At 38.1% G+C, this 72089-nt stretch overlaps 1 protein-coding gene, 1 non-coding gene and 1 pseudogene across 3 annotated transcripts; 1 reads left to right on the plus strand and 2 right to left on the minus strand.

The window, feature by feature from the left end:
* Positions 1 to 6910: 6910 nt before the first annotated feature.
* Positions 6911 to 18028, minus strand: LOC107617856 (type II inositol polyphosphate 5-phosphatase 15). 2 transcript variants are annotated; one of them, XM_016319728.3, is made up of 12 exons: positions 16886 to 18028; positions 15315 to 15567; positions 11277 to 12069; positions 10607 to 10731; positions 10130 to 10214; positions 9679 to 9844; positions 9539 to 9576; positions 9196 to 9448; positions 8289 to 8412; positions 7827 to 8187; positions 7291 to 7660; positions 6911 to 7053 (listed from the first exon to the last, which is right to left on the minus strand). In XM_016319728.3, exons 1-11 carry the CDS (start codon positions 17664 to 17666, stop codon positions 7304 to 7306), a joined length of 3336 nt encoding a protein of 1111 aa, XP_016175214.1. In that variant the 5' UTR covers positions 17667 to 18028; the 3' UTR covers positions 6911 to 7053; positions 7291 to 7303. The 2 variants fall into 2 exon arrangements, with proteins under 2 accessions (XP_016175214.1, XP_016175212.1); XM_016319726.3 differs by having other exon boundaries at positions 6911 to 7660.
* A 1127-nt stretch (positions 18029 to 19155) lies between these two features.
* Positions 19156 to 43488, minus strand: LOC110266882 (telomere repeat-binding protein 3-like; annotated as a pseudogene).
* Positions 43489 to 69785: 26297 nt separating this feature from the next.
* On the plus strand, positions 69786 to 69893 carry LOC148545596 (small nucleolar RNA R71). Its single transcript, XR_015900559.1, has one exon. It is a non-coding gene; the product is annotated as a small nucleolar RNA R71 (small nucleolar RNA).
* Positions 69894 to 72089: the final 2196 nt, after the last annotated feature.

The raw sequence follows: 72089 nt of genomic DNA on the forward strand, positions 1-72089 counted from the left end.
GACGCGTGACAGAGGCCACGCACCAGAAATTACAGAAAACGCTCCCAGTGATTTCTGAAGTCCTTTTTGGCCCAAATCCAAGTCCAGAAGGCACAGATCAGAGGTTATGAAGTGGGGGAATGCATCCATTCAAGGGGAGTCTCCAATTATTCACTTTTGATGATTTAGATGTAGTTTTTAGAGAGAGGTTCTCTCCTCTCTCTCTTAGCATTAGGATTTAGGATTTTTCTTACTTTCATGATTGTCCCATTTTATCAGGTTCAACTTTCCTTTTTAATATATTCTCAATTTAATTTATGAACTTTTCTATGTTACAGATAATTCTCTTAATTAATGTTATTTGAGGTATTTCAGTTTATGATTGCTCTCTTTTATTTATGTTACTGTTGCTTCCAATCTGAAGACATTTTTATTCCAGTAGATTTAGTTTTTCCCTTTTGGCCTTGGTTATGAAATCAGTAACTCAGGAGTTATCAAACTCAACGTGATTAATAATTTTTATCTTTGCTAATTGAATTGAACTTCAATAATTCCAGTCCTTTCTTAGGAATTGACTAGAACCTGAAGATCAGACTAATCAATCCACTTGACCTTCCCTTGCTTTAGTAAAGGCTAACTAAGTGGGATTAAGACTCAATTCTCATCACCATTGATAAGGATAATTAGGATAGGACTTCCAATTTCTCATACCTTACCAAAAGTTTATTTTACAGTCATTTACTTATTTTAATTGCAATTTAAATTACTTGCTCCCTATTTTTAAAACCCCAATTTACAATTTTCATAACCAATAATAAGAACATACTTCCCTGCAGTTCCTTGAGAAGACGACCCGAGATTTAAATACTTCGGTTATCAATTTATTTAGGGGTTTGTTACTTGTGACAACCAAAACGTTTGTACGAAGGGATTTCTGTCGGTTTAGAAACTATATCTACAACGCGACTATTTTTATAAAATTCTTTACCAGCAAAAAATCCTAACGTCAGTAACTCTCAAGTAATAACTTCTCAAGTGAATGGGACTTACCAAGCTAAATATCCCAACACGAAGAAGTACTTAGAAGAAACCCTTGAACAATTAGCTCAATTCCAGATGCCGAGGTCCAACACATAGCTCAGGAGTCGAAGATCCAAGCTGATGCCCTCTCCAAATTATCCAGTACCAAGCCATGGGGAAACAATAAAAGCTTGATCCAGGAACTCCACGCACCATCAAAGGCCAAGGAAGTTGATACGTCGGACACATTGGCTATCTCTAATCTAAACTTAGGTTGGATGACCCCTATTATCGAATATCTCAAATTCAAAATCATTCATAAAGAAGAAAGGGAAGCAAGGAGGCTCATAAGGAAAGTACAAAACTACACCTTGGTTTACAACATGTTATATAGAAGAGGAGTATTTACACCTTAATTAAAGTGTGTCCCGACCTCCAAGACTAATGAAGTCTTAGAGAAAGTCCGTTGTGGTATATGCAGAAACCACCTAGGAACACCGCCACTAGTTAAGAAAGTGATCCGAGCTGGCTTCTTTTGGTTGACCTTACAAAAGGAAGTAGCCGGCTTCGTCAAAAAATTTCCATCTTGAAAAAAGCATGATAACTTCTATGCGGCACCTCAACAAGAGCTCATTAGCGTCACCTCATCTTGGCCATTTACAAAATGGGGCTTAGACCTCCTCGGACCATTCCCACAAGCTCCTGGGTAGGTAAAATACCTCATAGTGGGATAGATTATTTCATTAAGTGGATTGAGGCAGAACCTCTGGCAACCATTACAGCTCAAAGAAGTCAGAAATTTCTCTACAAGAACATCATCACCTGGTTTGGAATTCCACACTCCATCACCACAGACAATAGAACTCAATTTACCGACTCAACATTCAGAAGTTTGGTGGCAAGCCTCAAAATTAAACACCAGTTCATGTAGGTAGAGCACCCTCAAGCCAATGGATAAGCAGAAGCTCCAAATAAAGTCATATTAGCTGGAATAAAGCACCGACTACAAGACTCAAAGGGAGCATGGGCCAAAGACCTTCCTCAAGTCTTGTGGGCATATCGGACCCCCCCCCACCCCACTCAACAACTGTAAATCTCCTTTTTGACTTGCTTATGGCATAGAAGCCATGATCCCTATAGAAGTCAATGAAGAATCTCCAAGGGTTAGATTCTACGACGAAGTAGGAAACGTCCAAGCTCAAAAGGAAAAACTCTACATTCTACCAGAAGTCCAAGAACAAGCCTAGATAAAGCAGGAGGCATTGAAGCAAAGGGTATCCATGAGATACAACAAGAAAGTCATAAGAAGAAGCTTCACCACAAACAACCCTTAATCCGAAATGACATCGAAACGCAAAGGTCGGGTGAAGGGAAGCTAGCCGCGAACTAGAAGGGTTACTTCAAAGTGTCCGACCTCCAAGGAAAGGAACTCCCAAGGTCATGGCACCTATGCAACTTGAAAAAGAAATACAGCTAGAAAGCGCACCTTGCTCCCTAGTGTACTCTTTTTCCCGACTTTATGGTTTTTTTCTGAGAAGGGTTTTCTTGAAGAGGATTTTAACGAGGCATCATAATAAGGACTAAGGGTTAGTAAAAGGGAAAACCTTTTAGTAGCAAGAAAGCTTATGTAAATAATTTTCTCATTAATGAAAGTTTATTTTTTCATTAATTATTCCATTAACACGCACTAATTTAAGCTCGAAAAACCGCAAAAATCATTGCCCGACCTAGATGGTCGGCAAGATGAAGCGACGAGGTCCAAATTACTGTAAGAAGTTATACAAGCAGATCGTGGCCCGACCTCTTTAAAAGAATTAAAGTTTAGCAAAAGAGGTAAGCCTAAAATGAATTGCAAAAGTAACTTGATAAAATCAACTACTTAAAGTCGATGCACAATTAATTTTCCAACTAAGAGAAACACATAGTCTTGACCTTACAAAGGAAAGGTTCAACATAGTGGCCAACCTACATTGGCCGACATCTTCAACGACTAAAAAATTTGGTCTCGAGGAATAACTCGACCGAATTAGCATCAAAGAAAAGTCATTAAGTGGCTCATCAAAAATTTCTACTAAGTTACGAAGCTACAATAATTGGGTCATCCCAAGAAAAAATTGATAAGGCGAAAACTCATTAATAAAAACTACCACAATTAAAGTTGTGGAAAAAGTTTTTAAGTAAACTATGAAGGAAAATATAAAGTGTTCAAACTACGACTATTATAAAGTAAATTATTCATAAAAGACTCACAAGTTGGGCCATCAAAGATTACAAAAGGAAATCCAGAGGGAGGTGTCTGTTGATCGGAGGTCATATTGGAGATGTCTTCAGGTTGAGCTTCGGAGGTCGGGTGAGTCCCAGGCTGAGAAGAAAGGGGCTCATCATCCAACCGAGTCGGGAATCTTTGCGAAGCTCCCTTAACGCGGGTGTCCGAGGTCGTCGGATCTCCCATAGGGACATTTTCCTCATCATCGGGAGGAGGAACAATCTTCCCATCAACCACGATTATGTCGGGATTGATGAGGGAGACTCGAGAGCAACAACTTTGAATTGGGCTTTTAAGTTTTTGACCAACTCGTCCATCCCTTGGAAGATCATTTCCTCCAGGCCGGCATACTTTTCCCTTGCCTTAGCGACCTCATCCACCAAGGTCAGCTTCTCCCTAAAAACTCGGGTATAACTCTTCTCAGCCTTCTTTTTTAAAACCTCAGCCATAGCACAAATAGCCTCCGACTACTTCACCCTCTCCCGAGCTTCGGAAAGATCGGACACAAGAACTTCCTTCTCTTTTTTTCCAACTCTAACCTAGCCTCCTGTAATGATGCCATATCAGCTTTCAAATCGGACAAAGTTCGCTGAGTGGCACCAATGGGAGTCTCCTTAAGCCGTCTCAATAAAACCGAGCACACCCCGACTGTCCTTATCCTACCCCGTGCTAAGACTAGAAGGTGGTTTTTTTTATAGAAATATCATCCATACTTATAAAGCTATTGGGAAGGACATGTTTCTAACAAAAAGCCATAGCATCAAAGCCTTGCTTATATACACTTTCCAATTTGGAAGTTTTACCCGTCTTAGGTTTTGGTTCAGGAAAAGGAGGGGCAAGGGGACTCGTCAGAATACCAGAATCAACAGGAGAAGTAAGAAGAGCAGGTGACAGATTAGAAATGACCTTAACCGAGGCAAAAGCACCCGAATCCAATTTTGAGGGAGAAGAAGGATCACCCATTTCACCGACCTCTTTCAATTGAATAACTCAAGCAACAACATTCTTCTTAGCCGTGCGAAGAATTTTCAAGGTGGTTGCCTTACCGGTCATCTTTTCTGCAAGACATCAAGATTGGATTATATCAGCATACAACATAATCGATAAAAAGATATATCTACAAAAAATTTAAAAAAATACTACCTAGCTCAGATCTGACATGGCTTGACTTTCATAGTAAAAAATTTTTGATGTCTAGATTGGGGGTTCGACCCCAACACTCCTGTAATAAGGCAACTACATACTCCTCTACCTCATCCAAGTCATCAAGGTTATACTTAACGACTATGGGGTTCTCCTCACAGTACAAGCTAAAAAGGGCTTCATCCCTCTCATTAAGGAAGAAAGGTCGGACACCCTCAGCAGATTGGATTTTGAAGAAGTAATTTTTGAAATCATGAAAAGAATCATAAAAAATGGCAAAAACCTTTCTCCCCTGAACAACTCGGGAGGATACCCATCCCTGCTTCTTAGAACTAAAGGGCTTGGTAAGTTGGAAAAGATAAAAGAAAACTTTAGAAAAAAGGAGGACATCGAGTTCACAGCCAAGGAGTTGATAAATTTTCAGAAAACTCCAAAAGTTGAGGTGGAGCTGGAAAGGGGCAACTTTACAAAGCCTAAGAATCTCAGATTCAAAGTCAGAAAAGGGAAGACTAACCCCCAACTTTGTGAAAAAGCATTCGTACATGTATATATGAAATGGCATTTTGACTTGTCAAGTTGGAAAAAACAAACCCTCTCCTTAGGATCGACAACTACAATTTCATACTTACTCTCATCCTCCCAACATATACACAACCTATGCTGCATACGAAATGTCTCGGCATATTCATTATCAATAACGGGAATGGCAGAAAGAACAATTATATCTACCAAGTTAGATCGGACGGGATTTTAGACGACATGACGAGAATTACTGAACGAGACATAAAGCTATACCTACAAATACAATAAAAAAAAATCATCACAATAAGTCGGGAATACGGCCATATCAACACAAACGTTCAAACAAGCCCAAAAGAGGTCGGACCATCCTCCATAAGATAGAAAATGGCCATGATCTTTAACCTCTCTTAAGAATCAAGAAGACAAATTGCATCGCAAAGATAAAAGTGGCATTGTACTTACAGGAACACCACCATTTAGGGGCAACATAGAGTAAAACCCCACACTCAGATTCACAGCAACAACAACTAAAGTCCAAGCAAAGAAGCAAATTCTCCAGATTGATTTTCGACATATAAGGAAAAATGCAGAACCACAAAACAAAGAATCATTGTCATTCCTTCAGCAATAATAGCAAAAAGTGACTCAAAACAAAAGCATATCACCCAGAACACAAGAATACAGAAAGTGAAGTTCAAGGGTTAAAAGAACCAACCTTGAGGGGAACGCAAAGCGAAAAAGAGTACACGAAAACAGCAAGTACACGAACGTTCCACGCAAAGCAAAGAATCAAAATAGAGAAACCTTGAAAAGTTGTAATGAAGAAGATGAAAAGTTTGAAGAAAGGGAGAGTGATGAGCAAAAACGTTTTAGAAGAAGCGAAAAAGAAGAAAGAGAAAGAGTTTGGGTATTTATAAGATATTAAGGGCAAAAGAATAATTTCACGCCCCTCATTTATGACATGTACAGTTACCAAAGTAACCTTAGAGAAAACGTGCAAAGGACTACGAAAAGACGTGATGCCTCAAGTTTGTAAAAACACATCGAGTACCCAACTTTGCCCTAAGAAAGGCGGTGTGCCCGATGTGATACCCTAACACACAAAAGACCATGCTGATCTACTACATATGCTCGAGTCCGACCTCATAAAGCTCGAACTCAAGTAGGGGAACTATTTATACCTTAGCCTAAAAATGCTAGCCAGGCCCAAAATGAATAAAACCCAACTAAGAGATACAACACAATCCACATCTACCCAACCTCGATGAGGTCAGGTACGGCAATAAAGAGACTAGCTCTACTTATCTAAATAAGTAATCGACTCCTAAGATATCTCTCATTTATCTAGAAGGGAGATCTCAACGACTTCCCTAGAAAAAGAGAACGGTCATCCACCAACAAAGGTGGAACTACTCTAAAAGGTGGTTATCAATTCTACTATAAATACACTGACACCCTCAAGTATATTCAAACTCCAATTTACTAAAAACCTGCTGAAAACCCTTGCTAACATAAGCATCAGAGTTCTTTGCAGATATCATCCCCATCTCTTCACGAGAAACTCGGACGATGGCACCTCGACCCCAACAGAAGTCGGACGCTGCCCAAAAGGAGTCTGAACCTCACGTTCAAGTCCAAAAGTAACCCACAGAACACATCCTATGGTAATTAAAAAGATTATTTAAGATTTTTCATTTTCCTTAAATATTATATTTGAATTATAAAATTACATTATATTTTATTAATATTACATAGGTGATCAAAATAATCCAGGTTACACACATCTGGAAGCCCTATTACCAAAATAAACTTCCATGAAACAAAATTCCGGGCAAATAGTGGGATAACAGAAACTCGGAATATATGTTGGAAGCACCTATCACCCGAAAGGCAAACTCAACAATAGCGGTGATAACTGAACACATTAACATGACACCGGATTTCCCTGTCAGTTGCTATTTGCGGTATAGAACGTACTCATTTACAGAATAAATTGGAAGTCTCTGAATAAATCAATAATGAATCTAAAACAATGTTGCCTTGCTTCACTTGCATTGCATTTGCTTTCTCTGTACAGTTCAATTGACTGATGAGTGATGATTACAAGTTGAACATCAAGCTCCCTATGAAAACAAAACAACCCATCACTAACCTTAAATAAAGATGCTTATAAAATTAGACATTTGCTTACAAGTATCATAGAAATTAGAAACACTTGTAAAGTATTAGAATCTTCAATTTTTTATTTTTCTATAAAAAACGTTTTGAAACCTGAACAAGTGAACCAGAACTCATTACAAGAATTATCCCTTTCCTTTTTTTCTTGGTTTTCTGCACCCATTAAATATACAGACACTCACATCAGTTGTTACTTTAAGGGTTATGCAGTTTTTGTAGCTGGTCAACAACATCATATGAACTGCTCAAGCGTTGAAAATCGGAACGGTGCAGTACACCTCCTTGGACAGGCCTGGAGCTGTTTGGTTGAGAGCCTATCGGACTTTTCTTGGATGAATAGCAGTGGTGAACACGGACGCGGTGATTTCTTGTCTGGGTAGTGTACTTGCCATGCACCTTAACAAACAAAATAGCTTCTTTGTCTCTGGAGTCTTCACACCAGGAGTTTTGTACAATGCCATCAACATATTCTTCCTGAGTCTGAAATTCTTCATGGTGCACTGATACCTCAGCAATATGGTCTGGTTTTATCAATCCAGTTGCAGGAATTACCTGAATCATAGATGTGCATGTTATTCACTAGATGGACAACTTTGCCAAGGTGACCACATTGCTTCTTTGATGTCACTATATGGACATTGCTAATAGAAAGAAAGAATAATACTCTGCAGCCAAAACTATTTTATATAAACTATAAGTTCTGAACTAAGAATATTACCTCAAGCCACCTTGGGAAGCCAAAGGAACCTCTCAACTGATGGTTAGACAGCTTCTGATCCTCATTAATGGTACGCTGGCCTTTACATTTCATTTCAAAAAAAGCGTCTTCGTCAGCACATTTGTTTGTAATGCGCAAAATTAAAGTGTCGTGGTTCTGAAGGATTATGTTATTTGTACTAATGATAGTATCCGGAATCTTGCATAACTCTTTCAATAGACATCTAATTTTCTCATTTGATTCAATAATCTCTCCAAATTCCTGTCTCCGGATGGACTCATCTACTCTAGCAATATCCGTCGAAAATATGCAGCGCACGGGCTTGTGGTCACTATCTGTCACATCCATGCAGGCTTCGTACCTATTGAAGGTGAGAAGGGATTAATTAAAACAAAATTTGAAATAGCAATAAAGTCCTTCTGGCAGGGTGTTTTAGACATATACATAAATGGAAGAACTCACTGCAATACAAAAGCGATAATGGGGCACTCTAAACTGCACTCAGCCATTGAGGATGAGCGACTATCACGATACAAAATTCTGTCACACCAAGCAGGGATGCGTTTCTTTTCACCGGAATCATACCCTTCAAATAAACAATTCGAAGTCATATCTTTTAACATTGCGGCAGCCTGATGACAGAAAACTCATAAATAAACAGTAGCATTTGTGACCTGAACTAATTCGCCAAAGAAAACAGCAATCATTGTACTTATGCGTGATTGCAATGGTAACCTTATATGCATCTAGGTTCTTTCATCCTTATTTTATTGTCTTATACTGTATCATGTGCATGCTAATGATAACTCAATAATTGGAGTGTTAAGTATCTATGGAAAGCTAGCTTTTAAGGAGTGGTTTTTCTCTTTCCTTAGATACTTAACAATGGTATCAAAGCCTTGGTTTTCGGCGTCATGGAAAGGGCTACCTATAGGCTGGATTAAGGTGAATACCGAATACTGAGCTGGTAGCAAAGTAGTTACCGCTTCACTCTATCGACACTAACCCAATGGTAACCATTTCGCTAAGGACTATCAGTACTTGGTATTCACTGTAATCCAGCCTATCCATGCGACAACCAAGGACTTTGATACCATTGGTAAGTACCTAAGGAAAGTGGAAAATCAAGGTACTTAACATGGAGTGCAATATTTGTCAAAATTCAATGACACAGTAAGATGTAGCAATCCAAGGCATCTATTTTTAACTAGACTATCATTTTCAACCCTTTAACTGGAAAATGGAGGGATTGAATTGATATGTGGATCTGTAAATAAAAAGAACCCATCTCATTGCACCCGACCACATCCATAGATGTTATGATAGCAGAACAGAAGTGAAGAGTGTGAATTTAAGGGAGAAAACCAACCCGCTAAGCCAGCTTGGTGTCGTTCAAACTTGTACGTCGGAGGAAAAGTTATTTCTGCTTCACGCATTCCTTGGAAGACATTGCCAGCTTCCATCTCTGCTCGAAGCTGGTCCCTTTCTCGAAGCCAATCAAAGCATCTTTGAGAAACAAAATCTCTTGCCTCATCATATGAAATGCCATCAAGACGATAATTAAAATCACCGAGAAATACAATCATGTCTGCCTCAGATAATTCGGGAATCCCTTCTGCGGACTGGAAATTATTCTCAAGAATCAATGCTTCATCAGACTGACTGAGTGCATAATGATTATGTAAAAGAATAAAGTGTCAGCATGTACATACATTTGTGCCACGAAATATCGGAACAGATGAAGTGCCAGCTGCAATAGAAAGGACCAATGGCAAGCCATATCTATAAACAGGCCAGAATAAATACATGGATAAGGCAAGTGAGAAAAACAGGAATAGGCACAGCAAGGTACCAGCTGCAGTATATGATAGGCTTGTTGGCCGGCCAAAGGACATTGTTCGGTACACATGATCAAAATCTGCATTGCGACGGTTGACTGCATCTAAATGTGCAGCAAAGTGGCAATTAACAAAGCACATTATTTTATCATATACTCTAATCCTCAAACCAACAGCTCCCTGTAAGCAAACCATTTCCATGTCAATGATCAGAATATCCAAACAGGCACATTGAGTTTGTTATAAATTTTTAAGCAATTTTAAGTACTAAATAAAGAAAATAGGACACAGTCAAAATTTAAACACGATTTTCTGAATAATGAATAGTCTATCTTTTCCGTAGAATTTGTAACATTATACATGTCAGATTCATGTTCTATAAATGCTAAACCCTATCATAACTCTGGAAAATTAGAGTAAACTAGCCTACCAAGCAAAACAGCAGAGCAGACAATGCAGACCTACCTTATTGCCAATAGCTCGTCCAAAGCCACATGGAACTGCTGCCACATCAACATCCCCCACATGAAATCTGATGTTGATTTTAACCCTGCAAAAGAAGAAAACTAACTACTATTGGTATATAGCCCTACAAGTTAAAAATAGTAATGACATGTTCAAACTGAATCAGGACTTTCGTCATATTTCATTTCAGTATATACTAAGTAGACCAAATATTAAATAGGTATCCATATATTTCAAACCTAAATGGCATTTCTAACAAGTGGGAAAGAAAGTACTCAAAGTAGACAATAACGTACACAAGGTTTAACAAATAAACTTTCAAATTGCTAAGCTTAATAGATATCATATTGCTTCAACAAATAAACTTTCAAATTGCTAAGCTTAATAGATATCATATTGCTTCGTAACAAACAATAGGTATCATTCCAGACATATTAAATGCTTCACAGCTCACTGGATTGTTACTCAGATGCTCACCACACAGCAATGACCATGCCGGCAAGTTGCCTGGATCCAACACGTTCAAACGTTGAACCTTCATCCAATGTTTTGTCTATCATATCCAGCCACCACTGCCCAACAGAACTTCCCTCTAATCCTACCTATATGTTTTGAGAGTTAGGGATCAGATTGTGTCGATTAACATGAATAGTTAGCCAAAATTATACTCTTTACTGCATATATGGACATAGTGACATACAATAAACATAACATCACATGAACAATCAACCATAGATACATACGTTGAACAATATATTTTTATAGTATGAAATAGTTGGACAAGAGTAATTCATAAGTCACTGTCCCATTCCTAGCCATACCAATGACGGAAATAGGATTGATCAATGTGTTGGAACACATTCCTGATACTAAAACTATCCAGGGAACCTAAGGAATGGTAAAAACAGATTAAAAAAGAACTATGCTCACAAGCCATCAACGTTAACTGTCACCCACATGTCCCACAAGTATTACTAAATTTAAAACTATTAAAAGTTCAAACCTTATGAGATGAAATCATTAAATATAGTTCAATACAAGAAGTGTTGCACATCATTGCTTATTTAACAAACCCATAATTCTGCTGAATGCTAATAATAGAGAAATACAAATTTTATATTTTAAAATGCAAAACATAATGACTTACAGTTTCTTTAGCTGCAGACATCGCCAGGAATCCAGCACCCATTTCAACCTCCTGCAACCCAACAACAACAATGCCAACATCTGAGGCCACAGAGCCTAGCCATGAAGTAAGGGAATCTTGAGATGCTTTCCCTTGTCCAACATTCCAAGTGCCACACAATATTTTTAAATTTTCCACTTTAGTATATAAAAATTCTTTGCCACTTAATTCTGATCGCAATATGCCATCAAGAGGTCCTGGGGAGGTGATGCTCCAACAACGTATACCACCGTGGTTAGCCAATGCAAATATGTAACCAGATCCAATCGTCATGTTTAGAATTGGACTGCTATGAGCAACCCATCCCCCAATCAGATTACCCTTCAGGTCCAACACCTGGACAGTACCACTCACATAACCTACCCAAATTTGCATGCCGTACGTACACAGACACTGAACAGCAAATGGATGGTATAAAAAGTCCTGTATACGATTGCCATTTCCATCCCACTGAACCAATAAGCCACTCGAACACCCTGTCCAAATCATTCCATCCATTGTTACCACCAGTGCTTCAGTTCTCCGATTATCATCCCCAAAGCCTCCTTTTGCTGCAACTCGACGAACAGCATCTGCTGCCCCCATTATGGCATTGCGTGAGCGCTGAAAGAACCCAATGGAACTTTGTGTTTTGTCTTTCCTAGAAGCTGAAATGAGGTCAACTGAAACGTCTTGTATTGAGGATACCTCCAACTTATTCTCAATTAGGCCATCTGTATTGAAAACTTTCAGTAACTCTCTTGTACGAGCATCCCTGTATATTATCAATTGCTAGCATATTAAAATGACATATACAAATATACACACACTAAACTTGAGATAAGCATACGTTATGCATATAAAAGAATGCAAGGATCAAACAACAAAGAAGTCTCTATCTAGTTATGCTTTTTTTTCTCTCTCCCTCTCTACTCTATTCTATACACATAGGGCACCAACAAGTAGGCAACATGCATCAGATTTAAAAATAAAAATTTTAAAAAGAACACACGGGAATGGGTATGTTGCACCATAAGAACACCTAAATATATAACCCCCTCCATTCATATTTTGAAGTTTAATTTCATGGAAATTATCTAAGATCAAGGTCTTGTTCTTGATACCAGATCCTAGCAAAGAAAAAATAATAACAGCCCAAAAAACATATCTAACTTGATCCAGATATCTTTGGCTACTCTACTAATCCAGATGTTTCTAGCTTTCTAACCACTATCTTCTTGGTGATAGATTGGAGCATATGAAAAACATTTGATGTAGAAAGAAAAAGATGAAGAAAAAGAAATGAGAATTGAAATATATAAAAAGAATTATGTAAGTGCAAAGTAAAAGGAGTTGAAATATGCAAAAGGAATTATATAGGTGTGCTTCAGATACCTTTGGCTACTGTATTAAAGTTTAATCAACAGGACAAAAAAAGTCTCCTAAATAAGTTTGTATTTCAAGTATCATGTTAACAAAAACTATCCTCAAAGTTTAAGTAGTTAGGCAGGTGCTATTGCTCTTTAGCATGATGAATAGTTGCGACATCTTTAGCATGCATTTTTCTCACAATACTTCTTTTGCCTAAAGTATAGACATACTACCCTTTTACCAACAACAAAAAAACAACAACAACAAAGCCTTGTCCTATTAGGTGGGGTCATCTACATAGATTAAACGACGCTATTGAGCTCTATTATGTAACATGTCTACAAAAAGATCGTTAACATGTAGATCTCATTTGACCACCTCATGGATAGTCTTCCTAGGTCTTCCTCTGCCTTTCATCCCGTGTCCATCTTCCATCTCATCCACCCTCCTAATTGAGTGCTCTGTCGGTCTTCTTCTCACATATCCAAATCATCTGAGACGCGATTCTACCATATTTTCCACAATAGGTGCTATTCCAACTCTCTCTCTTATATCTTTGTTCCTAATTCTATCTAATCTGTATGATTACTCATCCATCTCAACATCTTCATCTCTGCCACACTTAACTTATGTTCGTGTTCCCCTTTGGCCGCCCAACACTTTGTACCATAAAGCATAGCCGGTCTGATAGCAGTACGATAGAATTTACCTTTAAGTTTTAAAGACACTTTTTTGTCACATATAAAACCAGACGCACTCCGCCATTTTGACTAACCTGCTTAGATCCTATGATTTACATCCTGTTTAATCTCTTCATTATCCTGTATGATGCACCCAAGATACTTAAAACTTTTAACTTTTCGTAAGATGTTTTCTCCAATTTTCACCTCTGTATTAACTTTCTACACCCAAGATACTCCAACATTCTGCTCTTTTACCATGAGCCAAAATTTAACTTCATTATTGCAAGGATCAAACTCTGAATTTTAAATTATTTAGACAAAACATCTTTGGCACATACAAACAGAGATGGATCTAAGAAAGAGATCATTTTTGTGCAAATATGTGGGTGACTATATACACAGTTACCCTTGTTTTAACCTAGTAAGAATAGGTTTGGTCATTGCTTTTGTTGCTAAGACACTCTTCACAAATACTTATTCATGTAGTACAAAGTGAACTAGAAAACAACTATACAGAACAACAAAGCCTTATCTCACTAGGTGGAGTCTGCTCTATAGATCAAACAATGCCATTGTGTACTATCATGTATCATGTCTTCAATGCGATTGTTCACACAAGGATCTCACTTGACCATTTCATACATAGTCTTTTTAGGTCTTCATCTATCCCTAATCACTAGCCTGTTGTCCATCTGATCCACCCTTCTTATTAGATGCTCCGCCAACTTTCTCCCCACATTTCCAAACCACTTTATAAGAGATTCCACTATCTTTTCAACATGAGTGCTACTCCAACTTTCTCTCATATATCCTCATTCTTTCTTGTATCCATATGCGTATGACTGCTCATCCATAAAAACATCCTCATTTTGTCCACACTAAACTTATGTTTATGTTTACCCTTTACCTTCCAACACATTGTTCCATACAACATAGCTAATCTAATGGCAGTGCGATAAATTTGTCATGTTCCAATAGGTGGGATCATATACATAAATCAAGTCTCCACAATGCTCTATCAGTCTATCATAAATCATATTCATACCATTACTATTTAAATCTCTCTTAATAATTTCACCTATGGCTTTTCAAGTGTCCCTAGCTTAAACACTACTCTCTATCTAATACACTCCTTGATAGGCCCTCTAAAGGCCTTCTCCAAACATGTCAAGACCATGTAAGGCAAGATTGCATAAGTTCCTCTATACCTCTATAACTGCCTCCATCCTAGCTTGCTCTCTAATTTATCATTCCAAATCCTATCTTGCATAGTGTATCAACTCGCCCATTTTGGCATCCTCATCTGTAGAAGAACATTTAGCTTATTTTCTTTTCCACCTCTTTTTTTACCATTGAGCATTAAGTCCTATATAATATTGCCAATGTAATAGTTGTGAACTAAAATTTCCTTTTTGCCATCAAAAACTCTCCATAGAAATTGGTATAGATATGCTCTAGTGGGCTTATGGGCCATTATCACAATCCTAGCAACATATTCCATTAACACTCTGTCAAAGGTGTTAGAAATAAAGTAAGTAACTAGCAAAACTGATGATCTATTCTACAGTAGTCAAACAATGATGCATGCTTTAGAAGTTAGGAAAGTAAAAAGACTTACTGGTGCTTAAGTAAGTCATCAAGCTACTACAACAGTAACTATTGTAGTATTGTTTGAACCTTGCTAACTTGTAGTTATGCTAAAATACAATCATTCTTTCTATTTTCACATATTAACATGGATTGTGGAGGCAGTGACACATCTCAAATATTCTCCTAAAATAATGTTACAAATATCAAATATGTACTATCTGTCTATACATGAAATGTTGAAACCTAAGATAGGAAAAAAAATATTAATTATAAGCATACTTGAAAATCTATCTATTTCTCTCTCTCACTCTATCTGTGTGTGTACTAAACTAATGTTCAATGCTCAAACCAAGAGAGGATAGAACATAAATCTTACCACAAAGCAAATGAAAAATAACCAGCACTCCAAACATTGCCTCTTGAATTATCAGATACCAAGTACTTTATATCTGAAGTTAGCATGTTATTGGAGCCATTTGCTGGCAGATAGCTCCTTAAGTCAACATAGGACCTCTCCACCATAATGGCAGCCATATGCCTCTCCTCCTTCGTAAGACAAATAGATTTCTCAAGAGCTTCCCAAGGCCATATCTTTATAGCTCCTCCTTCCGAACCCGACCACAGATCCCCTGGATTCAAGTCAATAATGGAAAGTAAGACCAAGAAAAAACAATGTATCATAACAAGCACGTGAATTTTTATTCATCAATGAAAACCAGGACCACTGTCAATTTATTCTGTTTCATATCAATAGTTTTCCATACATTAAATATCAGAAAGTATGTATCCATTTAGGTTACTAACACTACAATGTATCACAACTTAAAATAACTTCTTTTTGTTTATTATAACAATTTATTATCAAGGATGTTCCTTTACAAAATTCTGAAAACAAAAAACATTGAAAATGAAAAATGAAAATACAAACCAAACATACCCTTATTTTCTATCTTGTATTATTCTTCTGTCTTAATGAAAAGTTTTTATTATTAGTATTATAATCAAGAAGGTTCCTAATACAAGTATACAATGTCTTAAGCTACACCGACTCTGCCACGGGATTGCAAACTGTTTTTAGACACGGGGACACAACATATGTGTAACATATTAAAAAAAGAGTAAATAGTCAAATTAGTTTCTGAAAGATCACTCATTCTCCAAATTAGTCCCTGAAAGAATTTTTTAATCAAATTCATCCTTCAAAGATTTTAAATTAATCGCATTAGTCCTTTGTCATTTTTTTTGTTGACAACGCCAAAATTTGTTAATGTGGCACGTTAAGTGATACTACAACACACATAGAAGTCTTAATTGACTATTAACATGATAAGTTTATGAAATTAGATCAAATCAAAACCTAATTGAGAGGAGAACTTGAGGCATTGGAATCCCTCAATTTAGGGTTGATTTGATTTAATTTCATAAACTTATTATGTTAGCCGCCAATTAGGACTACTAGGTATGTATTGTGGTATCACTTAACGTGTCACATCAACAAATTTTGACATCGTTAGTAACGGAATGATGAAAAGACTATTTTGGTGATATTGAAACTACAAACTAGCAATTTTCAATGTTTATATGTCTCTTCTAAATATATGAAACATTTTAGATGACCTCTTATAATTGTAATTAACAATGCAAATTATTTCTAAACTTATTCCAAAAAATATAAGCTAAAGAAAAACATTTTAAAAACGCCATAAAAAATTTTGATCACTCTTCTCTTTTTTTCATTTTAAAAATATGGTTGAGTTATGACCACATCGTGTTCAGGAATTGTCACGCAGGAAATAATAGAGAGCTTAATTCATATGAACCATCGGTATATCACTCTTTTATCCATGAACTAGCAGTCCAACACCTCATTGGATATCAACAGTAAATAAAATTTAAAAGCAGAAATAAATAAATTGAAAAGTAAAGAACGGAAGAATGGAGGATCACCGTAAGAGGTTATAGTGAGGGAGAGAACAGGTCCTCTATGAGCATGCCAAGACAAGCACTCCTTGAAAGGATTCCTCAACTTCCTATTATCCTCCAAAACCACACGATCACCATCACCGTCACCATCACCACCGTCCATCACCCAGCACCTTATTCTTCCATCCCTGTGCCCGCTCCACACTACTCTGTTCCCATCGTCCGCCACCAAGCACATCGCCGCCGACGTCCATACTGATTCCCGAAACGGCACACTCTCTTCGTCCCCAACCCTAACGTTGCATCCTCCTCCTCCTTCTCCATCTCCATCCCCTTCTTCCCAAGAACAATACAGATCTTTGAAGTTCCAGAACCTCACGCCACATTCCGATGCCGCCCACAGCTGCGACTCCGTGCCGGAAATTGCCCTCAGGAACCGACCGACCTGCGTCTCGCGGAGAGGGTGAGGCCGGAGTTCGAGACTAGGCGGCCGCAAGGGATGGACCGCCGCGCGGGGTGGGAGGCGGAAGATTCCTGTGCCGCCGCCTCGGGAGACGAATTCCCGCATCGGGCGGTTGCTACTTTGGTCGGAGGAGGGAGCGGTGGAGGTGGAGAGCTTGCGGTCGAGAAACTGGAGCATGCAGTCGAGGCGCTTGGTGGTGGAGTGGATGGAAGCAGCTGAGGGCGTAACGACGTCGTTATCATCGTCGTCATCGGAAGAAGGGAAGTACATAAGGGTGGGAGAGTGGTGGTGGCGAGTGTGTGAGGATGAAACGACGTCGTTTTGGTTGAAAGGTGGATCCATTATTGTCGTTTAGTTGCTATTGCGAGGATCGGAGGAAATATAGGGATAGAGCCAGAGGCAGGATGAAACGGCGTTGTTTGTGGGGAAACGGCGTTGTTTGTGGGGATTTTGCTGAGAGTGTTGGATTGAGTTGAAATTGGTTGGGAGAAAAAAGGGGAGACTGGGAGAGGAAGAAGGGAGAGTGGGAATAATTGAGATTTGAGAAGTGAAAGTGGAATTTGGACAGGTGAGCTGTGAGCTGTGAGCTGTGAGCTGTGAGCTGACCCGGTTGTTTGTTCGAGCACAACACAACATGCCTTGCCTTACTTTTCTTTAGGTATGTTCTTTTGTCTTTACGTTGTTACCTGTTTGTTGTATGTAGAGATGGCAATGGCTTTCCACCTTCTAGTAAAATGTATCCCATCATCATCTTATTTTTGCTTTGGGTTTCCCTTTTTTTTTCCGCAAGGGAGAATGATACCTGTAGGTATTTATAAATATTAATTTTAATTTTTTTAAAAAAAATCAGTACAATTATAATAAAATTGGATGTACAATTTAATTAAATATATTAAATCAAATATAATTCAAACACAAATTTAATATAATAAATAAATCATTTTAACCCTAAAAAATTATAAAAAAAATTATCCCTTTTACGTTTATGTTATGACAATATATTGTAGAAGAAAAAATTGCAAAATTCAATTCAATTTATCTTAATCCATTAGTTAACATGTTGGTCTCCGTTAGCCTCTCCGTCGTGCTGTGATTTTTTTTTTTTTGTCATTTCTAGTTATATTTTGCCTTTATTTTTTCAAAGCTAAGATATGAGTTAAGTACGATTTTGGTCATTAAGGTATGTGTCAAAAAAAATTTTCGTCTTCAACCTTTTTTGCATACAAAATCATCTCTAAGATTTAACTTGGTTTTAAAATCATCCTTCGAACCAAAATACCATTCTCCTTTTTCACCAAAATATTCTGTTCTTCTTCTCCATCACAGCATCTCTTCTTCTTTTTCTTCTTCTTCTTCTTCTTCATCATGAGTTGCACAATCAGAAGAACACAAGAAATCAAAAGAACAATGAAATCAGAAGAAGAACAAAATCAGAAACGCAATAACAATGAATTCAAAGAAATAGAATCAGAATCAGAAGCACAGCAACAATGAAAACAGAATCAAAATCACAAGCAGGAGAAACAGAAGCCATCAAACCAACCTCCAGCCGCCGCCACCCTCATTGCGCCGGTTCTACCCTCTTTACTCCCCTTCTTTTCTTCTTCCTCTTCCTCCCAACTGCCACCCACCATCGCCGTCCTTCGAAAGCCAGAACACATCACAGTGCCGCCACATCTCTCTCTCTCTCCATTATCCATCGCCGAGGTAACCTCCATCTCCGCGGTTCCACCTCTCTCTTCCCCCCTCCGCGAACCCAACACCTACGAACCCTAGCACCGCCCAGGCCGTCGTGACACCTCCTTCCTTCGTCCCTCCTCAATCTAGTCGTTCACCCATGCTCGCCATCAATTCTCCCATTGAACACAGACCGCCGAAGCCGGCCTCTTTTCTCCACAAGCTCGCTGCCGCCGCTGATTCGCCACCGCATGCCCCATTGTCCCAACCACCGGTGAGCTTCCCATTTTTCTTCTTCTTCCCCTCTCTCCTTTCCTCCACTGTGACAAAGGTCGCGACCTCTATTTCTGTTCCTGCAGCTACCAGCGTCAGTGACAACCACAGCCACTACCTTGTCGCTGTCGCTGCTTCCCTCACCACCATTTTCCCTTCCCCGTGGTTCTACTTCTCTCTCACAACTCCAAAACTCTTTCTCTATCTTTTTCTTTTTTTTATTTTATAATTGTTTTTGTTAGGTATAATTTGGTAATAAAATTTAAGATTTAATTAAAAAGGACAATTTTAAAACCACGTTAAATTTTAGAGACAATTTTGTATGCAAAAAAAGATTGAGGACGAAAAAAATTTTTTGCCTATACCTTAGGGACCGAAATCGTACTTAACCCTTAAGATATTTTATTCAATAAGGATAAAATAGATATTGTCCATATTTAGGATAATAAACACAAGAAAGGGAATTTCCCAAAAGCACAAACATGAGCTAAACCAGAAGCAAAATTAAAGAAGAAGAAAATGGGAACATTAGGGAAGGAAACATCAAGGCAGGTGAGATTGCATGTCTTGTAGGAGCTTGTTAGAAGACTCTAGAATCTGTGTTGTCTCCTCAGAACAGTTTTCGAATGTGAATCAGTTTTTTAACTTTCAGATTTGCCAGTATCTACAAATCATGTTTATTGCTCCTGCTTCTCTTTAGCTTTCCAGCGCTATCCTTCCATATCTGTCAAAAGGAGAGAGTCTCATCTCTAGAAATCAGCCTAGGTAGTGAACTTCTTGCCCGTACTTCTATTAATTTTGAACAAAAGAACAAACAGTGAATGATGATTTCAGTTCCAGACTACAACGATGGTAGAGGGGGAATGGTCGGAATACGACAATGGAGGTTTTAGAGGACCAGTAAATTCTCATGCAAGCATCGCTAGAGGAAGAATTTGATTCTAGGGACTAGGAACAATTTCTAGAGTTTTGTCCAAGTTTGTTTGTGTTACAATAATTTTGAGCAAAGTTCAATAAGAGAATGGTAAATATGGTAGGCAACTTGGTAACTTGAACTAGCTTCATATTTTTCACTTTTAGTTTTGGCCCAAATTAAATAATCATCTCCTTCCTTAATATTTCTTAACAGAATACAGTTAGCCATATATAGAGAGAGAAACGTTGCTGATTAAATCCTTATTTCACTAATTGCTTGGCAAAATTAGTTCATTCACCCACTCTATAGCAAGATTTTATTGGTTGATGACTGAATTGGGGAAGACAAGAAACGAATGGGAAGGAGCTACCCATAGGTCCTGGAAGACTTTGACACTGTTTCCATTGGCAATTCTCCAACACAAGCCTTTTTCCAAGACTTTTTGGCCTTTAGCAGGCTTTTCCAGCCCCAAAAAGGTTAGTTTTTTATCTCTAACACTACTGTATCAATAGTACTTGCCTTTTAGAATTTTAGAATAGTGATTGTAGCTGAGTAGCTAGTTTCCAACACTATTTAGCTAGTTTCCAACACAAGTCTTCCTTCCTTCTTTGCTCTAGACATAGCATTCCAACTAATCCAAACCATCTTTCTTTGTATGTCTTTCTGATCCCACCAAAATTAAGAGAGAATATTGTGGATCTCATTAATAAGAGTGTCTGAAAGTCTGAAACAAGACAGAGAGTAGATAAGAATGGCCTCTTCCACTGCCTTAATGAGCACATGTCTTCCTGAAGTAGACAATAGATGGTGTTTCCAACCCTAGACTTTTTATCTCACACTCTCTTTAATAGCCCCAAAGTTTCTCTCTTTGAGCGATTAATCGTTGAAGGGATCCCTAAGTATTTATCCTGGGCTCCTATATGTTTAAATGATTGATGAAAGAGCATCTTCTATTTACTTGAATACCTAAGATGAGATGATTTTGATCTTTCTTGTTCAACAGAAAAGATAAACTTTCTGCACAGAATAAGAAAAGATATGGCAATAAAGAATCTTCTTGTCGGAATCTTCTATTTAGCTAGAAAAATCCAAAAGACTGACCTTCAACAACAACAGAGTAAGAAAATATAGTCACCACCTCCTATATCCAACCTATCTCTATCTAGGGTCAAAACCAAACTTTTCTAGCATGAACCATAAAAAATGTCATTCCACTCTATCATAAACTTTACTCATGTCAAGATTTAGGGCCATTTCAGTATTTAAGCCTGTCTTCTTGGTTTTCAAATAGTGCATGCAATCGTGAGCTATAAGGGCATTATTACTAATTAGCTTTTCTTTCAAAAAAGAGCTTTGATTAGGGCTAATTACTTCATTCATAATTTTTTGTAGCCAATGAACAAGCACTTTAGAAATGAATTTATAAACCATATATGCTAAACTAATAAGTCTGACCTGTGATGTGTTCTTAGCATTTGGTCCTTTGGGATTAAGCAAATTTGCGTGTGGTTGAAGCCTGTCAGCATTCTACCTCCAACAAAGAAGCTTCTCACTACTTTAAACACATCCCCCGGCTACTATATCCTAATAGTAATGAAAGAACTTCGCTGTAAAACCATCCTCCCCCGAAGCACTTTTAGGGTTAACACTAAAAACAACTCGCTTGACCTCTTCTATTGAAATTGGCGGAAGCAAACTTCTATTCATAGCTAGGGTTACTTTGGCATTAAAATCTTTGAAATCCAATTTTGGATTAGCTGAATTAGTAGAAGAAAAAATACCTCTAAAATAGTCTTCTATAACCAAGGCAATATCAGCTTAAGAAGTGGCATAACTCCATTATTCCTTTCTAATTTCCATATTTTATTGTGGCAAATTCGAGATTGGAAAGACTGATGAAAAAATTTAGTGTTCTTATCTCCTTCTTTTAGCCACTTTACCCAATTTTTTTTTCTCTCCAATAACTTTTTTTCTCTAACATATGCATCCTCTAGCATATTTTCCAGCTCATCAACCTCAATCTCTCCATTAGTCTCTATCTCCCTAAGCTCTTCTAACTTTTTGAGAATCTCTTCTATTTTGGCTTTGTAATTAGATTTTGAAACTTGTTGCCACTGTACAAGTCTATGGCTACAAAGTTTTAATTTTTGGGATAAAATAAACATACCTGAACCTTAAAAATTAGAGTGAAGGGATTTCTACCATGAGTGAGGATGAGTGGTTGCTAGTCGCCGATCCACCACCATGAGTGACTGTGACTATGTGAGAGGCTACTTATTATTAATATTAAAGGGGAAAAAAATTGTATATATACTATTATATTTTATATCTTTTTAAATTAATATTAACCTAATTAGATAATGAGTTTGATTTGAGTTATACGATCTCATAAACAATATCCGAATTAATTAAGGTCGAATTTAATCGAGTCTAAACTGATTGTACTAAGTTATATGTTGGATACAAAATCAATATAATCAAATCAAGTCAATACCTATCAACACTCAAAGATTGAATAGCAATAAAAAAAATTCACTTTACGCATGGTAAAAAGAAAACTAACAAGAAAATAAATTCAGAAAAATAAATGATAAAAAAATTAAAAATAATAAACATATTTATTTTTATTATTTTGCTAACTAATATGTTTAAAGTAATAATTTATCGATTGGTTTCAAAATATTTCTTGTTTTATTTGAATTTTTATTATGACGAATCAATTATGTCGGGTGAAAGGCCGGGGCAGGAATGCAGTAGGCGGTGGTCCGGTTAACAAAGAGAATAGAAAGTCTACGGTTGGTAAAACAATATCCAACAAAGACCCCACTCATCTTCTCTTCGTCCTTGACCTTAGTTAGAAATTGGTGTCAAAGCCTGTCCTCAAGCACAGAACGGATACTGGAAGGTGAACGAACAACAACCATTTTCGTCTTTCCAATAGCTAGTGGAAAGTCGAAAAGGCCGGTATGAAATCCTCTTGATGCAAGGATCGGAAATGACTAATAGAATCAGGTGCACGGAGTTGGATTCCCATGGGCGCAAGCTAGGGGCATTACTTATCTAAATGATCATCTTTGACGAGTGGGAGTGTTTGCGAGACCGTCCGGCGAAAACGCCGCAGGCGCGAAGCGTGGTAGGCCTGTGTCGGGGGAGCATAGCATAGGTAGGAAAGGGAGCCCGGACGGTGGAAGAGCCTGGGGGGCCGGGTCATTTGACGAAAATGGAAGGATTTTCCCCTATTAGATTAGAGAAGGCCCTCCGAAGGGAAGTGCGTTAATTCTTGGAAAAAGGAATAAGGCACTCAGACATAAAAAAGAGGGCTACTTCACTATGAATGGTAACATATGAATTGAGACTAATGCGACAGGTGTCAATTACCAAAAAGGACTCGACCACTAACTCAGTCCCGCGGGACATTTCTAACACAAGGCCGAAGATGGATGCGAAGAATCAGGCAGGCTTTTCTACTATTCGCTACCCACTGACAGCCTTTATCGAGCTTTCCAGGCTCTTGTCTTTCTACGAGACTCCACGCCCTATCTTTCATATCATCTCTCATATCGGCTCAGCTGACTTTTCCTTGATGTTCAGGGTCTGTAAGCATACTCTCTCTTTATAAGAGCTCTAGATAGCATTCCAATTCGTTTTCAAGATATCATATGGAGATTCGTGTGCATCTATTTCGGGGTTCTTTTTTGGTCCATTTATATGGATTCTGCGTTGTGTCCGCATTAGTTCGAGGAAGAGAAGCATGTACTATTCTATTCTATGGTGATTAAAGATCTCATTCCTATTCAAGTGGTTTGGACCAAGTTGGAGCTCAGAGCACTCTCAAGTGAGTTGGCAGGGATAGGGTCTTCTATCAGGACTCGCAGACAACTTCCATTGCCTTCCAGGCAGAATGAAAAAGCTATTTAAGTTCCAAAGGGACTATCTTCATTGTAAAGAAGCTATCCTTTCTTGCGTCATCAGCTTGATATCAGAATCGCTGAACGTACAACTTGTGGTACGGACTGCTCTTCCTGCTGCTCACTGCAAATGTGAAACTTGCATACCTCATTGGTGGGGGAATGAAATAAAAAAGAATATATAGACTTGTAGAGACCCTCTATGTAGTTGTTTATCTGAGGCAATCGATCTACATCTTTCCTCATAGCCCTGGGGGTCTCGATCTCCTACGTGCGAAATCTGAGGGACTACTTCCTATGAAGATTCTCTTTGGTCTAATTTCACGCCTTATGACGAAAGGAGAGTCGGTCATCGCTGATGGGTAGCGCAAAAACAAAGAGATTGATCCAAAAAAAAAAGAGATTTAATAAGAACGCATTTCTATTCATTTTACTTTTGGTGGTCTTTCTTTTGGCCGACTCTTCTTCCTGTTTTATTGATCTCAAATTTTTAAACTTTTGAAAATATGATTAATTTATAAAAATAGACTATATTTTCAACTAGATAAAATAGTAATATGTTAGACTAATTCATTTTTAAAATATATTTTTAATATTATATTTAAAAATATTTTTCTCTTACTAATATTAATAGTTCACTAGAACATATTTGTTAAATTAACATAAAATTTTATATAAAATTACACAAATAAAATTTTTCATTTTTAATTTATTTTATCAAAATCATCTACTATTAAATTTTAATTTCTCTGCAAGTAAATATGTATAGGCCTTTGTTCGATTGATCCACTTTTAAGATATACCTTCAAAATCATTTATCAAAAATAAAAAAATTATACAATGCTAAGATTTGTCGGATGGAGACATATTTGTTCTACACATATATAATGTACAATGTCATCACATCCCATTTGATATCATTTCTAGTCACTAGCCCATTTTCATATCCATCTCTCTTTATCTTCTTCTCTTCTTCCTATTGACACACAAGTGTTTTAACTTGCTCTCGGACTCTCGTCACTTGAATTGTTTTATTTTCAAATATCTTCATATTTTTGCATTGCCAAATAGGCCAAACCATAATTGTAAAAATTAAATTGAATTGATTGGTTCAATCGAAAAATTAACGAATCAAACTTTGAACTAATTTGATCCAGCTCTAAGATCGTTTAAGATTAAAAATTGGCGTGAAACCGATTAAAATTGACAAAAACCGGTATAAACCGATCAACAAAAAAATTTCAAAATTTTAGAAAGTAGGATTCAAACTCAAGGTTTTCGGATTGCACAATATTCAGCTTGCCACCAAACTGTGATGCTTCTTAATAATAAATATGTTATTCAATTGATATATAATAAAAAAGTATAGTTAAATTATTTTATATTTTCTTAATTTTATACTTACTTTTAAATTAATTATATTTTTTAATTATGAATTATTATTATTATAAATATAAATTTTGTTAATCTCCTACCAAAAATAACAAATATTTTTATTAATTATAAAATAATATTTTTATGATTATATGATATTTATTAATGTTATTTTTTTCAATAATTGCACATAGTATATAATAATATAACAGATATAGAATAATCAATTAATTCTTAAAATTTAAAAAATAATAGTTACTTTGGTATAAAAATAAAATAAAAAAATATTTATTATGGAAGAAGAAAATATTAAAATTTTATATAATTATTTAATAATAACCGGATTAATTTTTTTTTTTCAAAGTTAGGAGAGAGACTCGAACCCAAAATTTTTAGATCAAGATGGAGAGATTATACTATTTGAGCTATAACTCGTTGACTGCCAAAACAAGTATTTAGGCCTTCTAGCAGTGGTCAATAGGTAAAAAAAAAGGAGAAATTTAATTTTGTCAAAGACAAGGTTTTGCAAAAACTCCAGCATTGGAAGCGAGCTTTGCTTTCAGCTAGTGGCAGAGAGGTTTTAATAAAAGCAGTGGCAACTGTAGTGCCTCTCTACACATTGAGCTATTTTAAGCTTCCCGATACATTATTAGAGGACATCCAAAAGTCAATAATGCAGTTTTTCTGGGGCCAAAGGAACGCAGAGAGGAAGATCCAGTAGATTAATTAGCGGATTGCTTGTAGACCAAAGAACCAGGGTGGTCTAAATTTTAAGGATCTCAGGGCTTTTAACTTGGCTATGTTAGGAAAATAGGGATAGATGTTGATCTCTCGGCCTCACTCCCTAGTTTACAAGGTCTATCAAACCAGATATTTTAAATTTTCAACCTTCCTACATGCAGAAATAGGTAATAATCCATCTTGGGATTGGAAAAGTATTCTAGAGGGCAGAAAAATTTTAGAGAAAGGCATTTTTTGGAAGATTGGAAGGGGACATTCAGTTAAAATCTTAGAGGACAACTGGATAAAGCAAATTCAACCAAATGAAATTCAAATTCTCAACCATTCACACAATCACCCAATTTGGGTTTCTGAACTACTCCTACCAGATCAAAATTGGAATCAAGAGCTAATCACCTCAACATTCACACACAGAGTAGCACAAGCAATCATAAACACAACCATCAGAACAGCAGAAGATATGGTTACCTAGAATAAGGAGAAGAGTGAATGCTACTCAGTTGCCTCTGGACATACGTTGGCATTTCAGTTCTACCATGCACCAGTTGAGTTTTTGCCGGAACAATGCAGAAGGAGAACAATCTGGAGTTCAATTTGGAAGTTAAAATGCCACAGAATTAGAAACATGGACAACCCAAGAAATTAGAAATGCTTGAAAAATAGCAAGCCTTCCCTGGACAACCCAAGAAATAGAAACATGGAGATGGTGGTTATAGCTCCAAGAACAACTCAGAGAGAGAAGGCAAATGAAAAAGAAAACTCATTTGGTAGCAATACTAACCTGGCAGATTTGGAAGACGAGAAACTTGAGAATCTTTGAAACCAAAGTCATTTCTACTCAAGAAGTAGTAGCTATTGCAAGATCTAGAACTATAGAAACAGTGGCTAACCTCCATTGATGAAGCTCCAGAACGACGCTGCATTCTCGAACAACTCTTCCCTTTATTCACTTTACTCTTTTCACATTCTTCAGTAACATTTCTTGTCTTATTTAGGAGATCATCTTTAGAACTTTTATTTGGTTGGGGAATACCCGTTTTTCCTTGGCTGTAAGCCCAAAATGGGCCTTTTATTTTATTACATGAATAAAATCTGCCTTTGGATAAAAAAATAACCGAATTAATCGGTTTAACCAATGACTTACTGGTTAAACCAATGAATTAGTGAACCAATAGTCTGACTAATTCGATCACCGATTCGGTTTTGACAACAATGGACCAAACAATACAAAGAAGATCATACATCACTTATTCTTTTTCGTATTCCTAGTATTATGTTGCATTCAATTAGGGCCGAGCTAGATGAAATATTAGAGGGGAGCCAAAAATATTTACATAATAAAATAAGACTAAAATAAATTTTTAAGGGAGTCTAAATTGAAATTTACATATAATTTACATGTAAAAAATTACTATTACGGGGCCATTTACAAGACATCTATTATAACTATCATAGTTTAGAAGAAAAAATGCAGTGCAGAAATAAATGAATTTATTGTCTAAGGCTCTTCACCACATAGCACGCGTAATGCATCACATTGATTTATCATTCTTCTGTTTAGTTGCTTATCTTTAGTGTTTAGCCTGTCTAACATCACGAACAAGCTAGCATCTCTAGGTTTAATAACTTCAATCCTCTGGAAATATCATCAAAGATATACTTCATGGTTGACACGTCATGTAGCTTTTCCATCACTGTGTCATTGAATGATTTGAAACCATACTTCCTACTTGAGTTGTGGGTCCATGCTATGTTGATTTCATAACCTGCACAAAGGAACAAACTTTCTAACATGTTACTTACCTCACCAATTTGTGCTCTTTCCCTCAAAATTCTCTCCACTATTAAAGGTTTGAGACCCATAAGGAATCAATTCATACACCAAAATTTTCAATTGTGCTTTTTTCTAACTTGAGATCTTAAAAAACCTTGAAAATTTCTCTTCTAGTGTTTTATCTTTCACCTTCCTTCCAAAGACTTTTTTTTCCGTCACCCACACATATTCTCTATCTTTCTACACTTATTTGTTTATATAGCTCATTACCACTTGTAAAGATTTGCAATCTTCTTCTAAAGACCATTTGAGCCCCTAATAATTTTGCTCCTCCATCAGAACTCTCATATCGCTATTATAGTATGAGCTTATTACCCTCTTCCATAGTGTCTCACATTCATCCGAAAATCTCTACCACCATTTGAATAACATTGCTAAATTTTTCATTTCTAAGTCTCCTACTTCCAATCCATCATGTTCCTTTGGCTTTTAAATTATACTCATTCTTATTGTTGGCATGACTTATTCAAATGAGAGGCATACAATTCAAATATTTGTGTTGAGCCAAATTAACTTTTTAATGAAGCAAGCAATGGCACACTTTTCTTGCATCAAAATAGCACCTATACCAATCCCAAAAGCATCACACTCGATCTTAAAAGTTTTATCAAAGTTATGTAAAACAAGAATAGGGACAGAATATAAATAATCTTATAAAGTATGAAATACAATTTCTTATTCTCTTTTCTATTTAAACCAAACATCTTTTTTGATATCCTCTGTAAGAGGTGTAGCAATTGTAAATTTTTTTTTCACAAATCTCCTGTAAAACCCAGCTAAACCATGAAAACTTCTTACCTCAGAAGTACTCTTAGACATTGGCCATTCTCGAATAGCCTTCACATTTTCCTCATCAACTTCACTTCCACTCACACTCACAACAAAATCAAGAAACACAACTCTATCAATACAAAATGTGCAGTTTTTAAGATTGGCATATATGTTCTCTTTTCGAAGTACTTCCAAAACAGCGAAAATATATGACAAGTGGTCATCCAAAAAAATGTTATAAATGAGAATATCATTAAAATAAACAGCAACAAATCTACCCAAAAAATCTCGCAAAATATTGTTCATTGGACGCATAAAGGTACTAGGTGCATTAGTTAATCCAAAAGACATTTCTAACCACTCATATAACCCATGCTTTATTTTAAATGCAGTCTTTTGAAAGAGAATTATTGTTGGTCTAGAATCTCTCAATAGAAAAGAACTTCATTGTAAGCATAGTCCCAAACCAACGAATAACCCTCAATCAAAGTTTAATGTGGTTGTCACAAGTATAAACCCTAATAAAAATTGAGAGTATTTAAACCTCGGATCGTCTATCAAGGAATTGCAATGAAGTGCTCAATTATTGGCTATGAAGAAACAAGGGGGGTTTTGATGGAAATTGACAAGAAAATATAAAAGCAAGAAAGTAAATAAGCATGTAAGAAATTATATAAGAAGAAAATAAAACAACAAAAATGAAAATTAAATGGCAAAAAGAACTCTTGCCTAAGGCATAGAAATTGAGATCATCATCTTTGTCTAACAACCATATATTGACAATTATGAGGGACCAACCCATCAAGTCTACTTCTATGCTTAGAGTATGTCAAATAGGCTTGATCAACATCAACCCATAAGTTCCAATCTAGCTACTAATTGACTTAGTAGTAGGCTAGTGTCAATGGGTATCAAATTGACCAACAAGGGTTCCCAAATCACCAATCCAATTAGACCCAATGACTCAAGGTCACTCAACTCCTTTAGCCTAGGCCAAGAGTATAGAAAAATACTCCATAACTATTGAAAACATTTCATCAAATACCTAGAGTGCAATAAAAGTAAACCTCATAAATTGCAGGAATTAATGAAAACTATAACACAAATAAGAAATCAACAACGGCAACTAAGATAAACATAAAAAGACATGGAAACATAAAATTGCATTAAAAAGAATTGAAATTAACAAGAGAGTTCATAAACTAAATTGGCAAAATATAGGAATTAACAAGAAAAACTATTATTAAGACAATAGAAAAAGGGAATGTAAAGGGAATCAAACTAAAACAAGAATTAAAACTTAGATCTAAGAAAATTTGACCTAAACTACTCAAAATTCTAGAGAGAAGTTAGAGCTTCTCTCTCTAGAATTCTAACCTAAAACTTGGCTAAAAACTAAACTATGACTACTTGGTTCATTCCCCCCAATCCTTGGGTTCAAAAGCATCAGAAATCAGTTGGATTTGGGCCTGGATGGCTCAGAAATTGCCCCCAGCGTATTGCCTTTAAGTTGGTCACGTGCCGCTTGTCACGCGTACGCGTGGGTGACGCGTACGCATCGCCTGGCAGATTTCCTTCCCACGCATACGCGTGGGCCACGTACACGCATCGCCATGAATTCTACAAATCCCCATTTCTTCATGAATTCTCCACTTTGCATACTTTTCTCTTCACTTTTTCCATCCAATCCTTGCCCTATGAACCTGAAATCACTCAACAAACATATCAAGGCATCGAACGGAATTAAAGTGAATTAAAATTAGCAATTTAAAGGCTTAAATAGCATGTTTTCACTCTTAAGCAAAATTCATTGAATAGAATGTGAGATAACTTGATAAAATCTCCTAAATTCAATACAAGATAAACCACAAAATTGGGGTTTATAAAACATCCCCACACTTAAACTAAGCATATCCTCATGCTAAACCAAGAAAGAAAAGAAAGGGGTAATAACATTTATTCAATGCAATCTATCTACATGAATGCAACTAAATACAAAATGCTTCTACCTACTTGGTTAAAAGTGAATCGACCTCCAAGAACACATATGAACATGTAGGGCAAACATAGTATGATGATTCATGAATTCCACCAATTCAAATATCAAATGAAGTATAAACGAACTTGCAAGAAGAAAGCTCGTGAAAGCAGGGAACAAGGAATTAAGCATCGAACCCTCACCGGAAGTGTATCCGCTCTAGTCGCTCAAGTGTATAGGGTTGATTCACTCAATTCTCCTCTAATCATGCTTTCCAAGATTTATTTTTCATCAAAAAATCAACAATTATTCAATGCATGCATACATTTATCATGAGGACTTATCTTTAGGTCGTAATGGGGCTAGGGTAAAGGTAGGGGTGCATATGGCCAAGTGAGCTTGAAATTTGAATCTTTGATTAACCTAAGTTTTCAGCTAACACAAATAACAACCTATACAATTCAAATATAAACCTAACTACCCATTTATTCACTTCTTCACACACTAATGCATTCTCTTTCAATTCACAACTCATATGCATTGATTATTATTGACTTCACATTGGGGTATTTTGTCCCCTTTTTATTGCTTACTTTTTCTCTTTTTCTTTTCTTTATTTTTATTTTATTTTATTTTATATTTTTTTAATAACATAATATATACAAAAAGAATTAATACATATGGTTTATATTATCAATACATGAGTGTGTACCCAATTCCTGATATCTTCAATAGAAAATACAAAAACACACTTTTACCTCTACCAATGTTCCCAAACTTCCCTCCCACTTAAATGATATACACTCTCACTAGCCTAAACTAATCAAATATCCAAATTAGAGGACATTTATTGTTTTTCACTTAGGGGTAATGATGTGCTAAATTAAAGAACAAAAGGGGATTTAACATAGGCTCAAAATGGGCTAACAATGGTAGATAAAAGGGTAAGGCTATTTGGGTAAGTGAGCTATTGAAATAACGGCCTCAATCATATAAATGCATTCATACACAAAATAATGGACATATAGAATCAAACAAATCAAAGATTACAATCATAGAAAGAGAATAATACACACAAGAATGAAAATAATGGTTATCTGATGTAACCACCCAATTAGGCTCAAAACTCACATGCTTATGTGTTCTTAGCTCAAAAATATGTTCCAAAATTAATTCCTTCAAGCAAGTTCAACACACAAATTTTTTTTATTCAAATTGGTAAGGTACCCTAAAACAGTTTCTTGGAAAAGAAATCATCACTCTAACCAAGTAGTCCTAACATAAAAATGGGTAGAATATGTACAAACTCTAACTATCATGTAATCTATCATGCAATACAACAACTAGCTAACAAAGACGATTAAGAATTGGTGTTGGAAAAGGAAGTAGTTACCCACGGTAGTCGGTCCTCGACCTCCCCACACTTAAAGATTGCACCGTCCTCGGTGCATTCAAAGATGAGCAAGGGGTGGGACGGAAAGTCGGACTCCTCCAAGGTGGATTTTCACAACTGATGAGCTTCTACAAAGGATTGTGTGGAGAGACTTGTTTAGAAGCCTTTTTCTTTCCATTCTAGGTAGCTAGCCTGGAAGGAGAGAAAAAGAAAGAAGATTAAGCCCACAAACAAAGATATCAAAACAAATAGAACATAGGTGGGTGCTAGTGCCAAATAAGAGTAGGGTTCTCAACTACATGGTAGCTACAACATGTAAGTGAGAAAGCAATATAAGCGAAGGGCATATCAACTAACACTTGATGCAAGAGTAAAATCAAAGCATAAGTAAATCGCATGAAGAGAACACTCGGAAGCATCAAGTTTAAATAGGAAAGAGTGGGTCAGGAAAGACAATATGAGTTCATATCAATGCACAAAGACTACAAGTGTCATAAAAAATTGAGCATTGACCTAAAAAAAATTCATCACCCATCAATGCCAAACAATATCAAACAAGTCACAAAGTACCAAAATGATCCAAGAAACTCTCAACAGTTGAGTGGAAAAATTCAACACCAACAGTAAGATAGCAAATATAGGAAAGAAAATAAAAACAAGCTACAAAGACAAAGTTAAAATGCAATAAATGAAAGTATGCAAATGCAATAAACAGAAGGGAATGAAAGAGAATAAAGATGAGAAGTGAAACTTTGAAAGGAGGGAGAAGAAGAAAGTAAGAAAGGAAGAGGAATGAGTAGGAAATAAATAAAGAAAGAAGAAGTAGAGAGGAGGAACAGGGCAGGGAGGTGACCTGGACGCATCAACCACGTGTACGCATGGAAACAAATAAACATTGGTAACGCGTGCACGTCGGCCATACGCACGCGTGAGAGGCGCCAAAAGAAAGTGATGCGTACGCGTAGAGGTGCATCATGCTCCTCGCACCTTAGCCGCATGGTTCCAGCACAACTCTCTGTTTTGGAACCATGTGATGAGCTATATTTTGTCGGTATAGAATTTTCCAATAGGATTATGTCATGAGTATAGTCTAAACCAACAAGCTATAACGCATCAAACATAGAAAATGTGTGTCCACAATTCAAAATCAATAACCGAGAGTATTAGTCCCGAGTCGTTCTCCCTAGGAGTTGCCCTAAGATGCACATCATTGGTTAGGAGTTCTCTTGGTGTTTGAGGTTGAATACGAGAAATGTAAACAAGCTTGCATAAAAGCAGTGAACAAATACAAGTAGGCTAAGGGACACAAGAAATTGAACTAAACAAGGGTGAATGACAATCAATCAATGTAAAAGCCTTGGCTAGGGTTGGGAATTGGAATTCCTATCCTCATTGCCTCCAACAATTGTGACAAGAATTGGTTATTGCTCCACTTAGTTAACCTCTAACTATGAAGAAAAGTCAAGTAGAGATAATCAATTTGAGTCCACAAGTCCTAGTCAAATCCTAAGGAAAGACTAGAGTTAGTGTCATTCAAATCAATTAGCAATTTCTAATTATCAATCAACAAAGGCTTTGACAATTCAAGTATCTCCAATTATCCAACCCCTAAGCCAAGAGTGAAAATCTACTCCATAGCTATAGTTGACATTTTCTCAAACATTTGGTTAACAAGAATGAAAGATATTGTGAAATTGAGAAGAGAATTTGAATTCAAGCTATCTAACACAAGCAATCAACAATAATAAAGCAATTGACAACAATGAACATGAAATTCCTCAATGCATTACTAGAAATCAAAGTAACAAGATCCAAATCTAAGATCTACAATGCTAGAGTAACAAGAACACCAAATTGAGAGTAGAAGAGTGAGGTCTACAAAATAGAACAATGTAGAATTGAAATTAAATTCAGATCTAACCAAAGGATCCAAGTGAAATTTGAATTGAGAAAGCCAAAACCTAGAGAGAAGTTAGAGATTCTCTCTCTAGAAACATGAACTCCAAAACTAACTAACTAAAATATCTAAATGTATGTAATGTGTGAATCCCCTTCAATCCTTGGTCTTTAAGGTCTTTTTCCTCCAAAATTCAGCTCAAAACTGGGCCTGAAGCTCCTCAGAAGTCGCCAGTCACGATTTCACTAAAGAAGTCATGTGCTGAGCATCACGCATACGCATCGTCTAGGTTTTTGCGATCCACGCGTACGCATCAGGCGTGCGTACACGTCGATGAGAATTCTGCCCAGCCACGCGTATGCGTCTACATTTGCGCGCCAATCCCAAATCCAGGCTCCCACGTGTGCGCGTCGATGCCAATGCTCTAAAGCTCCATTTTTCATGCTCCTTCCACTTATGCATGCTTCTTTCCTCTCTTCTAGACCATTCTTGCCCCCTATAAACTCTGAAATCACTCAACAAATGGATCACGGCATCGAATGGTAATAGAGAGAGATTAAAATATAGCTTATTTAGGGCCTAAAAAGCATGTTTTCAATCATCAAGTAAAATTAGGAAGGAGACACAAAACCAGGCATTTTATATGGAAAAGTGTGATAGAATGTTGATAGAACCCTCCAAATTCTACACAAAATAAACCCTAAAATTGGGGGTTCATCACAATGTAGCAGCAGCATTCCAGCACCAAAAATTCACAATTCATGAAACCAGGGCGACGCGTACACGTTGGTCACGCGTACGCGTGAGAGGCCCCGTTTTTTTTTTTCTTTTCCAGGGCATTTTGGCTAGTTTCACAAGCCATTTTTAGTTTGTTTTAGGGTAGTTTCATGCATTTCTTAGGCAATAAGTAAGTAATTGGATGTGAATTTCATACATGCCTTAATTCAATCAAACATTGTTATTTTGATGCATTTTCATAAGAATTATGCTATATTTACTTGTTGGTTATAAATGAGGCAAATTCTTGTGAATCTAGCAAAGCTTTGATGTATTTGTTTGGTTGATGATAGGTGGAAAGAAGCAGAAGAGGAGCAAGGAAAGAGGGCAATGCAACTTTATGCAAGTTTTTGGTGCCAACGTTGGAGGGAACACCAACGTTCCCTCCAACGTATTTTAATACAGTGTGCTTTCTAGAAATTGGAAAAATTTGGTGCTACATGTATGCGTGGGTGACGCACACGCGTTGAAAGGCCAATGTTGGAGGGAGGGTTTGTAGTCCAACGCTGAGGCCAACGTACGCGATGAGACTCCCAAATCTGGAATTGGGAAAATTTGAAGCGACGCGTACGCGTGGATGCGAATTTTGGCCTTGCACGCGAACGCTTGAGCGACACATACGTGCGAAAACCTGTTCAACGCGTATACGTGGTCGACGCGCACGCATGGATGCGCGAACGTTGGAGCTCCAACGTTGAGTCAAACATTGCTGGCAAAGCCCAGAATTCATTTTTTTCAAGCAACGTTTGACCTAACGTTTCTCTACAAACGTGAGCACCAACGTTATGACTAATTCCATTCCAAATTACACCTATGCAGAGTAGAATGTTAGTGCCAATGTCCATTACTAAAGAATCACTCCTAACTGCTTCAGCCAAGGCCCACATCCAAGTACTTGATCCAATTGAAGATGAGAAAGAAGAGTATAAATAGAAGGATTGTTGAAGATTGAGGGAGCTCTCTAAGAGGCCCTTAGGGGGCTCTGGGAGTTCAGAACTCTGCTTTCAATTTTCTCTGCATTTTCCTTTAGTTTTATGTACTTTTTTTTCTGTTAGGGGGTTAGACAGTCAGAAACCCATATTGGGAATTCTCTACGCAATTTTACTTTCTCTGTACTTTCTTTCTGCAATTTACTTCTGCAATGTATCTTTCAATTTCAATTCCATTATCCAGAGCTATGAACAACTAAACCCCTTTCGTTGGATTAGGGAGCTCTATTGTAATTTAATGGATCAATATTAGTTTTCATTTTTTTCTTTCTCTGTCTTTTCTCTTGATCTGCCTAGAAAGAATTCGTTTTTCATTTAATCATTCAATTGTCTTGGGAAAAAAATTGAATGTAATTGGATTCTGTGATAGGCCTGGAAGAGAAATCACAGAATCATGCTTGAATTCTTTCTCACATTAGGATTAGGTTGGGGTTTGGATGGATATCGTGACTTGTAATCCTACCAACACTTTGATCTATGAATGTGTGTGGTATAATCAGTGACCATACCTCATCTCTTCCCATGAGCACTTAAATCAAGGAATTGGGCAATTGTTCATGCTTAGAGAGATTGGATTAACAAGGAATTGGGACCCAATCACCTAAGATTGCCAAGGAGATCAATGAATGCATTGATTGAGGAAGAGATGGAAATGAACTTGATCCGGAGGATTATAACATCTCCTGACCCCAATGAGCTTTCCCCTTTCTGATCTACCCATTCTTTTACATTCTGCCCTTTAATTTGATGCTCAACAATCCCCATTCCCATTTAATTTCTTGCAATTTAAGTTTCTATTCTTTACATTCTGCAATTTACATTCAGTTATTTACATTTCTTGCTCTTTAAGTTTTTCGCCAATTTACTTTCTGCAAACCCAATTTCAAATCTGATTCAGTTCAACTAGAACAATTCTCTACTTAACATTGATCAACCAACCAATCCCTGTGGGATTCGACCTCACTCTTTAGTGAGTTTTTACTTGACGACAATCCGGTGCACTTGCCCGCCGGTGAAAATTTGTTGAGAGACAAGTTTTCGTGATATCAGGCACTCCCATCCACTATACACATACTTAAAACCATACAAAATGCAAAAATAACAAAATCTTTAACTTTTTGAAAATTTCTCAAATACTACACTATGCAATTCAAACAAAAAATGCAATTCAAACAACTAACCTACAACAGGCATAAATTTAATAAAACAAACTAACAACAAAACACTAAAACATGAATGTCCAAAGAAGAAAAATACCTAACAATGGCAACTCAATTCATTCATTGATTATATATAAAAGAGAATTGAAAGAGTTTACCATGGTGGGGTGTCTCCCACCTAACAGTTTTATTTATTGTCCTTAAGTTGGATAATTTGGGGATATCCTTGTTATGGTGGCTTATACTTGAATTCTTCCTTAAATTCCCACCAATGTTTGTATTTCCAATAGCCTCCGGGATCCCAAATTATGCACACCACTCTTCCAATAAATCTCAAGTAAGTAGTACCCCAAGATTGATGATTGTTGATGTATATTTCGGGGTGCTATACTTTGTTTGTCAACACCCTTTCTTCTTGATCTTCATGCTTCCAATTGGGTTACAAACTTATTGAATTCTCCTTAGAACTTCTAATCCTCATTCTATTTTCATTGAATTGAGCTTCACTCCACCCATGAATCCCAAATTCTGAGCATCTTTCCACTATGCACCTTGATTCTAGTTGCCAACCAATATCCAACTTTGTTATACTTTCTAACCTACAAATAGCTCGAAGTTGACCATCCGTTTCTAACAAAGCATATTGATATGGGCCAAGAAAATTAAAGGATGAGATGATTACCCACTCAATTTGTAATTTGGATGGTGACTTAGCAAGGAAGATATCTAATGGCCTTGATAATGTAAGCTTCACTTCCTTTGACTCCTCCTTGATGACTTCCACCTCTTGACAACTTTCTTCAATTCCCACTAGCTTATCAACTTCTTCCAACTCTTCCTCATTGATTAAAATATGTATTGGAGGTTGTGCACATTCCTCCTCAACATCGGTTTCACATCCAACGGAAGAAGCTTCAACAAGATTACCGATGTAACTTCTGATGCACTTTCCTGTAGTAGTACGAAGGTACAAATCTATTCTTCATGAGGCACTTCATGTGATCCCAAGTCTCTATAGGGTGATCATCATTCCTCCGTTTTGTCTTTACTAGTTCATTCTACCAAAGCAAGACATAATTAGAAAATACAACCGCTGCTAAGCGAACCTTCTTCGCTTTTGACTTCTAAGTAATTATAACAAGCAAATATTCTTTCCACCTTACATTCCTACTCCAAATAAACTTCAGGATCGTTTTTCTCTTTAAATGGTGGTATTTTTATCTTAATGGAATTGATATTGCTATATTGACTTTTGTGTCAAGGTGATGTAGCTCCATCAGCGTCATCATCAGAATGTACATGAGTGTGACACCGATTCCTGAAAGCCCCATGTTTAGTACTCTTGGACAATGTCTGTGCCACCTCCTGCCTCCATTCCTCCAATTCATTCAAGCGATTAATTAAGTGTTGAATGACCCTTTGTATCATTTCCATCTCAACTAGAGTAACTTTTGAGTGGCTCGTCATAGCAATGAACCTGCAAAAATATTATAGAAAGGACCACACAATCACTCTCTCATGTGTTTCACTCAAGAATTGTGTAACACCCTACCACACAGAGCCTTACGCTTAAATTGTAAAGCAGAGGTAGCGAGGTATTACGACCTCTAAAAGTAAAAGACGTATACATATATAGTTGAAAAGAATTATAACTAGAAGCCTTGAAGAAGAAGCTAAGCAAAAGCATAGTAGAAAAAAATCGCATCACACTCGCATAACTACATGTAAAATGGGTAAACAAGATTTTAGAGAAAGCGAAAAGCATATATATATACAGATCAGAGTTCCAAAAATACATATATCAAGCTCCAGACTCGACTTGCAAAGCTAAGGCCGACCGGAGTATATATATATATATACAATAATTCTAAAAAGTATCTCAAACTACAAATAAACACATGTTTCACTACAAGGGAAACGGAAATTTGCGGTATTTTTTTGTGGCAGTTTAAAACCGTCGCAAAACAAAATACCAGCGGTTCCACAAGCGTTGCGGGTTAGGGTGTGGAGATTTGATTTTGCGGTAGTTACGAAACTGCTGCTATTTTGGTCAATGGATTTTAAAAAAAATATGCAGCGGTTTCAAAACCGCCGCAAATTTATGTTGGTTTTAAAAAAAAATTGCCAAGGTTCCGAACCGCCATAATTTCGTACACGAGCTTAAAAAAAATTTGCATGATTACCACAATTATTATTACAATGGTTACCATAATTTTCATGATTCTAGTATATATTGCCAAGAGATTAAGAACAATAAATTCAAAGCATTGAATGAAAAAACAATTACTTTTAGAATATTCATTTAGTCTATTTCATTTATCTAATGAAACACCAACTTCAAGGCACTGTTTATTGTGTCTATCATTGCATTGGCCTTTTCAAGATGCCAATCTTTTTTTCCACGGTCTTTGCTGTTTGACTGTTGCATTTCATGCCAATCTAACAAAAATTTGCATCTCATAAGAAGCCTCTTAAGAACATACAAAAATTTCTATCTAATATAGTTGTATTTTGACTTTAAAAGACCACACATCAGTAAAACATGTTGGTTAACATGGAAATAAGCTTACAGTGAACTAATTCTGCCGAAAAGTTCTCCTTGCTGGTTCTTATAAGCTCCTTCATAACCTAAATGCATACTTTGATGTGAGAAACCTTTATTTTTTTAGGGAAGGAAAAAAGTGAGCAACTAAATTAACCAGGCACATCATGTTTAAAGATACAACATATATCAATAATTGATAATGGAATGGTGATGAACACCTACTCAGATACTAAATGTAAAAGACGAGCAGGATTCCAAATGCCATTAAATAATCCATGCCTTAAGTTATCAAAATATAGAGCTCAGACAAGAATATAGCACAATACATAAATGTCACTGTCAAGAATAATGTTGTGCTTTAATGCTTAAAACCAAAGTTTTACATTTGTCTTTACCTTTTAATAATGGAAAAATTATCCATGAAACTAACTAGCAAATAACATCAAGAAAAAAATGAGGCTCTTGATATTTCTTGTCTTTCCATCACAAAATAATTCTATGCATGCAAAAATGCTAAATAATCATACAAGTTAACTAATTCAATAAATGTTAGGAGCTAAATTGACTTTAAAACTTATACTAAGAAATATCTCAAATCAAGGGACCTCTGCCTCAATATTTTTATCCTACAAAGACTAAGCACTACACATACATGTTATTCCATCATAGCTAAGCTTATATATGCAATTCCTCTTTTATGGTTTTTACGTTAAAAAATAAAAAAAGATAACATGTCTAGTGAGACAAACATATATGCACAATATAGATGTAATAAGAAAAATCAATTCCCAAAGGATGGGAAAAAGCATACCATTGTTGAATCCATAAAATGCACTTGTAGGCCAAATCACTTAGCAATCAAATAATAACCAAAATAACAAGAATAAGATTATCTATAAAAAAAGATAAATTTTTGTGTTAGAGTAAAAACAGGAGAGAAAATTCATTCCTTAGATTTTAGCTTATGATGCTTGACAGAGCTAGATGTCACGCGTCCATACCCTTTTGTATCTACGAATAAAATAGAGCCAATAACTTTTGACCAATAGTTGACCAAATCACACAACTTTTAATATTCTGTTAGCTTTTGCAGACATGAATTCATATACTTTGCACCCACATTCACAAATTAACAAAGAACATGTAGACATGAGTCTTTATACTTTACAACCTTTTATAAGTGTTGGCTACATGTTATGCTCATAAAATTAAACAAAAAACTAACTGTAACCTCATTTTTTCCGCTAAACTCGCCTAAAAGAGAATCGAATTCAATACAAATCTACTAGTCATTTTCACAATAATGCAACCAAGATGGACTTTACATCCAAAGAAAATGAGCCAAACTTTAAGACGTTAATCCATGTTATACTACGTTACAATAGAGGAAGTCAGTATACATAGATTAAACATGAACTCAAAAATAGTCATAATACAAAAAATGAAACAGTTACAAATTAACATAACCATATTGAATCCCAATTTTAACATTTTTCAAGAAATAAATTGAGTAAAGTAAGTAGCTCTTATAGTTAAGGAAACTGTCTGATATACCTTAAGGTCTACATAAGTTCTATGGTCTGCATTCTCAAAAGCTCGCAACTTTACATCACGCCATCTGCATCATGAAAAACATAGTTAGCATCCCAGAATTCCTGTCTATATATGTAGTTGAAGCTGATAAACATCAAACCTTCCAATTCCAAGTTCCTTAACTACCTCCACAAGTGCTTCTACTTCAGATACAGAGAAGGGTCTCCTTGTTCGATACTGTATAAGTTTAGGGCGCTTAGTTGTCTGACTCACAAGATCCGTGGCTAATGTTTCTGGGCTCCTAGGTGGAACAACAACAAGCACTCTGGAATTTGGTGTTGTTATGTTAGCTATAGTGTCAGTCAGAAGTTGTTTGCTTATGGTTACTTTCAACAAAGTTCTCTGTACTTATTGGCAAAGACAAATCCTGTAACCATGAGTTGTCCCTGAATCTTGGATAGGAGTTTCAGGGGATCTAGAAAAATCAAATTATAATATTAATTATTTAGAAAAGGATAAATTGACTAGAGCTAAAGCATAAACAAAATAAATCAGTGATGAAAAAGATATATATATATTTCTTAAGAATTTTTTGTGCTTTCTATTATTAAGTCATCATAAAACTGCTACGACAAAAGAAACCATCTTATCCACTTGGTTTCACCTGATAGGATGAGATGTTTCATAGTGGGAAGGATCGTCGAGACAATCAGCTGGAGAATCTTGAATAGAATTGGGCTCCAGTGTGATACCAAGTTTATTCAACTTTTCTTTACTACATAGACACATCTGCAGTAGAGTTCTATTGTCATCTCTAACTTTTTTACCCTGAACAAGAGCACCAACAAGCATTCCGCTTCCAAATAAAGTCATCACTGCTTCCATTACTGTCCTCTACAAATATTTGCAAAAAATAGAAAATATATTAACAAAAAGAATGTCCTTTGGCCACTTCATTGTGTTGATGAAACTTGATGACAACAATAATATAATTTCTTTTTTCTAATAAAAAATAGAATTGATAATCATACCTTTAATGAACCAATAGTTTCAGTTTTAAGAACATCAATATAAAGCTCTGGTATCTTGAATGACTTAATGCTGAACTTCACTGCATACAAGGTATACACAATCAATTCCTACAGGGTGCAAAGATCAACCAAGCAAACCAAAATTCATATGAACATCAGGCAATAAATTCCATGAGAATCCTTAGACACATGCAATTTTGAAGATGCTATATGGCTAGCTCGATCCATTCCTTTCTCAGGCAAATTAGATACACTATCATTGCTGAATCCTCCATCAGATGTTAGCACCGAACCCCGATCAAAGAATTTTCTCCTCTTGAATAGTGTGTTATGCTGTGATATTTCAAATCTATAACCAATCTTCCTCGTATGGTACAGTGGTTTAACTCCCTCTTCTACAAATAATGTCACTTTTAGTGAAACTGAATCAACCTAACTCATTGACATAATATACATCAGGTAATGACATAATTGATAGCGGATAATTTGTTAAAACCTTACCAGATTTAGAATACTCATACTCCTTCAAATTTGGTGCAGCCTTCCAGTATTTATAAGCTAGCATCTTCCTCAATTTTCGGCGTGCAATGATTTGAAGAGACCTAAAAGCCTTTGACTTGGTGCAAATTAAACTTTTTTGCATCTTAACAGTTTTTCGTCATCATCTCTGAAACCTAACTTAATATCATTCCCATTCCTTGGAAAGGAAATTTTGGAAACAATTTCCTACAATATGGACTATTAACAAAATTTTTAGTGCCGATAAGTGGAGGAGAGTTAACATACAATTCTCCTCTTCATTTGAACGTCTCTAAGTTTTCCCTATTTCAATTACATTATGAAAATAAATAGCTTTATTTTTAGTGACAAACCACAGATCAATATAGAAACTATCATATTGATAGCTAAGATATGGATTCAATCATAAGAATCTATTATCAATGTCAATTTAGAAAAGGTAAAAATGGATACCAAGATCAGATTGCATAGTAACAAAGAATTTTCCATGAGACTCGAGCTGAAGAAATTATGTAGAAAGACAGAGTTCAAGAAAGGCAGAGAATATTATCAGTCATTAAATTGGTGCAAAATTTCATCAGACTAGAGTTCGAACCAAAATAGCAAACAAATTGGAAACAAGCAAAATTAAACTAAATTGATGCAAAGATATTTGATCAAGAAGTAAAATGATTAAATTGAAACAAACATACGAAGACAAAAGATAAAATTAGAACAACAGAAAAAGGGGAAAAAGCAAACTGGGAAGCGGAGAGAGGGTGCGTTCGAGTGCCGCACAATAGAGCAAGGGGGAAGGTTGAAGACGACGACACCGAGACATTCACAGCGGAGGGAGGAACAACGGACATGCCTCTCCACCTTACTTTCGCACGCAGGAGCTATGCAAGAGCTTGAGCAGATCCATGACGAGGAAGGATGTAGCAGCTGCAGCTGATGGACGGAAGGTATACGATGACAAGGAGTCTTGAAACTGGTGATTGGTGCCTTTGTCCCCCTTTGGGTTTGCACGAAAATGAAGATTAATGGCCCTGGCTTCACCCAATTTCAATTATGAATAAAATTGAGCAGCATGTTATGTGTGGCGGTAGATACACAAAACCGCCCCTATCTTGAGCAATCTTTGACAGAGACGAATAATGCATCAAGAACCGCAACTACTCAATGAATTTGCAGCCGTTCGGGAAACACAGGCAATTTTCTGCTGTAATTAGCCCATTTCTGTTGTAGTGTTTCTTCAGGTCAACCTCTAGGAGGGGCACAATACAAAATATATAGCGTGGAGAAATCTAACTACATATACAACATAGCCTAAACACATAATATAACAACTCAAAGGTGACATCTTTTCTTGGACAGAAAATCTCTAGACGCTCAACAAGGTGCCTCTCGACCTGTATCTGAAAATCAATAATATATGTATGGAATGAGAACCAGAGGTTCTCAGCATGGTAAAGGTGCCCGCATAGATAATAAATAATGTCCTGGAAAAGCTAGAGGCATCCTAGAACTCTGATAAATCACTATTTTATGGTTTATCTTGTGCACAATTGAGTGGTTATATCAAGTCATTGCACACTTATTCATACAATTTGCATGATTTTACAATTCCTTTCCAATTTTGTTATATGATTGAAAACTTGCTTCATAAGCCTTTAAATTGTGTATTTTTAATTCTCCTTTATACCATTTGATGCCGTGATCTCTACGTTAAATGTTTCAGGCTATAAAGGGCAGGAATGGCTTAGAGGATGGAGAGGAAGCTTGCAAAAATGGAAGGAACACAAGAAATAAAGGAGACAACCAACGAGAAGTTACGCGCACGCATGGCTCACGCGTGCGCGTGAAGCGGAGTTTACACGGCGACACGTGCGCGTGCCTGATGTGTACGCGTGATACGCGAAGATGACCAGCGACACGTACGCGTGACTGACGCGTACGCGTGACATGCGCTACCTGCAGAAATCACAGAAAATGCTGGGGGCAATTTTGGGCTGAGTTTGAACCCAGTTTTCGGCCCAGAGACACAGACTAGAGCCAGGAGACGAGCAGAGACTCAACACACTTCCTCATTCGCATAGTTTTAGTTTTAGATTGGAATCTTAGAGAGAAATCACACTTCCTCTAGGTTTTCTTCACATTCATAGTTCTAGTTTTTATGCTTTTTATGCTTTTGCTTTGGATATTGAGAAGACTCACTACCTCCATTGAAGTTTCTATTATTCTAGTTTGTTTCCTTATTCCCTTACTCTTTTATTGCCCATTAACCCTATTCAGATAAGGATGTTTATGATTTTGGGATTTATTAATACAAAGAACTATTTTTACCTTTAATTAATTTTCAGTTATTATTTTATTTAGTTTATCATGTCTTCTTCTTATTCCCTTTATATGCCTGTGAACGTTATATTTATGTCAATGGAGTAGACTCCCAACTTGACTTGGAGGTTGATTAAGAGGAGACCCTTGAGTTGAATTACTTAATTTTAATTGGAAGTTGCTGGCCAGCTTTCCAGGCACTAACGCTAATCCTTCCCAAGGGAGAAGATTAGGACTTGTGAATAGAAGTTGGCTTAATCACTTGACTTTTCTTTATTCGGTAAGGGTTAACTAAGTGAAAACAACAACCTCTTGATATTACACTTGGGAAAATCCAACAAGGATAGAACTTCCAATTAATCTACCCCGGTCAAGGCTTTTATTTGATTATATAAATTCTCTCGCTAATTTTCATTGCTTTAAATTACAATCATTTATTTTCCTGTTCTCCAACTCTTAAAATTTCTCGAAAAACTTCTGACTAATAAAATAGCACTCTTTTGTCAACTCGTTGGGAGACGACCTGTGATTTCTACTCCTAGTATTTTCATTCTAATTTTGTGAAAACCCTTTTAAATTGATAAGCGAAATTTTCTCAGTTAAGAACTATACTTGCAACGCTGTTCTTATTATAAATTCTTAATTGGCAATTTTCTGCCCGTTCAATTTTTGGTGCCGTTGCTGGGGAGTTGCAATAGTGTGCTAAATTATTGGTTGGTGTACATATTTTTAATTTTTGCATATTTTATTTTATTTTATTACCATGAGCTGTATGTTTCTTTCATTGAATGACGCGTTCACTGCCTGACCCGAGCTTAGCTGCGTTTGATCCTGAAATTGAAAGAACTATTTCACGTATTAGGCGAGCTCGGCGTAGGTTAGCCTCTGAGGGTGGTGAAGTGGTTACTACCAATTCACCAGTCTCTTCTAAAGGCGAATCTGAAGCACCGTCTGAGGAAGAAACAAGCTCCTTTTCTACTGATTCTATTGATTTACGTGCAGGTAATATAGCGGAGCCCAGAAGGATTACTCTCTAGGAAGAAGGAGCTCCAGACTTTACACTGCAACCGTATCTAGCGCATCACCCAAATCTGGCTGCAGAATTTGAACTGAAGACTGCACTAATCAACCTAATACCTAAGTTTCATGGCTTACCTGCTCAGGAGCCTATCAAGCACCTCAGGGATTTTCAGACAGCCTGCTCAACTACTAGGCGTCATGGTGCAAATGAGACTACTATTTTGTTGTCTGCCTTCCCATTTTCTCTTGAGGAAAAGGCAAGGGAGTGGTTCTACACTCAGCCTGAAGCAGTCGTTACTAATTGGGATCTGCTTAGAAGGGAGTTCCTGGACAAATACTTTCCTGCTGAAGTTATAGACAGACTGAGGAAAGAGATTTTCTGCATTATCCAAGGTGAGTCAGAGACCCTTTACGAATACTGGGAGCGCTTTAGGAATCTCCTAGACTCGTGCCCCCACCACAAGATTGACCAGATCGTGTTGATCAGCTACTTCACACAAGGCATGAAGCCTCAAGATAAGACTACATTAGATGCTGCAAGTAATGGCTCTCTGAAGAAGTATAAGATAGTGACAGAAGCGTGACAACTGATCACCGATCTAGCTGAATCTAACCGGAATGTCAGACATAGGAACAACCATCCCAAGGCTGTTGCGGAGGTTTCCTCTAGCAGTGAGACTGCTGCTCTTACTCAGACTCTGGGAGAGATGACTAACATACTGAAGCAACTATAGCTGAATCAACAACAACCTCAGCCTCCCCTATCACAACAGAGTCAACAGTTGGTTCCTCAATGAGTATGCGGAATATGTGCCAATTATACTCATTACACTGATGAGTGTCTGCAGCTCCAACAAGAAGACAACACCTTGGCAGCTACTCATAATTTCTATGACCACCCGAATCAAGGATACTATCAACAAGGCGGCAATTATAACCAAGGTGGGAACTATAACCAAGGTTGGCAAGACAACTCCAACCAGGGGTGGAGGGATAACTCCAACTAAGGATGGAGGGATAACTATCACAGAGGAGGCAGAGACAACCAGAGAAATCAGAGGTAGAATAATAATAACAATCAGCAAAACTGGTATCAGTAGAATCCTCCCTATCAATAGCAGAACCAGAACCAGGCTTACAGAGCACCTCACCTAAGGTAGTCCCAAGCGTCTCAGAACAACCAACAGCAGGCCCCTCAAATCACTTACCCCCTTCTTCTTCTAATGATGAGATGCTTCGCACTATGACGCAAGGACACCAAGACATTCAGAATTCAATTAACTCTTCCATAAATGGTCTTAGCTCCACCATACAAGCTCTCATCTCCCGGATGGATTCACTAATTACCTCTAACAATCAACCTTCAAGCTCCAGTGCAATTCCTTCTCAACCTTTACCCAACCCCAAAGGTGGCATCAATGCCATTACTTTGAAGTTCGGAACCACACTGCAAGAGAAGAGTCATGAGGAGCCAGGCTTAAATGAAGATATCCAAGTTGAAGATGTTGTTGAGGTAGAAGATGCCGAAGAGAAAGATGAAGTACAAGATATGGCTGAAGAAGAAGCCGCTCAACCAGAGAATAGCACACCAAAGGAAGCTGAAGCTACAAGAGGTGCCATCCCTATCCCCTTTACACACCTTGCTAAGAAGTCCAAAAAGTAGATGGAGCTCGACCCAAAGATGGTGGAGATCTTCAAAAAGGTTGAGGTAACCATTCCCCTTTTTGATGCTATTAGTCAGGTACCTAAATATGCGAAGTTTCTAAAGGATTTATGCATGCATAAGAATAGAATACAGGATTTAGAAACTATTCCCTTAGGTAGCTCAATATCTGCTTTAATGGGTGATATACCTAAAAAATGTAGTGACCCAGGTCCATGCATGGTAACTATTACTATAGAGGGTGTGAAATTTTCTGACTGCATGTGTGATTTAGGCGCGTGTGTTAGTATAATGCCATTATCTGTATATGATGCTTTGAGGATCCCTCCCTTAAAAAGGTTGGCAGCACGTTTTGTTTTGGCAGATAAAAGCATTATCTCTGTGGTTGGAATTGCTGAGGACGTGCTGGTGAGCATTAAGGGGCTCACATTTCCTATTGACTTCTATATTTTGGAGATGCCCCCTAATGACTCAGGAAGACCATCATCCATTCTTCCTGAAAGGCCATTTCTGAAAACTTCAAAGTTCAAGTTGGACGCATTCTCAGGAACTTACTCGTTTGAGATAGATGGCAGAGCAGTGAGCTTCAACCTGGATGAAGCCATGAAGCATCCTCCGGAAGATCATTCCTCTTCCAGTGCGACATCATAGATGAAACTGTAGCTGCAGTTCACCAAGAAGAAGTAGAAGAGATGCATATGGAGCAAAGCACAAGTGTGGGGAAGCCCCCTGAAGCAGATGAAGATACCTTGCCACCATCACTAGCTCCAGAAGATCAAGTACCTGGCCATGAGCAGAAAATGGAGTTAAAGTCCCTTCCACCCCACCTCAAGTATGCTTACCTTGAGGATCATCAGAAGCTCCTAGTCATCATTGCAAGGGAACTCACTTCCCAATAGGAGGAGCAGCTGCTTAGTGTGCTGAGAAGACACAATAAAGCAATTGGGTGGAGCTTGATGGATATAGTAGGCATCAACCCTCAAGTTTATGAGCACAGAATATTTTTAGAAGAGGGGGCAAGGTCTATCCGTCAACCTCAAAGGCGGTTGAATCCTACCATCTTAGAAGTTGTCAAGAAGGAAGTAACCAGACTGCTTGCAGTTGATATCATTTATCCCATCTCAGATAGCGAATGGGTCAGCCCAGTACAAATGGTATCCAAGAAGTCTGGAGTTACAACAGTAAAGAATGAGCATGGAAAGCTCCTGACAACTAGAGTGCAGAACTCCTGGAGGGTGTGCATTGACTACAGGCGCCTCAACCAGGCTACTCGTAAGGATCATTACCCCCTGCCATTTATCGATCAGATGCTTGATCGCCTGTCAGGTAAATTACACTACTGCTTCTTAGATGGTTACACAGGCTATTTTCAAATTCATATAGCTCCTGAAGATCAGGAAAAGACTACTTTTACATGTCCTTTTAGAACGTATGCATACAAGAGGATGCCTTTTGGCTTATGTAATGTACCGGCTACTTTCCAAAGGTGCATGATGAGTATTTTCTCAGATCTTATTGAGAGCTGTATGGAAGTTTTCATGGATGACTTTAGTGTGTATGGTGATTCATTTAACCTTTTCTTGGATAGTTTAGCTCGAGTATTGGACAGGTGTGTTAGTTCAAACCTTGTATTAAATTTTGAAAAATTTCACTTTATGGTAAAACAAGGTATTGTTCTAGGACACGTTATTTTTAATACTGGTATTTCTGTAGATCCAGCAAAGGTAGATGTAATTTCTAGTTTACCTTACCCCTCTTCCGTGAGGGAAGTCCGTTCGTTCCTTGGTCATGTAGGTTTCTACCGAAGATTTATCAAAGACTTCAGTAAGGTAGCATTGCCTTTATCCAGACTGCTACAGAAGGATGTTGAGTTTGAACTGAGTGAGGACTGCATGGAAGCGTTCGATAAGCTGAAGATCGCCTTGACTCAAGCTTCGATTGTGAGAGGACCAGACTGGAGCCAGCCTTTCAAGATTATGTGTGACACCTCCAACCATGCAATAGGCACGGCGCTGGGTCAGCGCAAAGGTAAGGATTCTTTCGTAATTGCTTATGCTTCTAAGACCTTAGACGCTGCTCAGTCTAATTACACTACCACTGAAAAAGAGCTTCTGGCTATTGTTTTTGCTCTGGATAAATTTTGAGCCTATTTACTTGGTACTAAGGTGGTAGTGTACTCAGACCATGCAGCTCTAAAATATTTACTAGCTAAAAAAGAGTCCAAACCAAAAGGTTAATACGTTGGATATTGTCGCTGTAAGAATTTGATTTAGAAATTAAGGATATGAGTGGTTTCCAGAATTTAGTGGCAGACCACTTGAGTTGCCTCGAGCACATTAAGGACGACTCCACTCCTATCAATGATGCTTTTCCATTTGATAGCTTGCATGCAATATCTGAAGTAGTTCCTTGGTATGCACCTATAGCTAATTATCTAGTTAGTCATACCTTCCCTCCCAATTTTACTAAGCATCAAAAGGACAAGCTAAAAAGCGAGTCCAAATATTATATATGGGACGACCCATATTTATGGAGGTATGGTGCTGACCAGATAATTAGAAGGTGTGTGCCTCAATCAGAATTCTAGTCCATTTTAGAGGCCTGCCACTCTTCTGAGAGTGGAGGACATTTTGGCCATCAAAGAACAGCTAGAAAAATTTTAGATTGTGGATTCTGGTGGCCTACTCTTTTTAAGGATGCTACTGCCTTCTGTAAATATTGTTTCCCATGCCAAAGGTTTGGAAATATATCCAAGAGGGATGAGATGCCCCAACAGCTTATGCTATTCTGTGAAATTTTTTATGTCTAGGGCATTGACTTCATGGGTCCATTCCCAAACTCTAGTGGTTTCTTATATATATCGTTAGCTGTAGATTATGTTTCTAAATGGGTGGAAGCAATTCCTACCCACACTGATGATGCTAACACTGTTGTCTCCTTTGTTAGAAATCATATTATCTGTCGCTTTGGATCACCACGAGCAATCGTGAGTGATCAAGGCACTCACTTTTGTAATAGGAGATTAGCAGGTCTACTGAAGAAGCATGGGATTGTCCACGAGGTAGCAACAAGTTACCATCCTCAGACCAATGGGCAAGCAGAAGTGTCTAACAGAGAGATAAAGTGCATTCTGGAGAAGATAATAAAGCCTCATAGGAAGGACTGGAGCACCAGACTTGTAGATGCGCTTTGGCTTATCGGACAACATACAAGACACCCATAGGAATGAGCCCCTTCTGCCTAGTATACGGAAAGGCTTGTCACCTCCCAGTGGAGGTGGAACACAAGGCTTTCTGGGCTGTAAGGGAATGCAACATGGGATTTGAGAAGACTGGTGCTGAAAGGAAGCTGCAACTGGTAGAACTAGAGACCCTTCGACTCAAAGCATATGACAACTCTAGACTATACAAAGAGAAGGTGAAGGCCATGCATGACAAGCACATCAAGAGAAGACATTTTAGACCTAGGGAGCTAGTTTTCCTCTACAACTCAAGGCTAAGGGTCATGCTAGGCAAGCTGAGATCAAGATGGGAAGGCCCCTACAGGGTAGAAAAGGCAGAGCCATACGGAGTCTTTCACCTGAGTCATCCTTCAAGTTCTAAATTCATCAAGGTCAATGGACATCGCTTAAAGCTGTATCATGATGAGAAGATAAAGGACAACAAGGAGCTAGAGGTCTTCCTCTTAGAAGATCCACCAACAGAAGTAGATTGAGCTTATGGACCGTCCAACTTAAGGACGTAAAAGCAAAGTGCTAGGTGGGAGACAACCTACCATGGCATCATCGTTCCTTTTTATTCTTAGTCTTATTTTATTTTATTTTTATTAGTATTTGATGACTCCAATTCACACCCCATTCAAAAATTGGTGAATTAGTTCTTTTGGCAAGCGCACCAAAATTATCGTCAAGTAATAACCCACAGTGGAGTGGGATCGTATCCACAGAGATTGGCAAATTCGAGCAGTTTTAATTAATTGATGAATTAGTCAAGCGGATCAAAAAGATTGTGAAGTGCAGAATTGTAAATGACATAAATGTAAATGACTAGAATATAACGAAAATCAATAAAGTGCAAAAAGAGAAATGGCAGAATGTAAATTACAGAATCATAAATGACTTGAATGTAAATGGGAATGGGGAATTGTTGAATGTAAAATTAAGCTGTAAAGAAATGGATAGATAAGAATGGGGAAATTCATTGAGATTGGGAAATGTTGTCTCTTTGGATCAAATCTAGCTTAGATCCTCTTCAATCATGCAACTCATTGACCTCTTGGCAATCATGATTGATTGAGCCCCAATCCCTTGGTGACTCAATCTCTCAGATCTTGATCAATAGCCAATTCCTTGGTCTAATTGCTCATGAAGAGAGATATGCTTGGTCCCTGATTATACCACACACCATTATAGGTCCAAGTAGAGGGAGGAGTATATGTCACATATCCAAACACCAAAACCTAGATTCTACTCAAGTGTGAGAAGGGATTTCAAGCATGGTTTCATGTTTCCTTTCCCAAGGTTCCCATGAAACCCAATTGCATTCAATCTCTTTCCAAAGATAATTGAATGCTAAGCATTAAGAACGAAATTCCTTCTAGCAAATCAAAGAGAAAATGAAGAGAAGAAGAATTTTACTATTATCAATCCATCAAGTACAACAGAGCTCCCTCTCTCAATGAGAGGGAAGTTAGCTACTCATAGCTCCAAAAGTACTCAAAAGTGAAGTATAAAATTGGATCTAAAACTGACTGCTTAACCCCCTTCTTCAGTACTCCTTGGGGTATTTATACTACTCCTAGTAAAATAAAAGAATTACAAAAGTGAAAAAGGAAAATTACATTTTGGAGGGAAAAGAAAACACTCAATAAGCGTGACTTCCCAGCTGGCGTGTGGCTGGCGCTTCACTGGCGTGTCACGTGCCCTTCATTTCTGGCTTGGCGTGCCACGCCCAATCCTTCAAGTGGCACGTTCATCTCTCTATCAACCTTGGCATGCCACGCCTTCGAACTCAAGTGGCACGCCATAGTGGAATTCTTGTGTTGGTGTGCCACGCCTTCAAACTCAAGTGGCACGCCCTTTGCCTTTTTCACTTCTCTTTGCCTCTGGAAACTTGAACTAGCGTGCCACGCCCTTGCTCTATGCTTGGCTAGACTTCTCTGGAAAGTTGAACTAGCGTGGCATGCCTAGGGTCTGGCGTGCCACGCCCCTTTGTGAGTGAGTGGTTCCTCTGTTTGACGTGCCATGCCATGAACTCAAGTGGCACGCCCCAATACTTCTTTGCTCTCTGAATGACACTGGCATGCCACACCTGGGACTCAAGTGGCACGCCTAAGTGAAGAATAGTGAGTGGCGTGCCACGCCTTTGATACCAAGTGGCACGCCCCATGTAATTGACCTCCTTCATCCTCTCTGGAAACTTATACCAGCGTGCCACGCCTAAAGGTTGACGTGCCATGCCCATGATCTTGTCTTGGTTCCAGTAGTTGGCGTGCCTCACCTTCGATACCAAGTGGCACGCCCAATCCTTGCTTTTGTTACCTTTGTGCATTGGCGTGCCACGCCTGGTTGCTCAAGTGGCACGCCTAAGTGAGGGTGAGAGGTTGGCGTGCCACGCCTTCGACTTTAAGTGGCACGCCCAGTCTTCAATTGCCTTCCGCCCCTTCTCTGGATTATTGTACCAGCGTGCCATGCCATGCTGTTCAAGTGGCACGCCCATGGATTTGTGAACTCTTCAAGCTTGGCGTGCCACACCTGGGTTCTCAAGTGGCACGCCCAAGTGACTTCTTAGAGCTGGCGTGCCACGCCTTCGATACCAAGTGGCACGCCATAGTGGAGGTTCTTCTTGGAATGGTGAGTTGGCATGCCACGCCCCTTTGCTCAAGTGGCACGCCCATAGTAGTTGATGGGTCAGGCGTGCCACGCCCAACCTGGCGTGCCACGCCCCTTTTGTGTCCTCCATTGTAGTTCTCTGGAATTTTGTATTAGCGTGCCACGCCCAGTCCCTGGCGTGCCACGCCCACATGCATGCTTGGATCTCGCCTCTGGAATTTAGTACTGGCATGCCACGCCCAGCTCCTGGCGTACCACGTCAGTGCATTTTTGTGGCGTTTGCTCCCAGTGGCACGCCAGTTTCACACGCCCAGCTTCTTATTTGTCTTCTACCCATTTTTGATGCCTTTTTCACCTGAAATTTAGCACAACTCATCTCAAAGTAGTGTACCATAATATTCATTAAATAATGCATGAATTATACTGATCAAACGAGATTTATGCTCTTTTATGGTCTTCTTTATGCAAGAAAGAAAGGTAGATGATGGAAGTCATCACAACACCAAACTTAAGCTTTGCTTGTCCCAAGCAAATCAATGTATGTAAACCTTTATAACTTGAGGCCTTGGCTTTGAATGATTGCAATACAACTAAGAGTAAAACTAAGTGTTCAACACATGTATGAATGTTTTAATGTCATGAAAAGCTCTTGGATCCTTGAGGGTTCTTTCAGGTATAGGCTTTAGGGGTCCTTTCTATTGATTGTCACCTTGAAGTAGTAAGGGTTGTTTTGCTTTCTTGACCACGACTCTAAGTGTTTTATCTCAAGACAACCCTTTAATTAAGCTTTCAATTAGCACTCCCAAACCAATTGATTTTAGGGTACTAGGTGTTGAGACACCTCTAAGAATTTACTTGCCCAGGTTTCTTCTTGACACATCTTCACCACAAGCATCTACTAAGATCTTTAATTCTTTTTGAGCTTTTTAATGTTTCTTTTTCTATCCCAATAGTTGATGCTCAGAGCCTTGGGTCTTTATTGCTTACTACCTCTTGGTTCTATGGATATTCAAGGAACACCCTTTAACCTTCCCTTGTTATACCTTCTAGGACTAGTTGCTCTTCCATGACTCATTTTCTTTTTAGTTCATTCAAGGTTCTACACTTAGTCTCTTATTTCTTAGTTTGTTTGATGATCTCTCTTGGCCTTGGTCTCTCTTATTGTTTTTCATAACTCACAGTAACTCTTATGGAGACAAGCTCTACTTTTATTTATGTTGAAATGAAGACTTGAAATACATGGCATTTTATTTCTTGTAAAAAAAAACTCATAAAGACTTCAAACAGGAATTAAAACTAAGCATAAAACATAAACTATCCTAGCATTATCATTTATTCAAAGAGTAAATAAAGTAAAAACTTAAAACAGGATTTCAGAAATTAGAAAGTGTCAACCATGGGACTCAACAACCTTGAGCAGCTTCATCTTTAGTTCATTGGCCCTTTCCCTTTGTCCTTCTTCTTGGAGGGGGAGGAGCCACCTTCATCTGGCTTGGAGGAACCTTCTTGTGCTTTGGCATCCTTGGGCTTCCAAAATCCTGCCCTCCTCATATAATTCCTTTCATCTTTCTTATGTTTGGCTAGGATTTCCTCTTGTCTTGCACTTAGCTCTTCCATTCCTTGCATGAAGGTTGCGTATCCTGGGTTTAGAGCGGCCACGACGTTACACAAGTGATTCAGCTTCGCTTGTGTATTGATGTCATACTGCCTCCTGGATATGGTTCTGGCATCATAGAGATGTCTGAATTCAGCCAAGTTCCTCTGTTACCATTTGCCTTGCTCTACTATTTTGTCCAGTGCACTTCGTACCTCTCCCCAGTCAAATTGTTCTTGTTGCTCCTTCCTCATATGCTCCCAATTTCCTTGGAGTTGTTGAATGTTTTGGTTGACTTGGCTCCATTATTGTTGCTGAGTCTCCTTGAGTTGATTGGCATCTTCTCTCAAGTGGTGTAGGTTTCCCTTCATTTGGTGTACATCTCCTTGCAATTGTTCCCAGTTGAATCCCTCTGGAAATTGCTGATATTGGTATTGTGGTGGTGGTTGAAGTGCCAGGAATTGAGGTTGCTCTTCTGCCTCTTCCTCTTCTTGTTGTTGTTGTGGTTCATAAGCATGAGCTCTTCGTTCTCTGGCTCTGTTGAGTGGGTGAACAGCCACCACCTTGGCCATCTTTTTGGTAGTTATGAATTTGTCTTGCTTCACAAGCACCTCATCAATGATCTTTTCAACTCCAGCCTCATCACATAGCTTCTGTATAATGCTGGGGAATGCCAACCTTGTGTTGTCACTGGTGCTTTTCAGCACTTTGTTGATATTGTTGGCGATCATCTCCCCCACATTGATGTTTTCTCCTTTCATGATGCTGTAGATAAGCACAGCTCTCTCCTTGGTCACCTCTAAAGTGTTGGATGTGGGGATTAGGGACCTCCTCACAAATTCTAACCACCCTCTAGCTTGGAGGTTCAAATCTCTTCTCCTCAATTGGTTGGGTATCCCATCCTTATCATTTATCCAACGTACATTCAGCACACAAATTTCACTCAGGATCTCCTTAAACTCAGGGTCTTGCTGCTTCATTCTTTCTTCATAGCTCCGAGTGGAGCTTGTCCTCTTCACCATTAGCATTCTTTCTATGCTAGAGAGGCTGTAGTCAATGGACTTCCCCCTTACATAGCTAATTTAGCCATAGTATTGTCCTGGTTGAGGCACTGCGTTGGCATAAAATTCCCTCACCAAGCTTTCTACCACTTTCCTTGGTGGGTTGCATAGAAGTGACCAACCCCTATTGTTGATCTCAATATTGATTTCAATATGCTCATTCCTCCCTAGTTGAAACCCAACTTCTGGAATGATCTCCCTCTCACTCACCCAACCATAGAATTGATTTTGGTTGAATACGGAGAGGAACTTGTAGTCATTGAAAGAGCTTGAAGATCCGGAGGTTGGTTCCTTGGTTTTTCTTTTCTTTGAGACTGAGCTTTTTAGTGGTGCCATAAGGTTGAGAGAGTGTGTTTGAGGTTGTGAAATGGGGGTTGCAAGAAAGAGCAAGCAAAACAAGGTTTTGCTCCAACACCAAAATTAGGACTTGATTGTCCCAATCAAGAAAAAAAAGAAAGAAAGTAAGAAAAGAGACGGCAAAAGATGAAAAAAGAAAGGAAGGTGAGGGGTGTATGCTCTTCGTGTGTGATTGGGGATTGTTGAAGTGGGAGAGGAGATGGGGAGGTGAGGCTTTTATAATGGGTGAATGATGTGGTTCGAAGAGTGGGAAATAAAAAGAGTTAAATGTTTTCCCACTTGGGGAGTGGCGCCTAGCGTGGGAAGAGGCGCCAACTCTTCTCTCAAAGTGTCTTCTGCATGTGTTGAGTTCTAAAGTGCAAGTACACTTTGACTTCCTTACTTTGTGAGTCGTTTACCATGTGGACCCCATATTTTTTCCTGAAATTGAAACTGAACCCATTAGTAATGACAAAAGAACCCCTTCTTATTCCTTCTCATCAAGAGTGATTTGAATTGCAACTGATTGGTGTCCCTTGGGACATCAAACTTAATCCTTTGGCATCTTAATAAATTGGTTCCAACATTGTGTATTTAATGTGTTCATAAGAATAGAGTAACATCAATCTTTTCATTTTCTTTTGATTCCAATTCCTCTGAACTCATTAAACCATGTTCATGTTCTTAACCAAAGCATTAAGTGCTTTCAAATTAGGTGACTTGGGCTGCTAGGTGATCCTTGGTGGTGGCCACACCAAACTTAATCTCTGGGCTTACTCTTCAAAATCAAGCTATTAATTATTTGTAAGCCTAGATTAAGTGGGTGGGAGGCCACACCAAACTTAGCAATTTAGCTAGTTCTCAGCCCATTCACTCCTCATTGGTTATGCCTTCATCAAGTTGTGATTCCATAATAGAAAGAAATAAAAGAGTGTAAAAAAAATCTAGCTACCAAAGCTAATATCAAAACTTTCTAATCTACAATTGTAAACTAATCCTAATTTGGTAATGTAACACAAATGTGAGACTGAAAATTAAACTATCTAAAGCAATATATGTTAAACTACTTCTAAGAAAAGCAATTAAATCAAAAAGGATAAAGTGTTGGGGTGCCTCCCAACTAGCGCTTCTTTATTGTCATTAGCTTGACATTCCTTCATCTTTAGCTGAGCTTGTAGCTCACTCTCTGCTCCTCTAAGGAGCCTCCCAAGTAGTGTTTGAGTCTATGGCCATTGACAGTAAAAGTTCTTTGAGTCTTGTCCTCCATGAGCTCCACATGACCATAGGGAAACACCTTGAGTATGGTGAAAGGTCCTGACCATCGAGACTTAAGTTTTCCAGGGAAGAACTTGAGTCTTGAGTTGTAGAGTAACACCTTCTGTCCTTCAGTGAACTCCCTTCTTGCTATCTTTTGGTCATGCCACCTTTTTGTGTTCTCTTTGTAGATTTTTGCATTCTCATATGCTTGATTTCTGAACTCCTCCAGCTCATTGAGTTACATTAATCTCTTTTCTCGAGCAGCTTGCTCATCATAGTTTAATATTTTTAGAGCCCAAAATGCTCTATGCTCAAGTTCAACTGGTAAGTGATAAGCCTTGCCATATACCAGTTGGTATGGAGACATCCCAATGGGAGTCTTATAGGCTGTTCTATAGGCCTATAGTACATCATCCAGCTTCTTAGACCAATCCTTTCTTGAGCTTCCAACAGTTTTTTCAAGGATTCATTTCAGCTCTCTGTTGGAGATTTCAGCTTGCCCGTTAGTCTGTGGGTGGTATGGGGTTGCCACTTTGTGCTTTACTCCATATCTGAGAAGGAGTGTCTCGAGTTGTTTGTTGCAGAAGTGTATCCCTCCATCACTAATGAGAGCTCTGGGAACTCCAAATCTGCTGAAGATGTTTATTCTCAAGAAGCTTATCACAAATTTGTTGTCATTTGTTGCAGTGGCTATGGCTTCTACCCATCTTGAGACATAATCAACAACCACCAATATGTAGCTATTTGAGTAGGAGGTTGGGAAGGGTCCCATAAAATCAATCTCCCATACATCAAATAGCTCCAGCTCTAGTATGTATTGCTGTGGCATCTCATTTCTCTTGGTTAGATTACCAGCTCTTTGGCATTCATCACACCTTGACACCATTTCCTTGGCATCCTTAAACATTGTTGGCCAGTAAAATCCGGATTGAAGCACTTTTGCTGCTGTTCTTTCTCCGCTGAAGTGACTTCCATATGCGGATCCATGGCACTGCCATAACACTTCCTGCCCTTCTTCATGGGATATACACCTTCTTAGGATTCCATCAGCACACTTTTTGAACAAATAGGGGTCATCCCAGATGTAGTGTTTGGCATCCTTAATTAGCTTCCTCCTCATGTGCTTATTGATGTTAGTTGGTAGCTCCCCAATGGCTTTGAAGTTAGCTATGTCTGCAAACCAAGGGGCTACTCGAATCATCATCAATTGTTCATCAACAAAGCTTTCATTTACTGCTACTTGCTGCATTTCTTCTTCTTGTGGGATCCTTGAGAGGTGGTCAGCTACCTTGTTCTCTGCTCTACTCCTATCTTTAATCTCAATATCAAATTCTTGGAGTAGCAGAATCCACCTTATTAGTCTGGGCTTAGACTCTTGTTTGGTAAGCAAGTATTTGAGTGCTATATGATCAGTGAACACAATTACTTTTGAGCCAATAAGATATGATCTAAACTTATCAAAAGCAAAAACTATGGCTAAAAGTTCTTTCTCCGTGGTGGTATAGTTCCTTTGATTCTCATTAAGAACCTTGCTAGCATAGTAAATAACATGTACTAGCTTGTCTTTCCTCTGTCCTAGAACAGCACCAACAGCAAAATCAGATGCATCACACATTAGTTCAAAGGAAAGATCCCAGCTTGGTGGTGCTATAATAGGTGCAGATGAGAGTTTCTTTTTAAGTTCATCAAAGGCTACCATGCACTCTCTATAAAAAACAAAGGGAGTATTTGAGACAAGTAGGTTGCTAAGGGGTTTTGCAATCTTTGAAAAATCTTTGATAAACCTCCTATAGAACCCAACGTGTCCCAAAAAACTTCTGATTGCTTTGACATTGCAAGGTGGAGGTAATTTTTCAATTACTTCCACTTTTGCCTTGTCTACTTCTATGCCATCTTTTGAAATCTTGTGACCAAGAACCACCCCTTCAATTTCCATAAAATGGCACTTCTCCCAGTTTAAAACCAGGTTGGTTTCTTGACACCTTTTTAGCACAAGAGCAAGATGGTATAGGCAATCAGAATATGAGTTCCCAAATACAGAAAAATTATCCATGAATACTTCTATGAACTTCTCAATCATGTCAGAAAAAATGGAGAGCATGCACCTTTAGAATGTTACAGGTGCATTGCACAATCCAAAGGGCATTCTTGTATAAGCAAAGACACCATATGGACAAGTAAATGAAGTTTTTTCCTAATCCTTGGGGTCTACAACAATTTGATTGTAGCCCGAATACCCATCTAGGAAGCAATAATACTCATGTTCTGCCAATCTTTCAAGCATCTGGTCCATGAAAGGTAGGGGAAAGTGGTCCTTCCGGGTGGCTTCATTAAGTTTCCGGTAGTCAATGTACATACGCCATCCGGTCACTGTCCTTGTGGGTATCAATTCATTCTTCTCATTTGCCACAACAGTGATCCCTCCCTTCTTAGGGACTACTTGCACCGGGCTTACCCAAGGGCTGTCTGAGATAGGATAGATCACCCCTGCTTGCCATAATTTCAATACTTCTTTCTGAACCATTTGATTCATAGTTGGGTTCAGCCTCTTTTGTTGTTGTCTTGAAGGTTTGGCATCTTCTTCAAGCAAGATCTTATGCATACACATTGAAGGACTGATCCTTTTTAAATCTGTAAGTGTCCAGCCTATGGCATCCTTGTGTTGTCTCAGCACTTGGATAAGCTCCTCTTCTTGTTCCTTACTCAGACTTGAATTTATGATCACTGGGTGAGTGTTGTTAGCACCCAAATATGCATATTTCAAGCTGGGTGGTAAGGTTTTCAGCTCTAGTTTTGGTGACTCTGCATCTTTGTTGTCAGTAGTAGTTGGCATGATTAAGTTTCTCATGGTTGCTTGTGGTGGTTCTCCATCTGGTGCTTGTTCCAGCTCAATGGTTCCTCCATATTGTTCTTTTTCCAAGACTTCTTGAACTATCTGTTTCATGGTGTCTACCAGCATGCATTCTCCTATGGAGTCCTTGGGGTAACTCATTGCTTTGAAGACGTTGAAGACCATTTTCTCTTCATGTACCCTCAAGACTAGTTCCCCTTTTTGCACATCAATGATGGCTTCAGCAGTAGCTAGGAATGGTCTTCCTAGGATAATTGACGTGTTGGCCTCTTCTTCCATGTCCAGCACAATGAAATCAACAGGGAAAATGAATTCTCATACTTTCACTAGCAAGTCTTCCACCACCCCATGTGGAAACTTAAATGTTCTGTCAGCCCCAATTGGAGTGCCATTCTTGTTGGCTTGGCTGTCTCAATCCTCATCTTTCTCATCATGGTTAGGGACATAAGATTTATGCTAGCTCCCAAATCACACAGCTTTCTCAATAGTGATGTCCCCTATGATGCAGGGGATTTGAAAACTCCCTGGGTCTTTCAGCTTTTGAGGCAGCTTCTTCTGTATGATGGCGCTGCATTCCTCAGTTAATACTATGGTTTCTTTTGCCTCCCAGTTCCTCTTTTTGGTTATAAGCTCCTTCAAAAATTTGGCATAAAGTGGCATTTGTTCCAATGCCTCAGCAAATGGTATGTTGATTTGGAGCTTCTTGAAGATCTTCAGGAACTTAGAGAACTAGCCATCCTTCCCATCTTTTCCCAGTCTTTGTGGGTATGGTGCTTTTGGCACATAAGGCTTCAAGACTGGTTTTGGTGGAGGTGGAGCAGGGATCTCCCTTTCATCCTTGTTCCCATGCTTTGCTGCAGCTTCTTCATGATTGTCTTTGCTTGGGGTTCCTTCCTCCATAATCTTCCCACTTCTTAGAGTAATGGCTTTGCATTCCCCTCTTGGGTTAACCATGGTATCACTAGGAAATGTGTGTGTGGGAAGTGGAATTTGCTTGGATAAAATCCCCACTTGTGCTTCCAACTTTGAGATTGCTGCGCCTTGATTTTTCAGATTTGACCTGTATTCTTCTTGATTAGCGTCTATCCTTCTTTCAGTTTGTGCTTGTCTGTCCATAAGGGTAGAGACTGCCCCTGTAATCTGTGATGACAGTTGTGCTATTGCAGCCTCTATCCTCTCAAAGTTGCTCTTGATTTCACATGGTTGCATAGTTGAGGATGGTGCATCTTGATTGAAGTTGTTATATATGGGTTGGTTGCTATGGTATGATGTGTTTTGTGAATTATGGTAGGGTTTATGGTTCCCTGTTTGATGGTTGGGGTTGTGGTTGGAATGCTGATTTGATGAATAAGGTTTGTTGTGGTCCTAGTTGTGGTTTTGTTGATTTTTCCACCCAAAGTTTGGGTGGTTCTTCCAACCTGGGTTGTATGTCTTAGAGTGTGGTTCATATGGTGGTCTAGATGAATTGTTCACATAATTAGCTTGTTCTCAGTCACCTTTAGATTCTGGTGCATTCCCTTCTTGTTGAGGGGTTTGGTCTTGAATGACTGAGGCTTGATTGGCCTCCATCCTCTTGGTTAAAGCTGCTATTTGAGCTACAATTGCCTTGTTCCGAGCTAACAAAGCATCTACAGAGTTGAGTTCTAGCACTCCCTTCTTCTGAGTCCTTTCTGAAGCATAGAAATACTCGTTTTTAGCTACAGTCTCAATGACATCTATGGCCTCTTCAATGGTTTTATTTTTGTTGAGTGAGCCTCCTGAAGAATGATCCACCGCCTTCTTTGCTTCATAGGATAAACCCTCATAAAAGATATGCAGTTGTACCCACTCATTGAACATTTCTGGTGGGCATCTTCTTGTCAGATCTTTAAATCTCTCCCATGCTTCATAGAGTGTTTCTCCATCTTGTTGTCTGAAGGTTTGCACCTCAGCTCTCAGCCTGTTGATTCTTTGTGGAGGGTAAAATCTTGCAAGAAATCTGTTCACGACCTCCTCCCATGTAGTTAGGCTCTCCTTGGGGAATGATTCCAACCACTTTGCTGCCTTATCTTTGAGTGAGAAAGGGAACAAGAGTATTTTGTAGATATTAGGATGTACTCCGTTGGACTTTACAGTATCACATATCCTCAAGAATGTGCTAAAATGTTGATTAGGGTTTTCTTGGGTACTTCCTCCATATGAGCAATTATTCTGAACAAGTGTGATGAGTTGAGGTTTCAGCTCAAAATTATTGGCATGAATTGTCGGCTTTAGGATGCTGCTGCCACAATTTTCTAGGTTTGGGTTGATGTAGGAGCCTAAGACTCTCCTTTCTTGCCCATCATGATTTACTAGGCCTTCTTTGGCATGGTTGTGAGCTTCTTCTTCATGGTGGTTCTCCATATTCTCCTCCAAGTCTGTTTCAAAATACTCTTCCTCTTCCTCAGCACCAACGACTCCCTTCCCTCTTGCTTCCCTCCTTAATCTAAGGAAGGTCCTCTCAGGTTCAGAATCAAAGGAAGTTGAAGCCCCGCTTCTTCTACCTGTCATACAACCAATAAGGCAAAAAGCAAGAAAGAAAATGAATGAAGAAATTACTCATGTTAGAGTGGTTGTTAGTGTGAGTGGTGCAATTGATCGAACAGTTAGAAGAGTGGAAATATGGATGATGAATAAAAATAATCAAAGAAGAAAGAAATAGAACTCAAAATATAAAAAAATAAAATAAAAAAATAAAGGGCGCTAAATAAAAAAAAACTAAAATAACAAGGAATTTAAATTGCTTAATCTAGCTCTCCAATCAATTTAATCACTGTCAAATTTAAGCCAATCCCCGGCAACGGCGCCATAAAACTTGATGACTCCAATTCACACCCCATTCAAAAATTGGTGAATTAGTTCTTTTGGCAAGCGCACCAAAATTATCGTCAAGTAATAACCCACAGTGGAGTAGGATCGTATCCACAAAGATTGGCAAATTCGAGCAATTTTAATTAATTAATGAATTAGTCAAGCAGATCAATAAGATTGTGAAGTGCAGAATTGTAAATGACATAAATGTAAATGACTAGAATATAACGAAAAACAATAAAGTGCAGAAAGAGAAATGGCAAAATGTAAATTGTAGAATCATAAATGACTTGAATGTAAATGAGAATGGGGAATTGCTGAATGTAAAATTAAGCTGTAAAGAAATGGATAGATAAGAATGGGGGAATTCATTGAGATTGGAAGATGTTGTCTCTTTAGATCAAATCTAGCTTAGATCCTCTTCAATCATGCAACTCATTGACCTCTTGGCAATCATGATTGATTGAACCTAAATCCCTTGGTGACTCAATCTCTCAGATCTTGATCAATAGCCAATTCCTTGGTCTAATTGCTCATGAAGAGAGATATGCTTGGTCCCTGATTATACCACACACCATCATAGGTCCAAGTAGAGGGAGGATTATATGTCACATATTGGTGCACGAAATTGTGATGTCCAGGCTCAAACAATCCCTGGAAACGTGAGCAACTTGGTACGCGTAATCGTGATTACACTTTAATGATGTAAAATTCATGGCTCTTTCTTTCCCTGGCAATGGCGCCAAGAACATGGTGCCAATACCATGGTTCACAACTTCGATACAACTAACCAGCAAGTGCACTGGGTCGTCCAAGTAATACCTTACGTGAGTAAGGGTCGAATCCCACGGTGATTGTTAGTATGAAGCAAGCTATGGTCACCTTGCAAATCTCAGTTAGGCAGATATAAATGGATAATGGTGTTTTCGAATTTAATATAATAAAATAGGGATAGAAATACTTATGTAATTCATTGGTAGGAATTTCAGATAAGTGAATGGAGATGCTTTCGTTCCTCTGAACCTCTGCTTTCCTGCTATCTTCATCCAATCAGTCTTACTCCTTTCCATGGCTGGCTTTATGCAAGGGCATCACCGTTGTCAGTGGCTACATCCCCTCCTCTCAGTGAATAATATGCTCACGCACCCTGTCACGGCACGGCTATTCATCTGTCGGTTCTCGATCATGCTGGAATAGGATTCACCCTCCTTTTGCGTCTGTCACTAACGCCCAACAATCGCGAGTTTGAAGCTCGTCACAGTCATTCAATCGTTGAATCCTACTCGGAATACCACAGACAAGGTTTAGACTTTCCGGATTCTCTTGAATGCCGCCATCATTCTAGCTTACGCCACGAAGATTCTGGTTAAGAGATCTAAGAGATATTCATTCTAGCTTATTTCATGTAGAACGGAAGTGTTTGTCAGGCACGTGTTCATAGGGGAGATGGTGATGAGCGTCACACATAATCATCACCTTCATCACGTTCTTGGGTGTGAATGGATATCTTAGAAGCAAAATAAGATGAATTGAATAGAAAACAGTAGTACTTTGCATTAATCTTTGAGGAACAGCAGAGCTCCACACCTTAATCTATGGAGTGTAGAAACTCTACCGTATGAAAATACATAAGTGAAGGTCCATGCATGGCCGAGATGGCCAGCCCCCTAATCTAAGAACCAGACATCCAAAGATGGTTTTCACTGATCAAAGATGGTTCAAAAGATGTCTAATACAATAGTAAAAGGTCCTATTTATAATAAACTAGCTACTAGGGTTTACATGAGTAAGTAATTGATGCATAAATCCACTTTCGGGGCCCACTTGGTGTGTGTTTGGGCTGAGCCTGAGTGTTGCACGTGTAGAGATCCTTCTTGGAGTTGAACGCCAGCTTTTGTGCCAGTTTGGGCGTTCAGCTCTGGTTTTGGCTCCTTTTCTGGCGCTGGACGCCAGATTTGGGTAGAAAGCTGGCGTTGAACGCCAGTTTACGTCATCTATTCTTGGCCAAAGTATGGACTATTATATATTGCCGGAAAGCCCTGGATGTCTACTTTCCAACGCAATTGGAAGCGCGCCATTTCGAGTTCTGTAGCGCCAGAAAATCTACTTTGAGTGTAGGGAGGTCAGAATCCAACAGCATCAGTAGTCCTTCTTCAACCTCTGAATATGATTTCTGCTCAAGTCCCTCAATTTCAGCCAGAAAATACCTGAAATCATAGAAAAACACACAAACTCATAGTAAAGTCGAGAAATGTGAATTTAACATAAAAACTAATGAAAATATCCCTAAAAGTAACTAGATCCTACTAAAAACATACTAAAAACAATGCCAAAAAGCGTATAAATTATCCGCTCATCACAACACCAAACTTAAATTGTTGCTTGTCCCCAAGCAACTGAAAATCAAATAGGATAAAAAGAAGAGAATATACTATAAATTCCAAACTATCAATGAAACATAGCTCCAATCAAATGAGCGGGACTTATAGCTTTTTGCCTCTTGAATAGTTTTGGCATCTCACTTTATCCATTGAGGTTCAGAATGATTGGCATCTATAGGAACTTCAGATTTCGAATAGTGTTATTGACTCTCCTAGTTCAGTATGATGATTCTTAAACACAACTTCTTTATGAGTATTGGCCGTGGCCCTAAGCACTTTGTTTTCCAGTATTACCACCGGATACATAAATGCCACAGACACATAATTGGGTGAACCTTTTCAGATTGTGACTCAGCTTTGCTAAAGTCCCCAATTAGAGGTGTCCAGGGTTCTTAAGCAGACTCTTCTTTTGCTTTGGACCTTGACTTTAACTGCTCAGTCTCAAGTTTTCACTTGACACCTACACGCCACAAGCACATGGTTAGGGACAGCTTGGTTTAGCCGCTTAGACCAGGATTTTCTTCCTTTAGGCCCTCCTATCCACTGATGCTCAAAGCCTTGGGAACCTTTTTATTTGCCCTTGCCTTTTGGTTTTAAGGGTTATTGGCTTTTTCTGCTTGCTTTTTCTTTCTATATTTTTTTTCGCCTATATATTTTTTTTTGCAAGCTTTGTTCTTTGCTGCTTTTTCTTGCTTCAAGAATCATTTTTTTATGATTTTTCAGATTATCAAATAACATGTCTCCTAGTCATCATTCTTTCAAGAGCCAACATATTTAACATTCTTAAACAACAACTTCAAAAGACATATGCACTGTTCAAGCATTCATTCAGAAAACAAGAAGCATTGTCACCACATCAATATAATTAAGCTAAGTTCAAGGATAAATTCGAAACTCATGTACTTCTTGTTCTTTTGAATTAAAACATTTTTCATTTAAGAGAGGTGATGGATTCATAGGACATTCATAACTTTAAGACAAAGTTACTAACTACTAATGATCATATAATGAAGACACAAACATGGATAAGCACACATCATAGAAAACGAAAAACAGAAGAAATAAGAACAAGGAATGAATCCACCTTAGTGATGGTGGCGTTTCCTTCTTGAGGAACCAATGATGTCCCTGAGCTCTTCTATGTCTCTTCCTTGTCTTTGTTGCTCCTCCCTCATTGCTTTTTGATCTTCTCTTATTTCATGAAGCATGATGGAGTGCTCTTGATGTTCCACCCTTAGTTGTCCCGTATTGGAACTCAATTCTCCTAGGGAGGTGTTGATTTGCTCCCAATAATTTTGTGGAGGAAAGTGCATTTGAGGCATCTCCGGGATCTCATGTAAATGAGCTTCTTGCGCCTCTTGAGCTCCATGATTGGGCTCTCTTGCTTGCTCCATCTTTTTCTTAGTGATGGGCTTAAGAGATGAATCTTTCCATCTCCCATGGCTCAGAGGTGAAAGCACTTGCCTTCCCTTTCCTCTTTGAGGTTACTCTGGCCTTAGGTGCCATTAATGGTAATGGAAAAACAAAAAGCTTATGCTTTTACCACACCAAACTTAGAATTTTGCTCGCCCTCGAGCAATAAAAGAAAGAATAGATGAAGAAGAAGAAGAAATGGAGGAGAGGGAGAGGGTGATGTGGTTCGGCCAAGAAGGTGTAGAGGGGTGTGTTGTGTGAATTTGATGAAGAATGGAGGGCTTTATATAGGGAAGGGAGGGGGGTTAAGGTTCGGCCATATGGGTGGTTTTGGGTGGGAAATTGGTTTTGAATTTTTGAAGGTAGGTGGAGTTTATGAGGTAGGTTTATGAGGAAGAGTGTTTATGGGGTTGTGTGAAAGAGAGTGGTGAGAAGAAGTGCGTGGAGGTAGGTGGGGATCCTGTGGGGTCTAGAGATCCTGAGGTGTCAAGGCATTTACATCCCTGCACCAATTTAGGCATGTAAAATGCCCTTGCACACAACTCTGGGCGTTCAGCGCCAGGTTGGTGCCCATTTTGGGCATTCAACGCCCATTTGTTGCCATTTCTGGCGTTGAACGCCAGAACCATGCTTGTTCTGGGCGTTCAGCGCCAGGATGCTGCCCATTTTGGGCGTTCAGCGCCAGAACCATGCTCTGTTCTGGCGCTGAACGCCAGACAGATGCTCCTCTAGGGTGTGATTTTTCTTCTGCTGTTTTTGATTCCGTTTTCAATTTTTATATTTATTTTGTGACTCCACATGATCATGAACCTACAAAGACATATAACTAAGAAAAATATAGTTAGATAAATAAAAATTGGGTTGCCTCCCAACAAGCACTTCTTTAATGTCAATAGCTTGACAGTGGGCTCTCATGGAGCCTCACAGATGTTCAGAGCATTGTTGAAACTCTCCAACACCAAACTTAGAGTTTGGATATGGGAGTTCAACACCAAACTTAGAGTTTGGTTGTGGCCTCCCAACACCAAACTTAGAGTTTGACTGTGGGGGCTTGGGTTGACTATGCTTTGAGAGAAGCTTTTCATGCTTCCTCTCCATGGTTGCAGAGGGAGATCCTTGAGTTTTAAACACAAGGGAGTCCTCATTCCATTGAAGGACTAGTTCACCTCTGTCAACATCAATCACAGCTCTTGCTGTGGCCAGGAAAGGTCTTCCTAGGATGATGGATTCATCCTCTTCCTTTCCAGTATCCAGGACTATGAAATCAGCAGGGATGTAAAGGCCTTCAACCTTTACTAATACGTCCTCTACTTGTCCATATGCCTGTTTTCTTGAATTGTCTGCCATCTCTAATGAGATTTTAGCAGCTTGCACCCCATAGATTCCCAGTTTCTCTATTACAGAGAGGGGCATGAGGTTTATTCCTGAACCAAGGTCACACAGGGCCTTAAAGATCATGGTGCCTATGGTACAAGATATTATGAACTTTCCAGGATCCTGTCTCTTCTGAGGCAATGTCAGTTGATCCAGATCACTTAGTTCATTGATGAACAAGGGAGGTTCAACTTCCCAAGTATCAATGCCAAATAATTTGGCATTCAGCTTCATGATTGCACCAAAAAACTTGGCAGTTTGCTCTTCAGTAACCTCCTCATTCTCTTCAGAAGAGGAATACTCATCAGAGCTCATGAAGGGCATAAGGAGGTTCAATGGAATCTCTATGGTCTCTAGATGAGTCTCAGATTCTTTTGGTTCCTCAGAGGGAAGCTCCTTATTGGTCACTGGACGTCCCAGGAGGTCTTCCTCCTTGGGATTCACGTCCTCCTCTCCCTTATTGGGTTCGGCCATTTTGCTTATGTCAATGGCCTTGCACTCTCCTTTTGGATTCTCTTCTGTATTGCTTGGGAGAGTACTGGGAGGGATTTCAGTGATCCTTTTACTCAGCTGGCCCACTTGTGCTTCCAAATTCCTAATGGAAGACCTTGTTTCATTCATGAAACTCACAGTGGCCTTAGATAGATCAGAGACTAGATTTGCTAAATTAGAAGCATTTTGTTCAGAGTTCTCTGTCTGTTGCTGAGTGGATGATGGAAAAGGCTTGCTACTGCTAAATCTGTTTCTTCCACCATTATTAAAGCCTTGTTGAGGCTTTTGATCCTTCCATGATTTCTCCATGATGAGTTATAGGTGTTTCCATAAGGTTCACCTAAGTAATTCACCTCTGCTATTGCAGGGTTCTCAGGATCATAAGCTTCTTCTTCATAAGAAGCCTCTTGAGTACTGTTGGATGTAGCTTGCATTCCATGTAGACTCTGAGAGATCATATTGACTTGCTGAGTCAATATTTTATTCTGAGCCAATATGGCATTCAGAGTATCAACTTCAAGAACTCCCTTTTTCATAGGCGTCCTATTATTCACAGGATTCCTTTCAGAAGTGTACATGAACTGGTTATTAGCAACCATGTCAATGAGTTCTTGAGCTTCTGCAGGCGTTTTCTTTAGGTGAATGGATCCACCTGCAGAAGTGTCCAGTGACATCTTTGATAGCTCAGATAAACCATCATAGAATATATCCAGGATGGTCCATTCTGAAAGCATGTCAGAAGGACACTTTTTGGTCAATTGTTTGTATCTTTCCCAAGCTTCATAGAGGGATTCACCTTCTTTCTGTCTGAAGGTTTGAACATCAGCTCTAAGCTTGCTCAGCTTTTGAGGAGGAAAGTACTTGGCTAAGAAAGCCGTGACCAGCTTATCCCAAGAGTTCAGGCTATCTCTGGGTTGAGAGTCCATCCAGATTCTAGCTCTGTCTCTTACAGCAAAAGGGAAAAGCATGAGCTTGTAGACTTCAGGATCTACTCCATTAGTCTTAACAGTATCACATATTTGCAAGAATTCAGTTAAGAACTGAAAAGGATCTTCAGATGGAAGTCCATGAAACTTGCAGTTCTGCTGCATCAGAGAAACTAATTGAGGTTTCAGCTCAAAGTTGTTTGCTCCAATGGCAGGAATGGAGATGCTTCTTCCATGTAAATTGGAATTAGGTGCAGTAAAGTCACCAAGAATCTTCCTTTCATTATTATTATTTTCGGCTGCCATCTCCTTTTCCTGTTCGAAAATTTCTGAAAGGTTATCTCTGGATTGTTGTATTTTAGCTTCTCTTAATTTTCTCTTCAGAGTCCTTTCAGGTTCTAGATCTGCTTCCACAAGAATGTTCTTATCCTTGCTCCTGCTCATATGACAAAGAAGAGGGCACAAAAAAATAATAATAATAATAGAGATCCTTTATACCACAGTATAGGGATCCCTGTGTGAGTAGAAGAAGAGGGAGAGACAAAGAATGTAATATAATGGAAGAAACACAACTGTGAGGATGGCAGAGATGTGAGATGAGATGTTAGGATATGAATGAATAAATAGAATAAGATGGGGGAGGGATAATTTTCGAAAATTATTTTGAAAAAGAGTTAGTGATTTTCGAAAATGGTTTTTTGAAAATTGTTAGTATTTTTTTGAATTTTTTTTTTAAAATTAAAAATAAAAATAATTAGTTAATTAAAAAGAAATTTTTGAAAAAAAAAGGAAGATATTTTCGAAAATTAGAGAGAGAGAGTTAGTTAGGTAGTTTTGAAAAAGTTAAGAAACAAACAAAAAGTTAGTTAGTTAGTTGAAACAAATTTTGAAAAGATAAGAAGTTAGGAAGTTAGAAAAGATATTTTGAAAAGATATTTTTTTGAAAAAGATAAGATAAGAAGATATTTTTGAAAAGATATGATTGAAATTAGTTTTGAAAAAGATTTGATTTTTAAAATCACAATTAATGACTTGATTCATAAGAAATCACAAGATATGATTCTAGAACTTAAAGTTTGAATCTTTCTTAACAAGCAAGTAACAAACTTCAAATTTTTGAATCAAAACATTAATTGTTTATGTTATTTTCGAAAATTTGGTATAAAAATAGGAAAAAGATTTTTGAAAAATATTTTTTTGAATTTTCGAAAATAACTAAGAATTTTGAAAAAGATTTGATTTTTGAAAAAGATTTTGAAAAAGATAAGATTTTCAAATTGAAAATTTGATTTGACTCATAAGAAACAACTTGATTTTAAAAATTTTTGAAAAAGTCAACTCAAATTTTCGAATTTGATGAGAGAAACAGGGAAAGATATTTTTTTGATTTTTTGAATTTTTATGATGCAAGGGAAAAACAAGAAAAATGATGCAATGCATGAAATTTTTAGATCAAAACAATGAATGCATGCATGAATGATATGAGTGTCAAGATGAACACCAAGAACACTTTGAATGTCAAGATGAACATCAAGAACATATTTTTGAAAAATTTTTGATGCAAAGAAAACATGTAAGACACCAAACTTAGAATTCTTTAATGCTTAGGCACTAAGAATTCAAGAGTGCATATGATAAACATGAAAAGACACAAAACAAAAAATCATTAAGATCAAACAAGAAGACTTACCAAGAATAACTTGAAGATCATGAAGAACACTATGAATGCATGAAATTTTCGAAAAATGCAAGATGCATATGCAAGTGACACCAAACTTATGATATGACTCAAGACTCAAACAAGAAACACAAAAATATTTTTGATTTTTATGATTTTCTAATTTTTTTTGGATTTTTATTTTATATTTTTCGAAAAATTCTTTTGAAAAAGAAAATAAGGATTCCAAAATTTTTAATATGAATTCCAGGAATCTTATGCTCTAAAGCTCCAATCAAAGGGTCAGGCATGGCTTAATAGCCAGCCAAGCTTTAGTATGTAACTCAGACATGACACGCCTGACATACTCATTCCCAAAGGAATTAGACATGGCTTTACAGCCAGCCAGGCTTCACATGCTTCATGAAACACTAGAATTCATTCTTAAA

The sequence above is a fragment of the Arachis ipaensis genome, chromosome B9 (assembly GCF_059453495.1).
Source record: "Arachis ipaensis isolate K30076 ecotype BB chromosome B9, ASM5945349v1, whole genome shotgun sequence".
In the NCBI taxonomy this organism is placed as follows: domain Eukaryota; kingdom Viridiplantae; phylum Streptophyta; class Magnoliopsida; order Fabales; family Fabaceae; genus Arachis; species Arachis ipaensis.

Excerpts from the sequence above, each read along its gene's own strand:
- LOC107617856 (XM_016319728.3), bottom strand. The coding sequence starts at position 17,666 with ATGGATCCACCTTTCAACCAAAACGACGTCGTTTCATCCTCACACACT. Across the intron at positions 9,845-10,129 it reads GACGAGCTATTGGCAATAAG|GGAGCTGTTGGTTTGAGGAT; the intron begins GTAGGTCTGCAT and ends GTTTGCTTACAG. Across the intron at positions 9,449-9,538 it reads CGATATTTCGTGGCACAAAT|TCCGCAGAAGGGATTCCCGA; the intron begins GTATGTACATGC and ends AATAATTTCCAG.